Source organism: Chiloscyllium punctatum, chromosome 30 (assembly GCF_047496795.1).
Source record: "Chiloscyllium punctatum isolate Juve2018m chromosome 30, sChiPun1.3, whole genome shotgun sequence".
NCBI lineage: Eukaryota > Metazoa > Chordata > Chondrichthyes > Orectolobiformes > Hemiscylliidae > Chiloscyllium > Chiloscyllium punctatum.
In genome coordinates, this window is record NC_092768.1 from 18,533,153 (window position 1) to 18,595,604 (window position 62,452).

A 62,452-nucleotide genomic window follows, 5' to 3' on the forward strand; every position below is an offset into this window, starting at 1 on the left:
GAATAGGAAGGATTGAGAGATATGGGCCGGGTGCTGGCAAGTAGGACTCGATTAGGATGGAGTATCAGGTTGGCATGGACGAGTTGGACCCAAAGGTCTGTTTCCATGCTGTCCATCTGTATGACTGAATAAGCGTGTGCAGCATGGCCAATTTGGGCCGAACAGGCTGCCACCATACTGTAAAGTTGTATGATTAGATGGCAGCATCCACCGTCTCCTTTTACCTGGAGCAGGTGGTGAAGAATCAGTGGACAGAGCTGAATATAATCTGTTGAATAAATTGTTGAAAGAGGCACTTTGAGCAATACTGGAATAGGCAGTAAATAGAGGGAAATGGAGCAAATGCGGACGCAGATTTGGTTATGTGAAGGGCTTGGTCCTCTTATGAAAAACTTTGAACACAGCGGATAAAATAAGACGTACGGCATTATCTGTCAATTTGGGTGAAACTGAATTGAACATCGGTGCGGGGGACATAGGGAGACGTATGAAGCGCAAGCGAGCCTCATCTACTGATAGATCTGCTTTTTGTTTGTAAATCAGGGGAGAGCGCGAACGCAGTCCCCCACTAACACAAATTTTGCAGTCGAGTATCCCGCATTTGGGGACATCGCAGGCGTCAGCACATCCGAAGTGCAATGGGATAGCCTCGTCCTGGGAGAACCTTTTTTTTATTTCAAAAATATACTTTATTCATAAATGATTTGATGGTCTGTACATTGGATCATGCCATACATATGTCCATATTTACAAACACAGATTCGACTTTATCCTTGTCCTTTACAATCCTGTGCATTTTTTCAATCTTGTATATATACATATATTTGGCTGAGGCATCAGCAGAGCCCAAAAAAACGTCTGTATGGGCCCCCTGTTCTTCTTTAGGCAGGCCGATCTTACACGGTGGTCTTTCCCCACCGCGCCTTGGCGGCAGCTGCCCCAAGCTTCAGCGCGTCCCTCAGCACATAGTCTTGGACCTTGGAATGTGCCAGTCTGCAACACTCGGTCGGGGTCAACTCCTTCAGCTGGAAGATCAACAGGTTTCGGACCGCCCAGAGAGCGTCCTTCACCGAGTTGATGATCCTCCAGGCGCAGTTAATGTTCGTCTCGGTGTGAGTCCCGGGGAACAGGCCGTAGAGCACGGAGTCCCGCGTCACGGCGCTGCTCGGGACGAACCTCGACAAGCACCACTGCATTCCTCTCCAGACTTCCTCTGCATAGGCACATTCCAGAAGGAGGTGTGTGACAGTCTCGTCCCCCCCGCAGCCACTTCGAGGGCAGCGTGCGGTGCGGCAGAGAGTCCGGGCGTGCATAAAGGATCTCACAGGCAGAGCCCTTCTCACCACCAGCCAAGCCACGTCTTGGTGCTTGTTGGAAAGTTCTGGCGATGAGGCATTCTGCCAAATGGCTTTGACAGTCTGCTCAGGGAACCGCTCGACAGGATCCGCCCTCTCCTGTTCCCGAAGGGTCTCAAGGACGCTACGTGCTGACCACTTCCTGATGGACTTGTGGTCAAAGGTGTTTTTCCTCATAAATTTCTCCACGAAGGACAGGTGATACGGAACGGTCCAACTACTCGGAGCGTTCCGCGGCAGCGAGGCCAGGCCCATCCTTCGCAACACCGGGGACAGGTAGAACCTCAGTACGTAGTGACACTTGGTGTTTGCGTACCGGGGATCCACGCACAGCTTGATGCAGCCACACACAAAGGTGGCCATCAGGGTGAGGGTGGCATTGGGCGTGTTTTTTCCCCCATTGCACCGGTCTTTGTACATTGAGTCTCTTCGGACCCGGTCCATCTTTGATCTCCAAATGAATTGGAAGATGGCCCGGGTGACTGCGGCGGCACAGGTCCTGGGGATAGGCCAGACCTGTGCCACATATAGCAATACTGAGAGGACCTCACACCTGATGACCAGGTTTTTTCCCGCGATGGAGAGCGACCGTTGCCCCCATCTGCCGAGTTTCTGTCTCATCTTTCTGATCCGCTCCTCCCAGGTCTTGGCGCACGCCCCAGCCCCCCCGAACCAAATACCCAGCACCTTCAGGTGGTCAGTCCTGACGGTGAAGGGGATAGAGGATTGGTCGGCCCAGTTCCCGAAGAGCATGGCCTCGCTCTTGCCTCGGTTTACCTTGGCCCCCGAGGCCCGTTCGAACTGGTCGCAGATGCACACGAGTCTGTGCACGGACAGCGGATCCGAGCAGAAAACAGCGACGTCATCCATGTACAGGGAGGCCTTAACCTGCAGGCCCCCGCTGCCAGGAATAGTCACCCCTCTCAGGCTCGCATCCTTCCTGATGGATTCGGCAAATGGCTCTATGCAACACACAAACAAGGCGGGTGAGAGGGGGCATCCCTGCCTGACTCCAGATCTTACAGGGAAGCTATCTGATTCCCACCCATTGATTGAGACTGCACTGACAATGTTGGTGTAGAGCAGTCTGATCCAATTTCCGATTCCCTCCCCAAAGCCCATTTTGGAGAGGACATCCCTCATATGTATGCGATATCCTGTCAAAGGCTTTCTCCTGGTCCAGGCTGATGAGGCAGGTGTCCACCCCCCTGTCCTGCACGTAGGCGATCGTATCCCTGAGGAGTGCGAGACTCTCAGAGATCTTCCTGCCCGGTACAGCACAGGTTTGGTCCGGGTGGATCACCGATCCCAGAGCAGACCTGACCCGGTTGGCGATGACCTTTGACAGGATTTTGTAGTCTGCATTTAACAGTGAGATCGGTCTCCAATTTCTAATTTCCTCCCTCTCCCCCTTCCGCTTGTAGACGAGGGTGATGATGCCTTTCCTCATGGATTCACTCATGGTACCTGCCCGGAGCATACTGACATACACCTCCAGCAGGTCCTGGCCGATCAAGTCCCAAAGAGCGGAATAAACCTCGACCGGTAAGCCGTCGCTTCCGGGAGTTTTATTCTTTTCGAAGGACTCGAGGGCCTTGGTCAGTTCATCCAGAGATAGCGGCTGGTCCAGCCTCTCTCGTGTTCCGTCATCTAGGACCTCCGTGATAGAGGACAGGAACGACTGGGAGGCCGCGCTGTCGGTCGGCTTCGAGTCATACAGGCTGGCGTAGAAGGATTTGCTGATCCTCATGACGTCAGCCTGAGATGACGTTACCGAGCCATCTTCTTTCTTCAGGCTGCTGAGCACGGAGCTCTCTTTGTGCACCTTCTGGAAGAAGAAACGTGAGCACGTCTCGTCCTGCTCCACCGAGCGGACCCTGGACCGGAAGATTATCCTGGAGGCCTCCGAGGCAAAGAGCGAGGCTTGCTGGCCCTTCACCTCCTTGAGGTCCTCCGTGACATCCACCCCCATCGTCTGCAGCAGGAGCAGGTTCTGCATACTTTCCTGGAGCTGGGACAGTTTTCCCCGCCTCTCTCTCGCCTCCTGGACACCTTTGAGGATAAAGAACCTCTTGATGTTCCCTTTTACCGTTTCCCACCAGTCCGCTGGAGACTCAAAGAGGGGCTTCACGGTTCTCCAACCTGCGTAATCCCTCTTGAGCTCTTCGATGTTTCCCGGGGTCAACAGCTTAGTGTTCAGTTTCCACGTTCCCTTGCCCGCCCGCTGTTCGTCCTGTAGGTGACAGTCGGCCAGCAGGAGGCAGTGGTCAGAGAAGAACACCGGCTTGACGTCGGTGGATCTGACCGAGAGCGTTCGGGACACAAACAGGTAATCTATCCTTGAGCGGATAGACCCGTCTGCCCGTGACCAGGTGTATCTACGCTGCGCTCCGTCTGCAGGGGCGCTGAAGACGTCGTGTAGCTTGGCGTCTTTGACCGTTTCCATCAGGGCCCTGGACGTAGCGTCCGGTTTACTGTCCCCCCCGCCGGATCGTCCATCTGCATCAATGATGCAGTTGAAGTCTCCGGCCAGAATGACCGGCCTGGACGTAGCCAGCAGCAGTGGAAGCTGTTGCAGGACGGCCAACCGTTCACTCTTACCCACTGGGGCGTACACGTTGATTAGTCTCACGGGAGCGTTTCTGTATTTAACATCCGCGACGAGGAGGCGCCCGCCCACCACCTCCTTAACCTCGGAGATGGTGAAGTTGCCTCCCCGCAACAGGATACCCAGGCCGGAGGCGCGGCTATCGTTGCCCCCCGACCACACTGACGGCCCGTGGGCCCACAAGCTCGACCATCTCCTGTAACTGCTGAGGTGCGGTATCCCACACTCCTGCAGAAACAGGATATCGGCTTTGACGTTGGCCAGGAAGGCCAGCGTTGAAACACATCGCGTAGCCGCTTTAATGCTACGTACATTTACGCTGGCAATTTTAAACCCCATTTTAACAGTTTGCGGGGTTACCAGTGTCCATTTTCTTCTGGTCTTGCTCCAGTGGGGTAGCTGCGTGCATCCCCGTGGTGACAGCAAACTGCTGGACCTTCCCAGGGCTGAGGTAGTTGTCCGGCTCCACGCTGGAGTCATTTCCCCGCTCTGGTGTCATCGTGTCGGACCCAGGGTCCTCATCGCCCCGTTCTCCATCTGACAGCAGGGCTGTCACTGGGACGCTGCTCCCAGTTCCCTGGAGCTGTGGGCCGGTGGGTACCCCTTGGTTCTCACCGGGTAGGGGGAGGCCTTCACCCATCCCCTCAGAGGGATCGTCTTTTCCTTCTTGGGCGGTGTTGCCCTCCTTTCTCCCCACGGCGCTCTGCCTCTTCCTCCGGAGGCGACCCTTCTTGCGCCCGTCCTCACCCTCGGAGGAGCTGCCTGTATCCTCCTCTTGGAGGTGTCTCTTCCCCCTTCGCTTGGTGGCTTTGGGGCCCTCGAGAGGTTTCCTTTTCCTGTTTTTAACGATAATCCACTGCTCTGCCTCCTTTGATCCCTCCTCTTCCATTTCCTCCGTCTGTCTTGCAGGAGCTTGGGTCGGCTGCTGCATCTCCCCGCTGTCTGCTGCCTGCTCCTCTACAACTTTCCCTTCCTTCTGGGTGCCTCCAGGTACCGTTCCTTTGCTGATTCGCGGTACCTCGTTAGACTTTGTTGGTCCGCGGCTCGTGTTGCCACCTCCGGCCATCTGTGCGTAGGTGGCGGCTCCTCGTCTTGGGCAGGCCTTGTACATGTGGCCCGCCTCTCCGCACAGGTTGCAGCTCTTTTCCTCCCGACAGTCCTTTGTCAAGTGACCCTCCTGTTTGCAGTTCCTGCAGATGGTCACTTTGCAATCCACCGCCACGTGTCCCGACTTCCCGCAGGTTCGGCACACTTTGGGCTGCCCTGCATATGTCAGGTAGCCTCTGCTCCCTCCGATTGCGAAGCTCGAGGGTGGGTGGAGGATGTTCCCACTGTCATCGGCCCTCAGAGTTACCCTGACCTGCCGCTTGGCTTCTCCCTCAACTTGGACGTACCTTCCCAGGAAGGTCAGGACATCAGCTGCTGGAACGTAGGGGTTGTACATATGGATTATAACAACCCGATTCCTCTGTGCAGGAAGCACACACAATGGGGTCGCCGACAAGTTGGAAAACAGCGGCTCCCCTTCCTTCTCCTTGAAGACCTTCAGGAGCTGTTCTCACTGCTTCACGCTTCTGAAGGTCACATCGAAGTAGCCTGCCTCAGGGAAATCCTGCAGGCAGTACACGTCCGCTGCTGCAAGGCCGCAACACGCGGGATACAGGGAGCCGTATGAAGCACAAGTGAGCCTCATCTACTGATAGATCTGTTTTTTGTTTGTAAATCAGGGGAGAGCGCGAACGCAGTCCCCCACTACCACAAATTTTGCAGTCGAGTATCCCGCATTTGGGGACATCGCAGGCGTCAGCACACCCGAAGTGCAATGGGATAGCCTCGTCCTGGGAGAACCACTTTTTTTTTTTTTTTTTTTATTTCAAAAATATACTTTATTCATAAATGATTTGATGGTCTGTACATTGGATCATGCCATACATATGTCCATATTTACAAACACAGATTCGACTTTATTCTTGTCCTTTACAATCCTGTGCATTTTTTCAATCTTGTATATATACATATATTTGGCTGAGGCATCAGCAGAGCCCAAAAAAACGTCTGTATGGGCCCCCTGTTATTCTTTCGGCAGGCCGATCTTACACGGTGGTCTTTCCCCACCGCGCCTTGGCGGCAGCTGCCCCAAGCTTCAGCGCGTCCCTCAACACGTAGTCTTGGACCTTGGAATGTGCCAGTCTGCAACACTCGGTCGGGGTCAACTCCTTCAGCTGGAAGATCAACAGGTTTCGGACCGCCCAGAGAGCGTCCTTCACCGAGTTGATGATCCTCCAGGCGCAGTTAATGTTCGTCTCGGTGTGAGTCCCGGGGAACAGGCCGTAGAGCACGGAGTCCCGCGTCACGGCGCTGCTCGGGACGAACCTCGACAAGCACCACTGCATTCCTCTCCAGACTTCCTCTGCATAGGCACATTCCAGAAGGAGGTGTGTGACAGTCTCGTCCCCCCCGCAGCCACTTCGAGGGCAGCGTGCGGTGCGGCAGAGAGTCCGGGCGTGCATAAAGGATCTCACAGGCAGAGCCCTTCTCACCACCAGCCAAGCCACGTCTTGGTGCTTGTTGGAAAGTTCTGGCGATGAGGCATTCTGCCAAATGGCTTTGACAGTCTGCTCAGGGAACCGCTCGACAGGATCCGCCCTCTCCTTTTCCCGAAGGGTCTCAAGGACGCTACGTGCTGACCACTTCCTGATGGACTTGTGGTCAAAGGTGTTTTTCCTCATAAATTTCTCCACGAAGGACAGGTGATACGGAACGGTCCAACTACTCGGAGCGTTCCGCGGCAGCGAGGCCAGGCCCATCCTTCGCAACACCGGGGACAGGTAGAACCTCAGTACGTAGTGACACTTGGTGTTTGCGTACCGGGGATCCACGCACAGCTTGATGCAGCCACACACAAAGGTGGCCATCAGGGTGAGGGTGGCATTGGGCGTGTTTTTTCCCCCATTGCACCGGTCTTTGTACATTGAGTCTCTTCGGACCCGGTCCATCTTTGATCTCCAAATGAATTGGAAGATGGCCCGGGTGACTGCGGCGGCACAGGTCCTGGGGATAGGCCAGACCTGTGCCACATATAGCAATACTGAGAGGACCTCACACCTGATGACCAGGTTTTTTCCCGCGATGGAGAGCGACCGTTGCCCCCATCTGCCTAGTTTCTGTCTCATCTTTCTGATCCGCTCCTCCCAGGTCTTGGCGCACGCCCCAGCCCCCCCGAACCAAATACCCAGCACCTTCAGGTGGTCAGTCCTGACGGTGAAGGGGATAGAGGATTGGTCGGCCCAGTTCCCGAAGAGCATGGCCTCGCTCTTGCCTCGGTTTACCTTGGCCCCCGAGGCCCGTTCGAACTGGTCGCAGATGCACACGAGTCTGTGCACGGACAGCGGATCCGAGCAGAAAACAGCGACGTCATCCATGTACAGGGAGGCCTTAACCTGCAGGCCCCCGCTGCCAGGAATAGTCACCCCTCTCAGGCTCGCATCCTTCCTGATGGATTCGGCAAATGGCTCTATGCAACACACAAACAAGGCGGGTGAGAGGGGGCATCCCTGCCTGACTCCAGATCTTACAGGGAAGCTATCTGATTCCCACCCATTGATTGAGACTGCACTGACAATGTTGGTGTAGAGCAGTCTGATCCAATTTCCGATTCCCTCCCCAAAGCCCATTTTGGAGAGGACATCCCTCATATATGTATGCGATATCCTGTCAAAGGCTTTCTCCTGGTCCAGGCTGATGAGGCAGGTGTCCACCCCCCTGTCCTGCACGTAGGCGATCGTATCCCTGAGGAGTGCGAGACTCTCAGAGATCTTCCTGCCCGGTACAGCACAGGTTTGGTCCGGGTGGATCACCGATCCCAGAGCAGACCTGACCCGGTTGGCGATGACCTTTGACAGGATTTTGTAGTCTGCATTTAACAGTGAGATCGGTCTCCAATTTCTAATTTCCTCCCTCTCCCCCTTCCGCTTGTAGACGAGGGTGATGATGCCTTTCCTCATGGATTCACTCATGGTACCTGCCCGGAGCATACTGACATACACCTCCAGCAGGTCCTGGCCGATCAAGTCCCAAAGAGCGGAATAAACCTCGACCGGTAAGCCGTCGCTTCCGGGAGTTTTATTCTTTTCGAAGGACTCGAGGGCCTTGGTCAGTTCATCCAGAGATAGCGGCTGGTCCAGCCTCTCTCGTGTTCCGTCATCTAGGACCTCCGTGATAGAGGACAGGAACGACTGGGAGGCCGCGCTGTCGGTCGGCTTCGAGTCATACAGGCTGGCGTAGAAGGATTTGCTGATCCTCATGACGTCAGCCTGAGATGACGTTACCGAGCCATCTTCTTTCTTCAGGCTGCTGAGCACGGAGCTCTCTTTGCGCACCTTCTGGAAGAAGAAACGTGAGCACGTCTCGTCCTGCTCCACCGAGCGGACCCTGGACCGGAAGATTATCCTGGAGGCCTCCGAGGCAAAGAGCGAGGCTTGCTGGCCCTTCACCTCCTTGAGGTCCTCCGTGACATCCACCCCCATCGTCTGCAGCAGGAGCAGGTTCTGCATACTTTCCTGGAGCTGGGACAGTTTTCCCCGCCTCTCTCTCGCCTCCTGGACACCTTTGAGGATAAAGAACCTCTTGATGTTCCCTTTTACCGTTTCCCACCAGTCCGCTGGAGACTCAAAGAGGGGCTTCACGGTTCTCCAACCTGCGTAATCCCTCTTGAGCTCTTCGATGTTTCCCGGGGTCAACAGCTTAGTGTTCAGTTTCCACGTTCCCTTGCCCGCCCGCTGTTCGTCCTGTAGGTGACAGTCGGCCAGCAGGAGGCAGTGGTCAGAGAAGAACACCGGCTTGACGTCGGTGGATCTGACCGAGAGCGTTCGGGACACAAACAGGTAATCTATCCTTGAGCGGATAGACCCGTCTGCCCGTGACCAGGTGTATCTACGCTGCGCTCCGTCTGCAGGGGCGCTGAAGACGTCGTGTAGCTTGGCGTCTTTGACCGTTTCCATCAGGGCCCTGGACGTAGCGTCCGGTTTACTGTCCCCCCCGCCGGATCGTCCATCAGCATCAATGATGCAGTTGAAGTCTCCGGCCAGAATGACCGGCCTGGACGTAGCCAGCAGCAGTGGAAGCTGTTGCAGGACGGCCAACCGTTCACTCTTACCCACTGGGGCGTACACGTTGATTAGTCTCACGGGAGCGTTTCTGTATTTAACATCCGCGACGAGGAGGCGCCCGCCCACCACCTCCTTAACCTCGGAGATGGTGAAGTTGCCTCCCCGCAACAGGATACCCAGGCCGGAGGCGCGGCTATCGTTGCCCCCCGACCACACTGACGGCCCGTGGGCCCACAAGCTCGACCATCTCCTGTAACTGCTGAGGTGCGGTATCCCACACTCCTGCAGAAACAGGACATCGGCTTTGACGTTGGCCAGGAAGGCCAGCGTTGAAACACATCGCGTAGCCGCTTTAATGCTACGTACATTTACGCTGGCAATTTTAAACCCCATTTTAACAGTTTGCGGGGTTACCAGTGTCCATTTTCTTCTGGTCTTGCTCCAGTGGGGTAGCTGCGTGCATCCCCGTGGTGACAGCAAACTGCTGGACCTTCCCAGGGCTGAGGTAGTTGTCCGGCTCCACGCTGGAGTCATTTCCCCGCTCTGGTGTCATCGTGTCGGACCCAGGGTCCTCATCGCCCCGTTCTCCATCTGACAGCAGGGCTGTCACTGGGACGCTGCTCCCAGTTCCCTGGAGCTGTGGGCCGGTGGGTACCCCTTGGTTCTCACCGGGTAGGGGGAGGCCTTCACCCATCCCCTCAGAGGGATCGTCTTTTCCTCCTTGGGCGGTGTTGCCCTCCTTTCTCCCCACGGCGCTCTGCCTCTTCCTCCGGAGGCGACCCTTCTTGCGCCCGTCCTCACCCTCGGAGGAGCTGCCTGTATCCTCCTCTTGGAGGTGTCTCTTCCCCCTTCGCTTGGTGGCTTTGGGGCCCTCGAGAGGTTTCCTTTTCCTGTTTTTAACGATAATCCACTGCTCTGCCTCCTTTGATCCCTCCTCTTCCATTTCCTCCGTCTGTCTTGCAGGAGCTTGGGTCGGCTGCTGCATCTCCCCGCCGTCTGCTGCCTGCTCCTCTACAACTTTCCCTTCCTTCTGGGTGCCTCCAGGTACCGTTCCTTTGCTGATTCGCGGTACCTCGTTCGACTTTGTCGGTCCGCGGCTCGTGTTGCCACCTCCGGCCATCTGTGCGTAGGTGGCGGCTCCTCGTCTTGGGCAGGCCTTGTACATGTGGCCCGCCTCCCCGCACAGGTTGCAGCTCTTTTCCTCCCGACAGTCCTTTGTCAAGTGACCCTCCTGTTTGCAGTTCCTGCAGATGGTCACTTTGCAATCCACCGCCACGTGTCCCGACTTCCCGCAGGTTCGGCACACTTTGGGCTGCCCTGCATATGTCAGGTAGCCTCTGCTCCCTCCGATTGCGAAGCTCGAGGGTGGGTGGAGGATGTTCCCACTGTCATCGGCCCTCAGAGTTACCTTGACCTGCCTCTTACTGGTCCAGATCCCAAAGGGGTCGATCACATCGGTGGCTTCTCCCTCGACTTGGACGTACCTTCCCAGGAAGGTCAGGACATCAGCCGCTGGAACGTAGGGGTTGTACATATGGATTGTAACAACCCGGTTCCTCTGTGCAGGAAGCACACACAATGGGGTCGCCGACAAGATGGAGAACAGCGGCTCCCCTTCCTTCTCCTTGAAGCGCTCCTGAAGGTCACATCGAAGTAGCCTGCCCCAGGGAAATCCTGCAGGCAGTACACGTCTGCGGCTGCAAGGCCGCAACACTCCAGCAGAACTTTCTTCACAAACACCGTCCGATCCACCGGTGTGTGCTCCTCCACCTTCTTCACAGTCACCCTGACTGTGTTCCGAATGCCCTGGCCCGGGCGGCGAGTGGCTGCTGAGGCCATAGCTCAGAGGTTGGCTGGTCCCTGAATTGGCGTTAGGCCGAAGCCAGCATGAAGATCCACCAAGAGCAGGTCAGCACAACCAAACGATCCTCCAACGGCCAATCACGATCCAGCGATGGTCTCCAGCAGCTCCGAAGACTCGCAACACGACCCCCGCAGTTTTTTCCCCGCCAGCACGCTTCTGCTGCGTCGAACCTCCAACACTCGAGCAGAATCTCTTCCTCTGGTCCTCAGGAACGCCACATATTCCGAGCCAAAAGGCCGAGAAGAAGCTCGTCCTGGGAGAACCACCTTGGTGATCATGGTATCTCCCCTGCCAGGTAAGTATGCTCAATATTCTCACTCGCTCAAACCCAACAACAGCCCATACCTCTCACACTCATACTAACTGCGTGTTCGAAAATCGGAAATACACCTCTCTAAGGTTCCCTGTCTGTGAAACAGCGCAATTTCTGACCTGGATCACAGAACATCCGGAAAGGCTCATGTTTCACTGAAAAGGACACTCACTGGGCGCCCTGAGAAGCTGCGCTAATTTGCATTTCGTCCTGAAACAAAGACGCTCCGCCCCTTCCCCGCCCACTTCAGACTGACGCCTCTTTCACCAAAACAAATCGCCAGAAATCGCTCATGTACTTGAAGCTCTCTGTTACCAAACACTGTTTACAATGTGAGGTGAACGCGAATAAAAGCAATTTTTAAGCTTTGCTGGTGAAACTTAAAGGATATTTTGAAATCGCTTTTTCCTAATCCCTACAAATTGAACAAATCTTCTTTTGTGAAACTGCAGCTTTGCAATCTTCCCCCCTCTGTGTTCCACCATGCAAATCAATTCCTTCAGGAGACGTCACCGTTAAAATTAAAGGTGACAGGAACAAGTAAATATTTCTCAACGCTCTTTGGATGTGACATTAAACTGAGAGCACCACCTTTTCTGGATGTACATTCCACGTTTTCAACACCCTCTGTTGTTTCGAAAAACAGTCTCCTGTGATTCAAATGTAAATATTATTTTCATATCTGTCTTTGATTTGCTTGCTTACTGATACTAATAATGACACATGGTTATTATGGTTGAAGTACAAGATTAGATTCCCTACAGTGTGGAAACAGGCCCTTCAGCCCAACAAGTCCACACAAACCCTTGGAACAGTAATCAACCCAGAACCATTTCCCCTCTGATGCACCCAACACTTCAGGCGATTTTAGCACGGCTAACTCACTTAACCTGCACACCTTTGGACTGTGGGAGGAAACCCACACAGACATGGGGAGAATGTGCAAACTACGCACAGTCGCCCGAGGCTGGAATCAAACCTGTGGCCCTGGTGCTGTGAGGCAGCGGTGCTAACCACTGAGCCGCCGTGCTACTCCCATGTAGGGCCTCTATAAAACCCACCTGTCCTTCTCATTTCCAGAGCAACTTTACAGTTCTTTAATGCCTGTGCCCTCTGTCTTTGAGAACGCAAGATAATTTTTAATTTTTAAAATTATCCTTTGTTCATTAAAATGTCTTTACATATATATGGTGGCTCAGTGGTTAGCACGGCTGCCTCACAGCACCAGAGACCCTGGTTCAAATCCAGCATCGGACAAGGCATCTCTTATTTGTGAAAGATTGCATTTTCAGAGGGTGATAAAGAGGTTTATACTACCCTGATTATAGTGGGACAAACTGAAGATCAGGCTGTTCTTCCTGCTCCCAAGGTTTCTGATTCTTGGTGCTAATGTTCTCTCTGGAGTGTGTGAGGGAACCCCTCTGATCGGAGTTGTTTTATTTCACAGGAGGCTGGAAGAACACAGCAAGCCACGCAGCATCAGGAGGTGGAGAAGACAATGTTTTGGGTCTAACCCTTCATCAAGACTGGGCTTTGAACTAGTTATCTGTTTGGTGTAAGAATGTAATTAGCATAAATTAGTTACTTGATGTTAATTGACATTCTATCTCGGGAAGACTGTTACAAAAGACAGCATTGGATATTGTAATTTCCCTACTGACTGAGCGGACCCGAGGAGCCGAACTGTCTCAATAGCAGTTCGACTGAAACTCAGATCTACTGTTCCACCCGAAACCTTGCAGCATTGTCCTGTCAACACCGATCCAATCAATCAAGTTGAATGGCCTGTGTATCTGTCTGACTTGATCCAAGTGAATGCTGCAAGCTTCCTGCCTTCATACCACAGTTCCCACTGTCCTATTAAAACCTATTCCATATCATCAATCATGGTAACAGGTGTGCATACCTGTTGGTCTGGCCTGATCCAACCTCAGTTATCCAGTTTTCCCAGCAGGCCATTCAACTGGCCAATGCTGTTTTCAGAATCCCAAAAGAGCTGTATTTTCTTTAAAAAGGGACAAGATAGCAGACGATGACATATCCCTCCCAGATCGCCTCAACACCATCTATGCTCGCTTTGAGCAGAATTTCGGTGGAGAGGTAACACCTATTCCGACCAGTCCTAATGAACCTATCCCAACAGTCACCGCATCAGAGGTCAGATCAGTTTTCCTTCGTGTGAATCCAAAGAGAGCGATGGGACCAGATGGAGTACCAGGCCGACATCTTCCAGCTCTCCCTGCAGCCAGCCACTCTCACTGCCTGCTTCAAGAGGGCCAACATCATCCCTGTGCCTAAGAAGGCTCGTGCAGCATGTCTCAATGACTACTGCCCTGTGGCCCGAACATTGGCGGTCAGGAAATGCTTTGAAAGGCTGGTCATTGCATTAGTCAACACCAGCCTCCCCACTACTCTTTGACCCATTCTGATTTGCCTATTGGACCAACAGATCCACGTCAGGTGCCACATCACTTGCCCTTCACTCCTCCCTAGAACATCTTGACACCAAGAACAGCTATGTAAGAGTCCTGCTCATTGACTACAGTTCAGCCTTCAACAATATTATTCCCTCGAGACTGATTACTAAACTTAGTGATCTCAGACTGAGCCCCACTCTCTGCAACTGGATCCTCAGTTTCCTGATCCACAGGCCACAATCAGTGAAGACTGGGGACAATATTTCATCTTCACCAACATTCAACACTGGATCCCCCCAGGGGTGCGTACTCAGTCCCCTACTGTACTCACTGTATACCCATGGCTGCATCGCCAAATACCAGAGTAATGCCATTTACATATTTGCTGATCACATCACCACAGTCGATTGAATCTCAGTTGGCGACAAAATTGGTCACAGATGGGGAGGTGGAAGACCTTGAAAAATGGTGCCCTGAGAACAACCTAGCTCTCAATGCCGGCAAAACCAAGGAACTCATTATTGACTTTCGGTGGGATGTTACTCATGCCTCCCCCCCCTACACATTATCAGCACAGAGGTGGTACGAGTGGAGAGTGTCAAGCTCCTGGGAGTGGTCATCCACAACAAGTTTTCTTGGACACTTCATATGGATGCACTGGTTACAAAGGCCCAACAATGTCTCTTCTTTCTCAGGCAGCTGAGGGAATTGGGCATGACGGAAAATACTCTTGCCATCTTTTATTGGTGCACCATCGAGAGCATTCTGTCTGAATGTATCACCACCTGGTATGGCATGTACCATTCAAGATCGGAGACAGTTACAGAGTGTGGTGAACTCCGCCGGACAATCACAAAGGCCAACCTCCCATCTGTAGAATCCATCTACCAGACCCGCTGTCAAGGAAAGGCCGCCAGCATTCTCAAAGATCCATCCCACCCTGGCAAGGTTTTGCTCCAACCTCTGACCTGGGTGTGTGGAACACTAATGCTCCTGCTAAGAGCCTGAACATAATCTAGCAGGGCTTTCCAATCCAGCCTTTCTCTGGTCTGACTGGCTGGGACAGGGCTGGCCGCCAGCTTCGAATTGGGCTATATTTAAAATGTCAGGTTCGCTTCCCCTGTTCAGAGACAAAGGAGCTGTCGACTAATATCGACAAACTTTTTTTTAATTTCAAAAATATACTGTATTCATAAAATATTTTGATAATCTGTACAATTAGTCCTGCCATACATCCTTAAATATTCCATTTCTTGGTAGACAGAGACAGAGTAATCATTCATATATACAGCTCTGTGGCATTACATATTTAGCTGAGGCACCAGCAGAGCCCAATGACTGCATGGGCCCCCTGTTCTTCTTTAGGCAGGCAGATGGTACATGGTGGTCTTTCCACACCGCGCCTTGGCTGCACCTGCCCCAAACTTCAGCGTGTCCCTCAACACGTAGTCCTGGACCTTGGAATGTGCCAGTCTGCAACACTCAGTCGGGGTCAACTCCTTCAGCTGGAAGATCAACAGGTTTCAGACCGCCCAGAGAGCGTCCTTCACCAAGTTGATGATCCTCCAGGCACAGTTAATGTTCGTCTCGGTGTGAGTCCCGGGGAACAGGCCGTAGAGCACGGAGTCCCGCGTCACGGCGCTGCTCGGTACGAACCTCGACAAGCACCACTGCATTCCTCTCCAGACTTCCTCTGCATAGGCACATTCCAGAAGGAGGTGTGTGACAGTCTCGTCCCCCCCGCAGCCGCTTCGAGGCCAGCGTGCGGTGCGGCAGAGAGTATGGGCGTGCATAAAGGATCTCACAGGCAGAGCCCTTCTCACCACCAGCCAAGCCACGTCTTGGTGCTTGTTGGAAAGTTCTGGCGATGAGGCATTCTGCCAAATGGCTTTGACAGTCTGCTCAGGGAACCGCTCGACGGGATCCGCCCTCTCCTTTTCCCGAAGGGTCTCAAGGACACTACGTGCTGACCACTTCCTGATGGACTTGTGGTCAAAGGTGTTTTTCTTCATAAATTTCTCCGCGATGGACAGGTGATACGGAACGGTCCAACTACTCGGAGCGTTCCGCGGCAGCGAGGCCAGGCCCATCCTACACAACACCGGGGACAGGTAGAACTTCAGTACATAGTGACACTTGGTGTTTGCGTACCGGGGATCCACGCACAGCTTGATGCAGCCACACACAAAGGTGGTCATCAGGGTCAGGATGGAATTGGGTGTATTTTTTTCCCCGTTGCCCAGATCTTTATACAGCGAGTCCCTTCAGACCCAGTCCATCTTTGATCTCCATATAAACTGGAAGATGGCCCGGGTGACTGCAGTGGCACAGGTTCTGGGAATAGACCAGACCTGTGCCACGTATAACAGCAATGACAGTGCCTCCCACCTGATAACCTGGTTTTGTTCCCGTGATGGAGAGCGATCGTAGCTTCCATCTGCCCAGTTTCTGCCTCACTTTGCAGATACGCTCCTCCCAAGACTTGGCGCACGCCCCAGCCACTCCGAACCAAATACCCAGCACCTTCAGGCGGTCGGCCCTGATGATGAAGGGGATCGAGGATTGGCCGGTCCAGTTCCCAAAGAGCATGGCCTCGCTCTTGCCTCAGTTTACCTTGGCCCCCGAGGCCCGGTCAAACTGGTCGCAGATGCACACGAGTCTGTGCACGGACAGCGGATCCGAGCAGAAAACAGCGACGTCATCCATGTACAGGGAGGCCTTAACCTGCAGGCCCCCGCTGCCAGGAATAGTCACCCCTCTCAGGCTCGCATCCTTCCTGATGGATTCGGCAAATGGCTCTATGCAACACACAAACAAGGCGGGTGAGAGGGGGCATCCCTGCCTGACTCCAGATCTGACTGGGAAGCTATCTGATTCCCACCCATTGATTGATACTGCGCTGACAATGTTGGTGTAGAGCAGTCTGATCCAATTTCCGATTCCCTCCCCAAAGCCCATTTTTGAGAGAACATCTCTCATATACCTGTGTGATATCCTGTAAAAGGCTTTCTCCTGGTCCAGGCTGATGAGGCAGGTGTCCACCCCCCTGTCCTGCACGTAGGCGATCGTATCCCTGAGGAGTGCGAGACTCTCAGAGATCTTCCTACCCAGTACAGCACAGGTTTGGTCCGGGTGGATCACCGACCCTAGGGCAGACCTGACCCGGTTGGCGATGACCTTTGACAGAACTTTGTAACCCACATTCAACAGTGAAATAGGTCTCCAATTTTTGAGTTCCTCCCTCTCTCCCTTCCGCTTGTAGACGAGGGTGATGATGCCTTTCCTCATGGATTCACTCATGGTACCTGCCTGAAGCATACTGACATACACCTCCAGCAGGTCCTGGCCGATCAAGTCTCACAGAGCGGGATAGAGCTCGATCTGTAAGCCGTCAGTTCCGGGAGTTTTAATCTTTTCGAAGGACTCAAGGGCTTTGGTCAGCTCGTCCAGAGATAGTGGCTGGTCCAGCCTGTCCTGTCTTCTGTCGTCTCAGACCTCTGTGATAGAGGGCAGGAACGACTGGGAGGCCGCGCTGTCGGTCGGCTTCGCGTCATACAGACTGGCATAGAAGGATTTACTGATCCTCATGACGTCAGCCTGAGATGACGTTATCGAGCCATCTTCTTCCTTCAGGCTGCTGAGCACTGCAGAGAAATTACCCAATAAAGCAGACAGCACACAACCAGATCGGGTGAAACTGACAAGCTATTTAGTCCAAGTGATTAAGATTAAAGGTGCCAGGTACAAGCAAAGATTTCTCAACATTGTTTGGATGTGAGCTTAAACTGAGAGCACCATCTTCTCTGGCTGAACATTCCACGTTTTCGACACCCTTTGTTGCTTTGAAAAACAGTCGCCTGTGATTCCAATGTAAACATTTCCACATGGCTTTGATTTACGGGACTTGCTTACTTACACTAATAACAGAACGTGTTTTATCAATGAGATGTGCTTATGATCGTTGAAACACAAGATAGATATCTGATTAGATTAGATTCCCTAGAGTGTGGAAACAGGCCTTTCGGCCCCAACATGGCCATACTGACCCTGTGGGAGAAATTAGCCCAATAAGGCAGAGAGCACACAAACCAGATCGGGTGAAACTGACAAGCTGTTTATTACAAGCGATATCGTTGGAAGAGAAACTGACGAGTCTGACACAGAACTGACAGTCTGTACAGGGAGATCAAGGGTTCCCTTTCTCGAGCTGAGGATGAAGCCAGGTTTTATAGGAATCTTGTACAAAAAGATGAATGAAAATGGGGAAAGATACAATGCATCTGGAAATGGAGTAATCTAGTTACAATGATGATAATTGAAAAACAGTTATCGGATGAATGTCCTGAATCTCGATACAATGCAACATCCTGACAGTATCAATGGGATCAGGAGATTCCAGCTCTTTGCAGGTTGGTGAGAATGTCTCTTCTGAAACAGTAAGGGGCTTCCATTGTTCCTGTCCTGGGAGCAATGTCCTTGGTGGTGTCTCTCCATCTGACCTGATCTTTGTGGGGCTTTGGTATTGCTGTGTTATGAGACTGCCCTCGGGGTTGTGGGAGGTTCGCAATCTGCTTTGAGAGCACAAGATTTCTTTTAGTTTTAAAATTTATACTTTATTCATAGAAATGTCTTTCCAGAGATGTGTTTTCTCACAAGTGCAGGGTACAGGAGCAGATCAAAGAAACTATTACATATTGGAGTTTTACTCTAATCAACAAACAAAAGGCATCTCTTAGATTAAATTATTTACAGTATTAACACAGGCCCTTCGGCCCAACAAGTCCACACCGACCCTCTGAAGAGCAACCCACCCAGACCCATTCCCCTACATTTACCCCTTCACCTAACACTGGGGGCAATCTAGCATGGCCAATTCACCTAACCTGCACATCTTTGGACTGTGGGAGGAAACCGGAGCACCCGGAGGAAACCCACGCAGACACGGGGAGAATGTGAAAACTCCACACAGACAGTCACATGAGGCAGGAACTGAACCGGGATCTCTGGCGCTGTGAGGCAGCAGTGCTAACTACTGCACCACCGTGTCACCCACAAGATTGCATTTACAGAATATGATAAAGAGGTCTCTATTACACCGATCATAGCGGGTCAAACTGAAGTTCAGGCTGTTCTTCCTGCTCCCAAAGAAGAGTTGAAGCATAGACTATTTCTAAATGGGGAGAACATTTGAAAACCTGAAGTGCAAAGAGACTTGGGAGTTCTAGTCCAGCATTCTCTCAAGGTCAAACTTGTAGGTTGAGTCAGTAGTTTTGAAGGCAAATGCAATGTCGGCATTTACTTTGAGACAAACAAATAACAAAGAAATTTACACGAACAGGCCCTTCAGCTCTCTAAGCCTCTGTCGATTCAGCTTCTCTGTCTAAACCTGCCACCTATTTTCAAAAGCTCTGTGTTGTTTTGTTCCCTCCCCATACATGTATCGACCTGGATGCATCTTCAATGACGTTGTTTTTCTAGCCCCTACCACCTCCACTAACAATGTGTTCCAGGCACCCACAATCTTCTGCCTGATGAACTTTCCACATATCTCCCCTAAACGTTGCCCCTCTCACTTTGAACATGTGACCCCTAGTGATTGAATCCTCCGCTCTGGGGAAAAGCTTCTTGCTGTCCATCCTGTGTCTACTTCTCATGTTTTTTAGGCCTCAATCAGAGCCCTCCTCAACCTCCATCTTTTCAATGAAAATAATCCTAATCTATTTAAACCTCTCTTCATAGTTAGCCATGGTCCACATTCTTTCGGGAATGTTGGGACCAGAATGTAGAATTCCTCATGTGGCTGAACCAAAGTAGACAGCCACCCCAGAGACAGGACAGTCAAGTGGACAATGGGAACCCCAAGGAGAGCTCCCTCAGCCCCATGCCTGACTCGGAGAAGGGAGCAGACAGAGCTGGCGGCCGCCTGGTCCCTGTGCTCGGCACCGTCTACCTGAGCCTGGGGCTGTCAGTGCCCACCACAGCCCTGCTCATCATCTACATCCGATGTGGAGCCGAGCCAGAGCAGCCCGAGCAGGTGAGAGAGCGGGAAGGGAAGGGAGGGAAACACGTCACCGAGCCTGGCGCTGGTGGAGGCGCTACACAAATGTAGCTCTTCCTTGTTGTTTAGAGGAAGGTCATTTGATGTTTGACATTGCCCCGTTTACACCAGAGCTTTCCTCGTTATAAATTGCTGCCGCTCGGAGTCAGGGCAAAGGAATCTCTCGGGAAATCCCGGGAATGGCACTGAGGCCAATTGGGAAGCTTGGTCCCTGAGTGGTCAGCATGTGGAGCATCCCATTGGCCTCAGTACCCTTGGAGAGGAAGGAGGGGGAGGGGGATGGGGTACCAGGATGGCTGCAAGGACCCCATCACCAGCCGGGGATGACCTTGAGAAGATCCCAGTCACCACTTAAGGGACTTAATGTCCTCCATCGCTCACCTGTGGGAGCTCAGCCTTTGGGGGAGGAGGGGGTGGTAATGTAAAATGGGGAGGATCAGGAGGGGGACCCGGGGGGAGGGAGACCCCGAAGAGGGTGTACTTGAGAACCCGGAGAGCTGATCCTAGCCAGCGATGCCCACATCCCCATGAATGAATGTTTAAGAAGCCCCTCCTTGTGGGCTGCCATTGCAATGCCCCTCTTAAACACTTTCCCTCCCAGAGTTAACCAGGTTCATCAAAGGGACAGACAGAACTAAACACAGTGCTCTCACTGAGAAAGCGGAGTTTGAGCCATTCGCTTGCCTTTATTGGTCAGTGCATTGAGTAAAGGAGTTGGGAGATCACGTTGGGTCTGTACAGTCTGTTCAGCCACGACTGGAATATTGCATTCAATTCTGGTCTCCCTGCTGTAGGAAGGATGATGTGAAACTTTAAAATGTTCAGAAAAGATTTACAAGGATGTTGCTGGGGTTGGAGTGTTTGGCCTACAGGGAGATGCTGAACATGCTAGGGCTGTTTTCCCTGGAGTGTCGAAGCCTGAGGGGGACTTTATAGAGTTTCATAAAATTATGAAGGGCATGGATAGGGTGAATAGTCAAAGTCTTTTCCCTGGGCTGGAGTGTCCAAAACTAGATGGCAGAGATTTAAGGTGAGAGGGGAAAAATTCAAAAGGGATCCATGGGGAATTTTCTTTTTCATGCAGAGGGTGGTGAGTGTATGGACTGAGCTGCCAGAGGAAGTGGATGAGACTTGAACAATTACAACATTTAACAGGCATCTGGGTGGATATGTGAATAGGAAGAATGAATATGGATGTGTGGCAAGTGCTGGCAAGTGGGGCTAGATTAATTTAGGACATCTGCTTGGTGTGGATGAGTTGGACCGAAGGGTCTGTTTCCATGTCGTACGAATAAGACTCTATCTGAAAAGTGCTGGTTCCCTTTTGTTGCTTTTGTTGTTCTCACTGCTGCTTTGTTATTTCACATTAAACAGCGTTGTCTGCTTCGTTTGACCTACAACCCTACTTTTACAGTGGTGTATATAAACTGCAGGGTCTCTCCCTCCCCTCTGTGTTCCTGCAACCTCCCTCAGACTGGGTTGGGATGGGCTGTTCAGGCTGAGTTTCTCAAGCTGCCTGTCACCTCTGTGCAGACCGAGGTGAGGCAGTGATGTCTCAGGGTGAAACTGGGAAACCACAGCCTCCCGTTGTATTGACCGTGGGCCAGCTTGGGAGGCTCAGAGAGAGAGAGAGACTGCAGACAGAAATCAGAGGAAGCTGCTGGCAGGTGATCACAGTCTGAGATTGGGCGAGAGTGAGAACTGCAGATGCTGGAGATCAGAGTCGAGAGTGTAGGCCTGGAAAAGCACAGCTGGTCAGGCAACATCTGAGGAACAGAAGAATTGATGTGCCAGGCAAAAGCCCTTCACCAGAGTCTGAGATTGCTCAGTCCCTCTGCAATCTGAGAGCTCCACATGGGAATACAGACAGGAACACTGTCTCCAACCCTGAGCCCAGCATCTCTCCCGCTGGATCACTCTGTCAGTTCTCTGAATTGTTCATCTGTCGTGGGGGAGGTTCAGATGTTGCTTGATATCACTCTGAGGTGGCGCCACAGTCTGCCCATTCTGCGCACAGCAAGATCCAAATAACAGGAGGGCGGGAGTGAGCTGACCATTTCCTTTCTGAGTTTCTCTTTAGCATCGGGGAAGATATTGATCAGGTTCATTGCACTGAGCTCAGGGGAGCAGCTGAACCCACTCTCGCTTACTGTGAGGACTCAGCTTTTCTCTCCCATGATTCCTGCGTGTTTTCCAGGAACCTGCAGACAGGGAAAGTGAGACTTCCTGGGAATACGCTGTGCTTTCTGTCACCAGCAGAGGTGGATTCAGGTGGCTTTGGGTTTGAGGGAAAGGGTCCCACTGCAACAGCACCTCGGGAATATTCTGTTAATAGCTGGAGAATTCCAAGTGCCCATCCTGAGGTGCAGTGAGAGATGGGGCCTCCATGGGTCGTGCTCTCTCCCCTCGAAGTGGGAAGGTGGTGGGTTCAAGCCCCATTCCGGGGAGGGTGGTCAGTGCCCAGGGTGAGCCGCTTTGAAGTGTCTTCTCTCAGAAGTGGCCTCTCTCAGGTTGTCAATGATCTCCCTTGCTCTTTTTTACTCAGAAAAGTGACAAGGCAGGAATTCAAGGAGATTGCTCCACCTCACAACTGGTTCCATTTTAACACAGGAAGAAATACCAGACAGATTAAACAACAAAGACAGATCTTCCCTTATTACATGATAGATACACACCAACACTTAAAAAACCTCACAGCTTCAATTCGATGTTATTCCCAAAGAACATGACTCCACTTGTGAATCTGCTCCACTCACCTTATCCAGTCCCTTCAGGAACATCTTCAGCCACTTTCCAGCTCTCCTGTCCTTGAGCCCACGACCTTGGTCAGACAACAGACAGGCTCACAACCAGGACATGAGAGAGAATTCATCCCCAAGGATGGAGTTCGAGGCTCAGACCAATGTCCACCCCAGTGACCCCCCGTCACCAGTCTCTGCTCTTTCTCCCTTCATTGTCTGTTCTTTTCACAAATAAATGGATCCCGCTGTGTGAGTCGAGCTGGACAAACCCGGACCTCCCTAAGTCATCCTGGGCCCTGAGTGCCCTGTCCCTGGGCCTTGCTCAGAATGGGACACATGGGCCTGGGGTTTTCAAGCCCAATGCTTTCAGCTGGAGAAGAGGATGAGGCGTGTCCCCTTCCTTCAGGACAGGGGAATCCAGAACCAAGCCGAGCCAGGCCAGGCTCCTGTTCCCCGGATGGCCCTCAGGCTTCACCAGGGGATCCCAGCACCAGGCCCGGATTTGACAGATCTCGGTGGTAAAAGTGCACACGGCTCGAAGGTATTTCTCAGGAACCCAGGCGGTTCATTTCCTTCCTCATCCGGATCCGACACATTAACTCTGATTTCTCTCCACAGATGCTGCCAGACCTACTGAGCTTTTCCAGCAATTTCTGTTTTTGTCTCTGATTTCCAGCATCTGCAGTTCTTTCGGTTTTTAATTCTCAGGTAGACATGGGGTCCAAACCGTCATGGTGCCTGTTCGTACTTAAAATGTGTTATCTCAATCTGGAATGGATTAAAGTGGCCCAATGTTGTAAAGCCCCCTCACTCCCCCATTAGTGTCAGTGCTGCCCTTTAGGGAAAGCAATCTGCCCTCCTCACAGGCAGGGCGGGGCCGAGAGGGGGAGCTCGCGGGCGGTTCGGCTCCAACCGTTTGGGGCGGGCGCAGGCTCTGGCTCGGGCTCTCGCGCAGGCGCGACGGTTAGATTCAAATTTGAATGTGCGCTCGCGGGCGGCGGTGACGGTTGAGATGGCGGGAACGGTTCTGATGACAATAATGGCGGCTCTGGGCGGGCGAAGGTAAAGACTGGGATCTTTTTGCACTCTCCATCTCCTCTTCCCCATTTATTTAAGGGAGGGATGGAGCGGCATCATGATGGAGGGTCGAGTGAGTTTGGGAAGTGGGGCATCTGGAGCCGGAGCTGCCTCTGGGATATTTCTCTCTCACTCACTCTCTCTCACACACACCGGGGAGAAAGGCTGTGAGCTCAGACCAAGCGGGAAACAGGCATCTGCTGGAAACAAGACGTGAGCGATGAGGCTGAAAGGAAGCTGCTGGAGCCCGCGCCCCTGAGTCTGAAATGGAGAGGTCTCTGAGCTTGCCCAAGGTGAAGGGTTACAATCCCAGGATTGAGGGGACACCGTGTCTTCATGGAGGGTCTTGGGAGGAAAATATCACCAGATGACAACGGATTGAAATGTTCTTCATGACTGTTTCAGGAGGTTGTACAGGATATTGGTGAGGACACTTCTGGAGCAATGTGTTCAATTCTCGTCCCCCTGCTGTAGGATGGATATTATTAAACTGGAGAGGGTTCAGAAACAATCTACAAGGATATCACACAGACTGGAGGGTTTGAGTTACACAGAGAGGCTGGACAGGTTTTTCACTGGAGTTTTGGAGGCTGAAGGGTGACCTTTATCGAGGTTTATAGATCATGAGGGACATGGATAGGATGAGCAGCAAAGATTTTTTTTCCCCTTAGGGTGGGGGAGTTCAAAACTAGACAGAGAGGTTTAAGGAGAGAGGGAAAGATTGGAGAGGGACCTGAGGTGAAACATTTTCACACAGAGTGAGGGTCGTGTATGGAACGAGCTGCCAGACAAAATGATACAACGACAACATTTAAAGGGCATTTGACAGGGACATGAATAGGAAACAGTCAGAGGGTTATGGAGTAAATGCAGGCTCCTAGGACTTGTTCAGTTTGGGAAAGATGGCTGGCATGTTCAAGTTGCTGTATGCGTCTATGACAGTGATTAGTGATGTGAAAAAACATGGTGATGGTAAACAGGAATATGAGACAACAATTGTATAAATACAAGTAGAGAATGATGGGGAAACACAGCAGGTCTGGGAGGGTCAGTGCAGAGAGAAACAGAAACTGAATGTTGAGTTCTGAACGAGAGACAGATTGGACTGAAATGTTAATTCTGTTTCTCTGTCCACTGACTCTACTATACTTGCTTTCTCCAGCGCTTTGTTTTGTACTTTAAATCACCACAATCTGCACGATGTTGGTTTAATATTATTATAGTAATGTTAAATGCAATGAAAAGATGCATCAATAAGAGATTCAAATGGAAACTGCAGAAGCATTCAGACACAAAATCGATCTGCATGAAGAATATAGAGGGACGTAGAGTACAATTCGCAATTTCAAAATGGGATCACGTTATTGGGATTGCATTATAGACCCTCTAATAGTTAGGTGGAAATTGAGAAACAAATTTGTCAGGAGATCTCAGTTATCTGTAAGAATAATAGGGTGGTTATGGTAGGGGATTTTAACTTTCCAAACGTAGTCTTGGGCTGCTATAGCGTTAAGGGTTTAGATGGAGAGGAATTTAAGTGTGTACAAGAAAATGTTCTGATTCAGTATATCGATGTACCTACTAGAGAAGGTGTAAAACTTGATCTACTCTTGAGAAATAAGGCAGGGCAGGTGACTGAGGTGTCATTCGGGGAGCACTTTGGGGCCAGTGACCATAATTCTATTAGTTTTAAAATAGTGATAGAAAAGGGTAGACCAGATCTAAAAGTTGAAGTTCTAAATTGGAGGAAGGCCATTTTGATGGTATTGGGCAAGAACATTCAAAAGCTGATTGGGCGCATATGTTTGCAGGCAATGGGATGGTTAGAAAGTGGGAAGTCTTCAGAAATGAGATAATGAGAGTCCAGAGAAAGTATATTCCTGTTAGGGTGAAAGGAAAGGATGTTAGGTATAGGGAATGCTGGATGATTAAAGAAATTGAGGGTTCGGTGCAGAAAAAGAAGGAAGCAAATGTCAGGTATAGACAGGATAATTCGAGTGAATCCTGAGAGGAAAAAAATGCAGTAGGAGTACACTTAAGGGGGAAATCAGGGGGGCAAAAAGGGGACATGAGATAGCTTTGGCAAATAGAGTTGAGGAGAATCCAAAGGGTTTTTACAAATACATGAAGGACAAAAGGGTAACTAGGGAGAGAATAGGACACCTCAAAGATCAGCAAGGCGACTTTTGTGTGGAGCCGCAGGAGATGGGGGAGACACTAAGAATATTTTCCAACTGTATTTACTGTGGAAAAGGACATGGAAGATATAGAATGGAGGGAAAAACTGGCGATATCTTGAAAATCATCCATATTGCAAAGGAAGACATGTTGGATGACATGAAACGCATAAAGGTGGATAAATCCCCAGGACCTGATCAGGTGTACCCTTGAACTCTGTGGGAAGTGAGGGAAGTGATTTGTGTGCCTCTTTGCGAGACATTTGTATCAATTAGTTTAAAATAGTGCCGGAAGTCTGGAGGTTGGCTAATGTGGTGCTACTGTTTAAGAAGGGTGGTAAGGAAAAGCCGGGGAACTGTAGACCAGTGAGCCTGACGTCGGTGGTGGGCACGTTGTTGGAGGAAATACTGAGGGACAGGATGTACATGTATTTGGAAAGGCAAGGACTGAATAGGGATAGTCAACATGGCTTTGTGCATGGGAAATCATGTCTCTCAAACTTGATTGAGTTTTTTGAGAAGTCACAAAGAGGATTGATGAGGGCAGAGCAGTAGATGTGATCTATGTGGACTTCAGTGAGACGTTCGACAAGGTTCCCCATGGGAGACTGTTAGCAAGGTTAGGTCTCTCGGATTACATGGAGAAATGGCCATTTGGTTACAGAACTGACTCAAAGGTAGAAGACAGAGGGTGGTGGTGGAGGGTTATTTTTCAGACTGGAGGCCTGTGACCAGTGGAGTGCCACAAGGATCTGTGCTGGGTCCTCTACTTTTTGTCATTTACATAAATGATTTGAATTCGAGCACAAGAGGAACAGTTAGGAAGTTTGCAGATGACACCAAAATTGGAGGTGTAGTGGACAGTGAAGAGGGTTACCTCCGATTAAAACAGGATCTTGACCAGATGGGCCAATGGGCTCAGAAGTGGCAGATGGTCTTTCATTCAGATAAATGCCAGGTGCTAAAGTTTGGGAAAACAAATCTTAGCAGGACTTATACACTTAATGGTAAAGTTCTGGGGAGTGTTACTGAACAAAGACATCTTGGAGTGCTGGTTCACAGCTCCTTGAAAGTGGAGTCGCACATCGGTAGAATTGTGAAAAAGGCGTTTGGTATGCTTTCCTTTATTGGTCAGAGTATTGAGTACAGGAGTTGGGAGGTCATGTTACAGCTGTACAGGACATTGGTGAGGCCACTGTTGGAATATTGCGTGCAATTCTGGTCTCCTTCCTGTCAGAAACATGTTGTGAAACTTGAAAGGGCTCAGTAAAGATTTACAAAGATGTTGCCAGAGTTGGAGGATTTTAGCTGTAGGGAGTTGTTGGATAGGCTATGGCTGTTTTCCCTGGAACATTGGAGGCTGAGGGGTGACCTTATAGAAGTTTATAAAATCATGAAGGGTTTGGATAGGATAAATAGACAGTCTTTTCCCTGGGGTTGAGGAGTCCAGGAGTCGAGGGTGTCGGTTTAGGGTGAGAGGGGTAAGATATAAAAGAGACCTAAGGCGCAACTTTTTCACACAAAGTGGTATGTGTCTGGAATGAGCTGTCAGAGGAAGTGGTGGAGGCGACTACAATTGCAACATTTAAAGGGCATCTGGATGGGTATATCAATAGGAAGGGTTTGGATCGATACGGACCAGGTGTTGGCAGGTCGGATTAGTTTGGGTTGGGAGATCTGGACAACATGGAAGAGTTGGACCGAAGGGTCTGTTTCCGTGCTGCACAACACTATGACTCTATGTATGAGCATAGCATCTGGCTTTCGAGGAAATACATGAAGCCAAAGGAGATGGAATTATGAAGCTATTAAATCAAACTGAAAAGACATGAAATGGAAAAGAGAGAACTTGGTTGAGAAGTGAAAGGGAGAAAAAAGTGAAATAATCTGAATATCAGTTTAACACAATGCATTTGGAACAAGAGACATCAAGTACTAATGTAGTACTGAGAGTTGTGGAGGTGCCATCACTGAAAGGGTTTAAAGTGGAGGTTGATAGATGTTGTAATATCTGAGAGTTGATGGCTATGATGAGCTGCCATCAAAATGGAGCTGAGCCCTGGGGCAGGTTTCCCATGATCCTGTTGAATGGCAGTGCAGACCTGAGGGGCTGAAAGACCTATTATTTCTCTTATTCCTTATGTTCTTATATTAATATATCAAGTCCTCTCTTTTCAATCCCTCTTCATCCATCGCAACAAATATCTTCATTTCCTACCACAGTTGTGGGTGTGTTCACCGAGCTGGGAAGTTGTTTTGCAGATGTTTCATCTCCTGACTCTGGGACATCCAGCGCTTTGGATCCTCCTGTGAGGTGTCTTCTGGAAATTATTTGGTTCTGTTCCTGCTGCTTCCAGTTGCTGGTTCCGGTTGTTCGTTGTAGTGGCCGGTATATTGGGTCACGGTCTGTGTGTTTGTTAATGAAGTCCGTGGATGAGTGCTTTGCTTCGAGAAATTCTTTGGCTGTACCCCTGTTTAGGTTGTCCCTGTCACCTGTTCATATGGGCACTTGGGACAGTTGGTCATGGCGTTTTGTGGTGAGTTGGTGTTCATGGATGTGGATTGCAATTGTCTGTCTGTTTGTGCTCGACAGTGTTACATACAGTCTTAGCATTTTTACAAGATTTCTTGGAAAGATTGCATGAAACATTGGAGAATTTTTAGCAGCATGGCCCTCATTCATGGACTCCCATCAACAAGCACATCGACCACCAACCAATATACTGGGCACTACAATGAACAACAGGAACCAGCAACAGGAGTCGAACCAAATAAATTCCAGAAAACAGTATAGCAGCACTTCACAGGGGAATCCAAAGCACTGAAGACTTCACCTGGACAGAAGACAAAATGTCTGCAAATCAACTTCCCAGCTTGGTGAACATACCCACAACCATGGAAACTGGCACCCAAGCTACAAATCTTCACACAAACCTTGATCTTCATTTCCTGTTCTGGTTCACACTTCAATTCAAATGTAATGAATGAGATCAAACTGATGGAGCCAAATGATAAGGATTTCTTGAGTGAAAAAAGAGGATCTGTTCGCCGAGCTGGGAATTTGTCTTGCAAATGTTTCGTCCCCTGTCTAGGTGACATACTCAGTGCCTGGGAGCCTCCTGTGAAGCGCTTCTGTGCTGTTTCTTCCAGCATTTATAGTGGCCTGTCTCTGCCGCTTCCGGTTGTCAGTTCGAGCTGTCCGCTGTCGTGGCCGGTATATTGGGTCCAGGTCGTTGTGTTTGTTGATAGAGTCTGTGGAAGAGTGCCATTCTTCCACAAACTCGATCAACAAACACATCGACCTGGACCCAATATACCGGCCACTATAGCGGACAGATCGAACTGACAACCGGAAGCGGCAGAGACAGGCCACTATAAATGCCAGAAGAAACAGCACAAAAGCGCTTCACAGGAGGCTCCCAAGCACTGAGGATGTTACCTAGACAGGGGACGAAACGTTTGCAAGACAAATTCCCAGCTCGGCGAACAGAACCATAACAACGAGCACCCGAGCTACAAATCTTCTCCCACACTTTGAAAAAAGAGGAGTTTTGTTCCCAATAACCCTGAGAAAATAAAAAAAGTACCAACAAGTATAAATACAGACCAGAAGGGACAGGGTGTCTGATCCACAGGGGAAGCTGAAGTTTAAATTCCTTGAGTTGTGAGAATTATCTAAATCCTGTCTGTTTTGCTGTTGTCTTGTTTGTTTAGCAGTAGAGAGGTTTGAAGATATCCCGGAGTTCTTGGTTGTTTTTTTCCAAGGTGCTTTTTCACTGGGCACTGACATTGACTTTGACAGAGAGAATCCTTTAGCTCTTTCACTTCTTGTTGTTTTTCACAGAAAAATGTGTGTAAATCTTTATTTATATTCCACCACCAGGAAGAAAGGAAGCACCTGAGTGGCCAGTGACGAGCGATGCCCTTCCTCAGGGCAATGCTGCGTGATCAAATATGAAGTGAAGGGCAGGGATTAGATCAAAATAGATTTGGAGGGGGAAATAATACACTCCACCGCTCTTTCACTTCACAAGGTAATAGCACATTGTGTTGGTGGGAATTTGAGCTTGGATCGAGGATTGGCTGACAAACAGAAAACCAAGAGTTGGGCAAATTGGGCCATTTTCTGTTTGTCAAAATGTAACTGATAACATGTCACAAACCCCAAATATTTCCAATCGTTATGAATGACTTGGATGGAAGGATAGAAGGAATTATGGACAAATTTACAGATGATGTTAAAAGAGGTGATAAAATATATTGCAATGAATAAATAAGAAATATAAAAATGCATATGGATAGATGAGGTGAATGGGCAGGATTTGATAGATGAAAGGTGAATATGTGTGAGGTTATCCATTTTGCACAGAGGAAAAGAAAAGCAACATTTTATTGAAATGGAGAGAAACATCTGAGTGCTTCAGTGCAGAGGGATCTGGATATCCTTGGGTGTGAATCGCAGAAAAGTCAAATGTAGCTGCAGCAGGTAACCAGGAAAGCAAATGGAATCCTGACATTTATTACTAAACGAATAGGGTATGAAAGGAGGTGAGTGTTGCTACAATTGTACAAGGCATTAATAAGACCACACCCTGAGGATTGTGTACAATTTTAGTTCCCATATCCTTGAGGATGAATACAGTGGCACTGGAGTTAAGTGAGGGGAGATCTCAGTGAGTATATAAGATGATGCAGGGGATTGTGAAATTAAATGTCTAGAGGATACTTCCCGGAATGAGATCATAGTTGTTAGGAAAAGGTATTGTAGTTTTTAAATAGAAAAGAGGAAAGATTATTTCTTTCAAAGGGTCGTGAATATGTGTAATTCACTATCCCAGAGTATAGTGCATGCTGGGACATTGAGTAAACTTAAGGTGGAGATAGGTTTCTAATTGATCGGTGAAAGGGTTAGAAGGAGCAGGCAGGAAGTGCAGTTGAGGCTGAGATCGGACCATAACTGACCTCATCAAATGGTGGAACAGGCTCAAGGGCCTGAATGGCCTATTCCTGTTCCTAGTTCTTATGATCTTTCTGATAATTCCAGCTTCCTTCTCTCTGCTGTACTGCAAAAAAAATCTTTAGCTATAAATTCTGCGATCCTACGCCCCCCCGACCCGCCACCCCGAGCAACCTGACGAAGAAGCAGTGTTCTGAAAGCTTGTACTTCCAAATAAACCTGTTGAACTTCCAAATGAATCTGGTGTTGTGATTTTTTTTTAGCAAAAAACATTGGTGTTGAAATATAGTTCAGCGTGTGTTGCAATGTGAAGATCCATCAAGTGAATGTTATCAAATATCAGACAAGTGTCAATTTTGGGAAGTTCCATGGATGGGATCATTCAGTGAGTTTTCTCACAGTTCTGCATAGCTCACCTCATTGAATATGAACCGTGACTCCAAGATGCCTTACTCTGACTATTGTCACTTCACAGTGCACGTCGTGACATGGCAATGAAAGAAATGCTTCTGGGGGCCCACAGGTGACCCTTCATTGGAAACTCCCATTCATAAGATGAGGTATAACAGCAATACATTTATTTCTGATTGCTTCATGTACCTACACCTGCAATGGCAGTCAATCTACACAGGCTGCATGTTCTGAACACCATACCATCTTTCAGTTTTGTGTAATGGAATGTTAATCTTTCCCTAAAACATATCAAAGCATTACGCTATCTCATAGACATGGAAAATAGGAACTATAGTAGGCCATTTGATCTTTTGAAATTTCTCCACCATTCAACTGAACCATGGTGATCATTCAATGCAGTCCCTTGTTCTCACTTTCTCCCACATCCCCCTTGATCCCTTTAGCCCAAGACCGATGTCTAAAGCCTTCATGAAAACATTTAATACTTTACCCTCAACCACCTTTGATTGGGACATTACAACAATCAGAGGACAAGCTAAACAGAGGACAGCCAGAGAATCTCTAGAAGCATGGCACTCATCCACGGACTCCATTAACAAACACACTGACCCTGACCCAATACACCGGCCACCACAATGAACATCCGGAACCAGCAACTGGAAGCAGCAGGAACGGAACCAAATACATTCCAGAAGAGACAGTACCACAGCGTCTCACTGGAGAATCCCAAACCCTGAAGATGTCCCCTGGACGGGGGAGGTAACGTCTGTAAACCAACTTCCCAGCTCGGTGAACATACCCACAACTACGGGAACTGGCATCCGAGCTACAAATCTTCACACAAACCTAGATCTTCATTTCCTCTTTTGGTTCACACTACACACTTCAATTCAAATGTAATGAATGAGATCAAACTGATGGAGCCAAATGATAAGGTTTCCTTGAGTGAAAAAAAAGAGGAATTTTGTTCCCCAAACCCTGAGAAAATAATAAAAATGTACCATCAAGCATAAACACAGACAAGAAGGGACAGGGTGACCAGACCGGAAGCTGAAGTCTTTGAGTGTGAGAATTACCGAAATTCTGTCTGTTTTGCTGTTGTCTTGTTTGTGATAGTCCAACAGGTTTATTTGGAAGTACAAGCTTTCAGAGCGCTATTCCTTCATCAGGTAGCAGGACTTAACATTTATTATAAACAATCAAAGTGATTTTGCTTCTTGTAAAGGACCCCTCCACTATGGAAAAAAACTCATATTTTCCATTCCATCTGTGCCATTCACGATCTACAATCCTGCACACCAGGCAACATCCTGGTAAACCTTCTCTGTATTCTGACTGTGACTCAGGTGCTGCATTCTTGATCATCATCCTTCCTGTATTTATCCTGTCCAGTCCTGTTAAAATTTTATTAGTTTCACCTCTTTACCTCTGATGCTCCAGGGAAAACAGCCCCAGTCTGTTGAGCCTCTCCCTATAGCTCAAACCCTCCAACCCTGGCAACATCCTTGGAAATCTTTTCTGAACCCTTTCAAGTTTCACAACGTCTTTCCGATAGGAAGGAGATCAGAATTGCATACAATATTCCAACAATGGCCTAACCAATGTCCCGTACAGCCACAACATGACCTCCCAACTCCTGTACTCAATACTCTGACCAATAAAAGAAAGGATACCAAATGCCTTCTTCACTATCCTATCTACCTGTGACTCCTCTTTCAAGGAGCTATGAACCTGCACACCAAGGTCTCTTTGTTCAGCAACACTCCCTAGGACCTTACCATAAAGTGCATAAGTCCTGAGAAGATCTGCTTCCCCAAAGTCCAGCACCTCACATTTATCTGAATTGAACTCCACCTGCCACTCCTCAGTCCATTGTTTGATCTGATCAAGTTCCCGTGGTACTCTGAGGTAACATTCGACACTGTCCACTACACCTTTAATTTTGGTGTCATCTGCAAACTTACCAACTGTATCTCTTGTGCTCACATCCATTTATATAAATGTTGAAAAGTAGTGGACCCAGCACCGATCCTTGTGGCACTCCACTGGCCACAGGCCTCCAGGCTCAAAAACAACCCTCCACCAGCAGCTTGTGTCTTCTGCCTTTGCGCCAGTTCTGTATCCAACTGGCTAGTTCTCCCTGTATTCCGTGAGATCTAACCTTGCTCATCAGTCTCCAATGGGGAACCTTGTCGAATGCCTAACTGAAGTCCATATAGATCACATCTACTGCTCTGCCCTCATCAATCCTCTTTAAAACTGCTTCAAAAAACTCAATCAAGTTTGTGAGACATGATTTCCCATGCACAAAGCTATGTTGACTATCCCTAATCAGTCCTTGCCTTTCCAAATACATGCACACCCTGTCCCTCAGGATTCCCTCCAACAACTTGCCCACCACCGACTTCAGGCTCACTGCTCCATAAGAACCACTCCCGCCACATTCCCATTCCATGATCCAAAACCAATTATACAAATCAAAAACACACACATTTGAGCATCGATCATTAATAAACACCAATGTCTACCTCCCAGCAGTTTGAAAAGTAACCAGTTATCAAAGGGGAAGTTAGTGTTGATGCCACTGAAAGTGTAATCTGTGAGCCCAGGCCAAGGATCAGATTAGATTAGATTAGATTACAGATTCCCAACAGCATGGAAATGGGCCTTTCAGCCCGACAGGTTAACACTGACCCACCCAGACCCATTCCCCTACCCTATGTTTATCCCTGACTCATGCACCTAACACCACAGGCAATTTAGCAAGGCCAGTGCACCTGAGCTGCACATCTTATTCTGGCGAATGTGTCAGACATCCCTCAACCCTCCCACTGCAGAAAAGACCAACAAAGAATTAAATCAGATGGACCACTGGCATTAATCCAGCCTCTGGAAATGACACTGGCACACACAAGCGAAACATTCCTTACTAATGACTCGGGGCTTGTGCCAGAATTGGGAGAGCTATTCCATGGAGTCATCAACCAACAGCCTGTTAATCCTCTGTCCAAGACAGCAACCTCCTCATTCAACAGGACACATCACCAGAGGTTACAGTGCAGTGGTATAGAGGCAGGAATGAGTTACCCATGTCTCATAGGTACAGGTTCAATCTGGCCAAAGAGTTAACTGGAACAATCACTGAGGGTAGAAAATGTACAGAAGGTATTCTAAATCTGGACTTCAATGTCCATCACCAAGAGCTGGCTGGGAGCACCATTATCCATTGAACTGGCTCAGTCCTAAAGGATCAAACAGTTTGACTTGGTCAGTGACAGATGGTGAAGGAACCAGCAAGAGCAAAACAGATAGTGAACCTCATCGCCACTGACCCAGCCGTCAGAAATACATCTGACCATGGTAGTATCAGAAGAAGGAACCAGAACACAGCTCTTTTGGAGAGAAAAGCCAGTCATCACATTGACAATCCCCCCTGTTGTTTTGCGCAGCACTATCACCGTGCTGAATGGGATCGCTTTCCAAAAGATCAAAGAACTCAGAACAGGGAATCCCTGAGGTGCTGTGGGCCATCAGCAGCAGCAGAATTATATCCAGCTCCAATCTGTGACCTCATGGCCAAACACAATCCCCTCATATTTCCCGAATTTTCTGGTTTTATTTCTTGAATGACTGTGAGTGATGAAATCACCTGGATTTGTTCTGAAGATGTGAATGTATTTGTTAACAACATGTTCATTGCAGCTTAAGAGGAGGCAGGAGATTCAATTGAAATGTCTGTACTCTGAAAAAGTTTGACTTTATACATGTTGAGTTAGATGTTTTTGTTTATTGAAGTTTTGTAGTATTTTAATGTTCAAATGCACATTTTACCCCAAGCTGAACCTACAAAGTATCTAAGTATAACAATAAAATTGAATTTTCTTGCAAAGATTTGTTGATTTAAAAACAGATGTAAAACAGCGAATGTACAGGAGGACCACTCCCCCGCCCTGAGAGTTTTCCACAAGTAACTTGCTCCTTGCTGAATGTATTTGTTAACAGCATGTTCATTGCAGCTTTAGAGGAGGCAGGAGATTCAAGTCAAATGTCTGTGCTCTGCAAAAGTTTGAGTTTATACATTTTGAGTTAGATATTTTTGTTTATTGGGATTTTGTAGTATTTTAATGTTAAAATGCTCATTTTTCCCCCAAAATGAGCCTACAAAGTATTGAATTATAATTATAACCTTGGATTTTCTTTTAACAATTTCTTTGTAGGTTTAAATACAGATGTAAAACTGTGATTGTGCAGGAGGACCACTCCCCCACCCTGAGAGTTTTCCCACAAGTAACTTGCTCCTTCTGCTTCCTGCATCCTTCAATGTAAAGACATGGCAGACTGGTTTTGTTTGAAAGTATCAGCTCTAAGTAATGTCAGTCATGCTCAGTCCTGTGACTGTTCTTGTGGAGCACGTTTTTACAAGTTGGGGAATTCGAGATGACAGATAATGATAGTTTGTGGGTGAGGTGATGAACAAAATGTGAACAGGTTCAGCAATGGAACAGAAAGTCCACTTCTCAAAGTGATCAGGCTCAGTGGAAAAAGGCAAACTGAACAATTCAAGTATGTTAGAGACCATAGGAATGTAAGATAGGAGCAGAATTAGGCCACTCAGCCCATCGAGTTTGCTCCATCACTCAATCATGACTGTTATGTCGATCAGCCCCGTGCGACTGCCTTCACCCACTAACCTTTGACTAATTATGAACCTACCTATCTCTAAAACACACTCAATGACTTGGCCTCCACTGCTGTGGACCCTGCTGTGCAAGGTGTTCCACAGATTAACCACACTCTATCTGAAGAAATTCCTCGTCATATCAGTTCGAAAGGGTGATCTCTTTCCCTCTGAGGTTATGCTTTTGGGGCCTAGTCTCTCTGACTGGTGGAAGCATCTTCTCCATGTCCAATCTGTCCAGGACTCTCAGTATTCTGAGATCCCCCTTTTTTCTTTTTGATTTGATTTATTATTATCACGTGTCCTGAGATAAAGTGAAAAGTGTTGTTTTCTTTGCGAGTCAGGCCAACCATACTGTACAATATTACAGGTGGCACGGTGGCTCAGGGGTTAGCACTACTGCCTCACAGTGCCAGGGACCCACGTTTGATTCTAGCCTCGGGCATCTGTCTGTGTGGAGTGTGTACATTTTCCCGTGTCTTTGTGGTTTCCTCCCACAGTCCACAGATGTACACGCCTGGTGAACTGGTCTTGCTAAATGGCCCATAGCGTTCAGGGATGTGTTGACCATGTGCATTAGTCAGGAGTAAATGTCGAGTAACAGGGTAGGGAATTGGGTCTGGGTGGGTTACTCTTCAGAAGCTTGGTGTGGACTTGTCGGGCCAAACAGTCTGTCTCCACACTGTAGGGAATTCTATGATCAGGGGAATTGAACAGTTTTGGAGGTGCAGAGAGAGATAAACTGAAACACTTGAGATGTCCATCCGGAAGTATGATAACATCAGTGAAGAAGCTGTTCTTGAATCTGTTGGTCTGTGTTTACAAGGTTTTATATCTTCTGCCTGATGGAAGAGGCTGGAAGAGAGTACATTCGGGTTGGGAAGAGTCTTTGATTATATTGGCTGCTTTCTCAAGACAGCGGGAAGTGTAGATGGAGTCAATGAATGGAACTGTGTGATGGACTGGGCTGTGTCCATGATTCTCTGTAGTTTCTTGTGGTCTTGGACAGAGCAGTTACTATGCCGTACTGTGATACATCCAGCTAGTATGCTGTCTATGGTACATCTGTAAAATTGGTAAGAGTCATTTGGACATGCTGATTTTCCTCAGTCTTCTAAGGGAATAGTAACATTGTGGTGATTTCCTGACTGTCGCATCAACATGGATGGATCAGGACAGATTGGTGGTGATTGTTACTCTGAGGAACTGGATGCTCTCCACCATCCCCACCTCAGCATCATTGATCCAGACAGGGGCGTGTCCTCCACTCCACTTCCTGAAGTCTATCACCAACTCCTTCGTTTTGTGGACATTGATAGAGAGATTGTTGTCTCGAGACCATCCCACTAAGCACTCCATCTCTTTCCAACACTCTATATTTTCGTTGTTTGAGATCTCACCCGCTATAATGGTGTCATCAGCAAGTTTGTAAATGGAGGTGGAGTGGAATTTGGGCACAGAGCCGTGAGTGTATAAGGCGTACAGCAAGGGCTGAGTGAGCAGCCTAGCAGGGCCCCAGTGTTGAGGATTATAGTGGAGGAGGTGTTATAGCCTATCACTACTGCAGTCTGTGGGTCAGGAAGTTGAGGATCCAGTCACAGAGTGGATCCAGAGGGGGAAGCAGAGTGCTAGGCCTCAGACTTTGGTGATGAGTTTGGTTGGAATTACGGTGTCGAAGGCAGAGCTGTGACCAATAAGTAGGAGTCTGACATTGACATCTTTGTTCCCCAGGTGTTCCAGGGAATGAGAGTAGGCCAGTGAGAAGGTGTCTGTTGTGGACCTGTTGTAAGGGTAGATGAACTATCGTCGATCTAACCTGGGAGGCTGGTGTTAGTGTGTGCTATGACTAACCTCTTGAAGCACTTCATAGTTCTTCTGTTATATTTCATCAAGGACAGACCCAGAGACACAAACTATTCCTCAAATGGTGAGTTCTTCATTCCCAAGACCATTCTTGTTAACCTCCTGTGTAACCTCCCCAAAGCCAGTACATGTTTCTTCAGAATTGGGGCACAAAACTGCTCACCATTCAAAAAGACAGAACATCAGAGATGGCAGTGCAGTGGTATGCAGTCAGGAATGAGTTGCCCTGGAGATCTTACCATTGCATTGGGATCCCATGATGTTTCACATGAAATGGTTCAATATGGGCAAAGAAACAACTGAGGGTGGAAAAGCCAGTGCAGGTATTCTGGGTTTGGGACTTCATGGCCCATCACCAAGAGCTGGCTGGTAGCACCATTACCAACTGAATCTCCAAATCCTGACTGGGTCTGTCACAGTTGGTGAAGGAACCAACAAGAGCAAAATCATTGTTAACCTCACCGCCACTGATCTACCTGTTAGAAATACACCTGACCACGGTAGTTTCTGAAGAAGGGACCAGAACACAGCTCTTTTGGAGAGAAAATCTTGTCTTCAAGACAATACCCAGTTTTGTGTTGGATAGCACATACACCATGCTGCATGGGATAGATGTCCAAAAGATCAAACAACTCAGAGCTTTGAACAACATGTTCATTGCAGCTTAAGCGGAGGCAGGAGATTCAATTAAAATGTCTATGCTTTACACAAGTTTAACTTTAAACAATTTGAATTAGATATTTGTTGCAGCTTTTTTGTGTATCCATTCATCAGACAGGTGCATCGTTGGCTGAGCCAGTATTTATTGCCCGTCCCTAGGTGCCCCTCCAGAAGGTGGTACTGAGCTGCTTTCTTGAACCACTGCAGTCCATCAGAGAGGGATTTCCCAGGATTTTGATCCAGCAACAGTGAAGGAACAGTGATATATTTCCAAGTCAGGATGGTGAGTCACTTGAAGGGAAACAAGGCTGGTGGACCCCCGTATCTACTGACAATGACAATTTTATTTTTAAATTCAAACTTATCAAGTTGCCACCTGAATTCAGGAAGTTTGTGTTAACTGACATCCATAGAGTCTGAGAGATGTACAGAAAGGAAACAGACCTATGTCCCTCGAGTTCTGGACTCCCTGACCCCAGGGAAAAGACCTTGCCTATTTACCCTATCCATGCCCCTCATGATTTTATAAACCCCTACAAGGTCTCCTTTTTATATATGAGTTTGCTTGCACTCATATTTCATCTCCTCACCCTTTATTTCGTTTGAATTATCCTCGATTGATTATTAAAGTGTTCCCAAATCTCTGGCGTCCCACACACCCTCATCACATTGTCTGATTTTACTTTTGCTTTTATGCTGTTCCTGACTCCCCTTGTCAGCCACGGTTGGCTTGTGCTCTCCTTAGAATGTTTGTTCTTCTTGGGGATGAAAATAGTGAAAATACCTTCAGCTGCCTGGGCCCAATTCCCGGCCGGCACATTTCATCATCTCATCCAGCTTTCCTCCTTTAAGACAATCCTGTCTCTTTGACCAAATGTTTGGCTCATCTGTCCAAACACCTCTATCTGTCACTGATAGCCTCATAATCCAGAGGGACAGGCTAATGATCTGGGAACATGAGAACATGAGAACGAGGAGCAGGAGTAGGCCATCCGGCCCTTCGAGCCTGCTCCACCATTCAATAAGATCATGGCTCATCTTTTCATGGACTCATTGGTGTATAAGTCAGTGCGCCAAACTATCACTGTACCCTCCTTGTCGGCTGGTTTGATGGTGAGGTTAGGGTCGGAGCAGAGGGAGTGGAGGGCTGCGTGTTGTGAGGATGAGAGGTTGAAGTGGGTCTCCTCTAAATTGGGGAGACGAGATGCCCACTTGCTGAGTGCTTCAGGGAACTTCTCCGGGACACCCCCACTAACCAACCCCATCAGACTATGGCCAAACACTTCAACTCCCACTCCGCCGAGGACATGCAGGGCCTCCTCCATTGCCATTCCTTTACCACCCAGTGTCTGGAGGAAGAACACCTCATCTTCTGCCTCGAGACACTCCAATGTGGATTTCACCAGTTTCCTCATGTCCCCCCCATTCCCCAACCTTATCCCAGTTCCAACTTTCCAGCTCAGCACTGCCCTCATGACCTGTCCTACCTGTCCATCTTCCTTCCCACCTGTTACCTTTACCCCCCATCTCCACCTACGTATTGTATTCTGAGCTACCTTTGCCCCAGCCCCACGTCCCTCCCATTTATCTCTCCACCCCGTAGGCTCCCAGCCTCATTCCTGATGAAGGGCTTTTGTCCGAAACATTGATTTTCCTGCTCCTTGGATGCTGCCTGGCCTGCACAACATTCTCAACTGATAAAGGTCAGTGTCCTGTATGCTTTCCTAACTACCTATTAACCTGTTTAACCACCTTCTGGAATCTGTAGGCAAGCACCCACTATCCCTCTGTTCTTCTGAGCTTCTTAATGTCCTGCCATTCATTGAGTCCTTCCTTGTCTCCTTACTTCTTCCAAAGTGTATTACCTCACACTTATCAGGGTCAAATTCCATCGGTCACAGATCTGCCTGGAAGTATATATCAACAATATCCTCTTCACCATGAACCACCTAGCCAATCTACGTGTCATCCAAAACCTTACTTATCATCCCCCCACCTTCTTATTTATGTTATTTATAAATAAACACAAACAATAAGAGACCCATAGTGATCCCTGTCGTATGCCACTGAACAGTCACACAAATAGCCTTCCACAACCACCCTCTACCACCTGCCATTAAGCCAATTTTGGATCCAGCTTGTCAAGTAATTCTGGATCCTATGAGCTTTCACCAACTTTATCAGTTTCCAACAGGGGACCGTGTCAAAGGCCTTGCTGAAATGTATACAAACGACATTAACTGCAAAACCATCTTTCCGAGTAACCTGGCTTGATAAAACATCTTTTGTCTTATTTTGGTTTTAATGAGGTGGTCTGTAACTCAGACAGAAGCATAGAATGATGTCGGTTTTAACCAGAAGAAATGAAGGTTTTGTATAATAAACCAAACTGTATTTTTTCCTTCTCATTGGAGGACATTGAAATCGGCTTGAGCAGCTCGAGAGGGGAGTGGGTCTGTTGGGGATCACAAGTGGAGGTGATGGTGGGGTTGAGTAAATCAGTCACTGCAGAAATGTTGTGGTGAATGGAGGGTCAAAGGCCTGGATAACGTTTTTTGTTTTGAGTGTGTGGTTATCAGTGAATTGGGGAATAGTTCTTTTTCCCCATGGAGGAATACAGAAGGCCGCAGACCTGGAATGTGAATGTGGGATGTAGATTAGGGTTAGTGATCAGAGCTGGCCTTCTTTGTGATGGAAGGATGAGGATGAGAGGACTAAGGTCGGGTGAGACAGCAAGACCAAGGTGGTGGCCAGGAATCATGGTTGGAGAAATGACTGAAACTGACTGTCAGGACAACCAAGGAAACTTCTAGAAAGATGATTATTCCTCACATATAATCAATACTTTGCAATATTAATTACTGATACACAAAAAAGCAAACTTCAATCTGTCTTTTCATTCCTCAAATTGATATAATTAGGAGATCACAGCAGGTCAGGCAGTATCTATGGAGAGACAGCGAGCAAATGTTTCAAGTCTAGATGACTCTTCATCAGATTGTATTTGAAAAGAAAGGCCCGTCCCACAAAATAGCATCAAATTTGGCAGTAATTACCTCGAGGTAAAAGGTCAAGTTACAATCACCACACACCCCCAAATTTTGGACAGCCCCAGTGTCCCAATGGATAAGTCATTGGCCTCCCAAAACCAGGATTGTGGGTTCAAGTCCCAGCTGGGGTGGAGTAAAGTTTGGTCAAGATACAAACCTCAAAGCCCTTTCTCTCAACATTGTTTGATCTGAATGTGGCAATCTGGGCGCTTCTCACTCTGTCACTTACTTTCCAGTGACACAAACCAATGTAATACTTCTCTCAAGCTGAACACCATCGCCATCTCACCCCAGTTCCCAGACAAACCCTGTCCCTTCAGATGCTGTCTTCAGTTTAGCCAACACCCCACAATCACTACTTTGAAATGCCAATTGATCAAGTGTAAAATTCTATTGAGACATTTATGTCAGAAAGGATTTTTTTAATTTCAAAAATATAATTTATTCATAAAATAATTAGATGGTTTGTACAGTTGGTCATGCCATACATACGTAAAGATTTACATACAGAAATCAGAATTTTAAAAGACCCAGTACATCCCATGGACAAAACCAACGTCATCTACAAAATTCCATGCAAGGACTGCCACAAACACTACGTAGGACAAACAGGAAGAAAGTTCGCCACCAGGATACACGAACACCAGCTAGCCACAAAAAGACACGACCCTCTCTCCCTCGTAGCTCTACACACGGATGAAAAAAAACACCATTTTGACTGGGACAACACATCTATCCTGGGATAGACTAAGCAAAGACATGCCAGAGAATTCCTAGAGGCCTGGCATTCCAACCACAACGCCATAAACAAGCACACAGATCTAGATACCATCTATCAACCCCTCAGAAAACGAACAGGAAATGACATCACCACAAACCCCAGGAACCACCATCCAGGAGAAAGATATATATAGAAAGCAGGAGACAACAGCTTCGCTTCACTTGGAGGTCGCCACTGATGATGTTACCTAGCCAGGTAATGAAACGTCTGGATATCAACACTACAGCTCAGTGAGCAAAGCTACACCCTAAACCTCAACCTGAGCTACAAACCTTCACAAACTTTGCAAACACCTGTTAGACTCTAACCTGGTGTTGTGTGGTTTTTAACTTTGCACACCCCAGTCCAACACTGGCATCTCCCAATCCAGCCTTTCTCTGGTCTGACTGGCTGGGGCAGGGCTGGCCACCAGGTTCGAATTGGGTTATATTTAAAATGTCAGGTTTGATTACCCTATTCAGAGAAAAAGCAGCCGTCGACTAATATCGAGAAACTGTCAGAGAAATTACCCAATACCCAATTCAGCTTCTCTGTCTAAACCTGCCACCTATTTTCAAAAGCACTGTATCGTTTTGTTCCCTTCCCATTCATGTATCTACCTGGATACATCTTCAACCAAGGGTGTACCCTAGAACTCTGCAGGAAGCTAGGGAAGTGATTGCTGGGCCTCTTACTGAGATATTTGTATCATTGATAGGCACAGGTGAGATGCTGGAAGACTGGAGGTTGGCTAACGTAGTGTCACTCTTTAAGAAGGGTAGTAAGGACAAGCCAGGGAACGATAGACCAGTGAGCCTGACATCGTTGGTGGGCATGTTGTTGGAGGGAATTCTGAGGGACAGGATGTACATATATTTGGAAAGGCAAGGACTGATTAGGGATGAGGGCATAGTGGTAGATGTGATCTATATGGACTTCAGTGAGGCGTTTGACAAGGTTCCCCAAGGGAGACTGATTAGCAAGGTCAAGGGTCACAGAATAAAGGGAGAACTAGGAATTTGGGACAGAACTGGTTCTAAAGTAGAAGATAGAGGGTGGTGGTGGGAAGTTGTTTTTCAGACTGGAGGCCTGTGACCAGTGGACTGCTACAAGGATCAGTGCTAGGTCCTCTACTTTTTTTCATTTACATAAATGATTTGAATGTGAGCATGAGAGATATAGTTAGTAAGTTTGCTTATGACACCAAAATTGGAGATGTAGTGGACAGCAAAGAAGGTTACCTCAGATTACAACAGGATCTTGATCAGATGGGTCAATGGGCTGAAGTGGCAGATGGAGTTTAACTCAGATAAATGCGAGGTGCTGCATTTTGAAAGCAAATCTTAGCAGGACTTATACACTTAATGGTAAGGTCCTAGGGAGTGTTGCTGAACAAAGAGACCTTGGGGTGCAGGTTCATAGCTCCTTGAAAGAGGAGTCGCAGGCAGATAGGATAGTGAAGAAGGCATTTGGTATGCTTTCTTTTATTGGTCAGAGTATTGAATACAGGAGTTGGGAGGTCATGCTGCGGCTGTACAGGACATTGGTTAGGTCACTGTTGGAATATTGCGTGCAATTCTGGTCTCCTTCCTATCGGAAAGATGTTGTGAAACCTGAAAGGGTTCAGAAAAGATTTACAAGGTTTCAGAAAAGATTTACAAGGATGTTGCCAGTGTTGGAGGATTTGAGCTATAGGGAGAGACTGAACAGGTTGGGGCTGTTTTCCCTGAAGCGTCGGAGGCTGAGGGGTGACTTTAAAGAGGTTTATAAAATCATGAGGGGAGTGGATAGGATAAATAGACCTGGGGACATAGTTTAGGGTGAGAGGGTCAAAAATATAAAAGCGACCTAAGGGGTAAAGTTTTGACTTAGAGGATGGTACGTGCATGGAATGAGCTGCCAGGGGAAGTGGTGGAGGCTGGTACAATTGCAACACTTAAAAGGCATTTGGATGTGTATTTGAATAGGAAGGATTGAGAGATATGGGCCGGGTGCTGGCAAATAGGACGAGATTAGGATGGAGTATCAGGTTGGCATGGACGAGTTGGACCCAAAGGTCTGTTTCCATGCTGTACATCTGTATGACTGAATAAGCGTGTGCAGCATGGCCAATTTGGGCCGAACAGGCTGCCACCATACTGTAAAGTTGTATGATTAGATGACAGCATCCACCGTCTCCTTTTACCTGGACCAGGTGGTGAAGAATCAGTGGACAGAGCTGAATATAATCTGTCGAATAAATTGTTGAAAGAGGCATTTTGAGCAATACTGGAATAGGCAGTAAATAGAGGGAAATGGAGCAAATGCGGACGCAGATTTGGTTACGTGAAGGGCTTGGTCCTCTTATGAAAAACTTTGAACACAGCGGATAAAATAAGATGTACGGCATTATCTGTCAATTTGGGTGAAACTGAATTGAACATAGGTGCGGGGGACATAGGGAGCTGTATGAAGCACAAGTGAGCCTCATCTACTGATAGATCTGTTTTTTGTTTGTAAATCAGGGGAGAGTGCGAACACAGTCCCCCACTACCACAAATTTTGCAGTCGAGTATCCCGCATTTGGGGACATCGCAGGCGTCAGCACATCCGAAGTGCAATGGGATAGCCTCGTCCTGGGAGAACTTTTTTTTAATTTCAAAAATATACTTTATTCAGAAAATGATTTGATGGTCTGTACATTTGATCATGCCATACATATGTCCACATTTACAAACACAGATTCGACTTTATCCTTGTCCTTTACACTCCTGTGCATTTTTCAATCTTGTACATATACATATATTTGGCTGAGGCATCAGCAGAGCCCAAAAAAACGTCCGCATGGGCCCCCTGTTCTTCTTTAGGCAGGCCGATCTTACACGGTGGTCTTTCCCCATCGCGCCTTGGCGGCAGCTGCCCCAAGCTTCAGCGCGTCCCTCAACACGTAGTCTTGGACCTTGGAATGTGCCAGTCTGCAACACTCGGTCGGGGTCAACTCCTTCAGTTGGAAGATCAACAGGTTTCGGACCGCCCAGAGAGCGTCCTTCACCGAGTTGATGATCCTCCAGGCGCAGTTAATGTTCGTCTCGGTGTGAGTCCCGGGGAACAGGCAGTAGAGCACGGAGTCCCGCGTCACGGCACTGCTCGGGACGAACCTCGACAAGCACCACTGCATTCCTCTCCAGACTTCCTCTGCAAAGGCACATTCCAGAAGGAGGTGTGTGACAGTCTCGTCCCCCCCGCAGCCACTTCGAGGGCAGCGTGCGGTGCGGCTGAGAGTCCGGGCATGCATAAAGGATCTCACAGGCAGAGCCCTTCTCACCACCAGCCAAGCCACGTCTTGGTGCTTGTTGGAAAGTTCTGGCGATGAGGCATTCTGCCAAATGGCTTTGACAGTCTGCTCAGGGAACCACTCGACAGGATCCGCCCTCTCCTTTTCCCGAAGGGTCTCAAGGACGCTACGTGCTGACCACTTCCTGATGGACTTGTGGTCAAAGGTGTTTTTCCTCATAAATTTCTCCACGAAGGACAGGTGATACGGAACGGTCCAACTACTCGGAGCATTCCGCGGCAGCGAGGCCAGGCCCATCCTTCGCAACACCGGGGACAGGTAGAACCTCAGTACGTAGTGACACTTGGTGTTTGCGTACCGGGGATCCACGCACAGCTTGATGCAGCCACACACAAAGGTGGCCATCAGGGTGAGGGTGGCATTGGGCGTGTTTTTTCCCCCACTGCACCGGTCTTTGTACATAGAGTCTCTTCGGACCCGGTCCATCTTTGATCTCCGAATGAATTGGAAGATGGCCCGGGTGACTGCGGCGGCACAGGTCCTGGGGATAGGCCAGACCTGTGCCACATATAGCAATACTGAGAGTACCTCACACCTGATGACCAGGTTTTTTCCCGCGATGGAGAGCGACCGTTGCCCCCATCTGCCTAGTTTCTGTCTCATCTTCCTGATCCGCTCCTCCCAGGTCTTGACGCACGCCCCAGCCCCCCCGAACCAAATACCCAGCACCTTCAGGTGGTCAGTCCTGACGGTGAAGGGGATAGAGGATTGGTCGGCCCAGTTCCCGAAAAGCATGGCCTCGCTCTTGCCTCGGTTTACCTTGGCCCCCGAGGCCCGTTCGAACTGGTCACAGATGCACACGAGTCTATGCACGGACAGCGGATCCGAGCAGAAAACAGCGACGTCATCCATGGACAGGGAGGCCTTAATCTGCAGGCCCCCGCTGCCAGGAATAGTCACCCCTCTCAGGCTCGCATCCTTCCTGATGGATTCGGCAAATGGCTCTATGCAACACACAGACAAGGCGGGTGAGAGGGGGCAACCCTGCCTGACTCCAGATCTTACAGGGAAGCTATCTGATTCCCACCCATTGATTGAGACTGCACTGACAATGTTGGTGTAGAGCAGTCTGATCCAATTTCCGATTCCCTCCCCAAAGCCCATTTTGGAGAGGACATCCCTCATATATGTATGCGATATCCTGTCAAAGGCTTTCTCCTGGTCCAGGCTGATGAGGCAGGTGTCCACCCCCCTGTCCTGCACGTAGGCGATCGTATCCCTGAGGAGTGCGAGACTCTCAGAGATCTTCCTGCCCGGTACAGCACAGGTTTGGTCAGTGTGAATCACCGATCCCAGAGCAGACCTGACCCGGTTGGCGATGACCTTTGACAAGATTTTGTAGTCTGCATTTAACAGTGAGATCGGTCTCCAATTTCTAATTTCCTCCCTCTCCCCCTTCCGCTTGTAGACGAGGGTGATGATGCCTTTCCTCATGGATTCACTCATGGTACCTGCCCGAAGCATACTGACATACACCTCCAGCAGGTCCTGGCCGATCAAGTCCCAAAGAGAGGAATAAACCTCGACCGGTAAGCCGTCGCTTCCGGGAGTTTTATTCTTTTCGAAGGACTCAAGGGCCTTGGTCAGTTCATCCAGAGATAGCGGCTGGTCCAGCCTCTCTCGTGTTCCATAATCTAGGACCTCCGTGATAGAGGACAGGAACGACTGGGAGGCCGCGCTGTCGGTTGGCTTCGAGTCATACAGGCTGGCGTAGAAGGATTTGCTGATCCTCATGACGTCAGCCTGAGATGACGTTACCGAGCCATCTTCTTTCTTCAGGCTGCTGAGCACGGAGCTCTCTTTGTGCACCTTCTGGAAGAAGAAACGTGAGCACGTCTCGTCCTGCTCCACCGAGCGGACCCTGGACCGGAAGATTATCCTGGAGGCCTCCGAGGCAAAGAGCGAGGCTTGCTGGCCCTTCACCTCCTTGAGGTCCTCCGTGACATCGACCCCCATCGTCTGCAGAAGGAGCAGGTTCTGCATACTTTCCTGGAGCTGGGACAGTTTTCCCCGCCTCTGTCTCGCCTCCTGGACACCTTTGAGGATAAAGAACCTCTTGATGTTCCCTTTTACCGTTTCCCACCAGTCCGCTGGAGACTCAAAGAGGGGCTTCACGGTTCTCCAACCTGCGTAATCCCTCTTGAGCTCTTCGATGTTTCCCGGGGTCAACAGCTTAGTGTTCAGTTTCCACTTTCCGTTGCCCGCCCGCTGTTCGTCCTGTAGGTGACAGTCGGCCAGCAGGAGGCAGTGGTCAGAGAAGAACACCGGCTTGACGTCGGTGGATCTGACCGAGAGTGTTCGGGACACAAACAGGTAATCTATCCTTGAGCGGATAGACCCGTCTGCCCGTGACCAGGTGTATCTACGCTGCGCTCCATCTGCAGGGGCGCTGAAGACGTCGTGCAGCTTGGCGTCTTTGACCGTTTCCATCAGGGCCCTGGACGTAGCGTCCGGTTTACTGTCCCCCCCGCCGGATCGTCCATCTGCATCAATGATGCAGTTGAAGTCTCCGGCCAGAATGACCGGCCTGGACGTAGCCAGCAGCAGTGGAAGCTGTTGCAGGACGGCCAACCGTTCACTCTTACCCACTGGGGCGTACACGTTGATTAGTCTCACGGGAGCGTTTCTGTATTTAACGTCCACGACGAGGAGGCGCCCGCCCACCACCTCCTTAACCTCGGAAATGGTGAAGTTGCCTCCCCGCAACAGGATACCCAGGCCGGAGGCGCGGCTATCGTTGCCCCCCGACCACACTGACGGCCCGTGGGCCCACAAGCTCGACCATCTCCTGTAACTGCTGAGGTGCGGTATCCCACACTCCTGCAGAAACAGGACATCGGCTTTGACGTTGGCCAGGAAGGCCAGCATTGAGACACATCGCGTAGCCGATTTAATGCTACGCACATTTATGCTGGCAATTTTAAACCCCATTTTACCAGTTTACGGGGTTACCAAAGTCCATTTTCTTCTAGTCTTGCTCCAGTGGGGTAGCGGCGTGCATCCCCGTGGTGACGGCAAACTGCTGGACCTTCCCAGGGCTGAGGTAGTTGTCCAGCTCCACGCTGGAGTCATTTCCCCGCTCTGGTGTCATCGTGTCGGACCCAGGGTCCTCATCGCCCCGTTCTCTATCTGACAGCAGGGCTGTCACTGAGACGCTGCTCCCAGTTCCCTGGAGCTGTGGGCCGGTGGGTACCCCTTGGTTCTCACTGGGTAGGGGGAGGCCTTCACCCACCCCCTCAGAGGGATCGTCTTTTCCTTCTTGGGCGGTGCTGCCCTCCTTTCTCCCCACGGCGCTCTGCCTCTTCCTCCGGAGGCGACCCTTCTTGCGCCTGTCCTCACCCTCGGAGGAGCTGCCTGTATCCTCCTCTTGGAGGTGTCTCTTCCCCCTTCGCTTGGTGGCTTTGGGGCCCTCGAGAGGTTTCCTTTTCCTGTTTTTAACGATAATCCACTGCTCTGCCTCCTTTGATCCCTCCTCTTCCATTTCCTCCGTCTGTCTTGCAGGAGCTTGGGTCGGCTGCTGCATCTCCCCGCTGTCTGCCGCCTGCTCCTCTACGACCTTCCCTTCCTTCTGGGTGCCTCCAGACACCGTTCCTTTGCTGATTCGCGGTACCTCGTTGGACTTTGTCGGTCCGCGGCTCGTGTTGCCACCTCCGGCCATCTGTGCGTAGGTGGCGGCTCCTCGTCTTGGGCAGGCCTTGTACATGTGGCCCGCCTCCCCGCACAGGTTGCAGCTCTTTTCCTCCCGACAGTCCTTAGTCAAGTGACCCTCCTGTTTGCAGTTCCTGCAGATGGTCACTTTGCAATCCACCGCCACGTGTCCCGACTTCCCGCAGGTTCGGCACACTTTGGGTTGCCCTGCATATGTCAGGTAGCCTCTGCTCCCTCCGATTGCGAAGCTCGAGGGTGGGTGGAGGATGTTCCCACTGTCATCGGCCCTCAGAGTTACCCTGACCTGCCGCTTACTGGTCCAGATCCCAAAGAGGTCGATCACATCAGTGGCTTCTCCCTCAACTTGGACGTACCTTCCCAGGAAGGTCAGGACATCAGCCGCTGGAACGTAGGGGTTGTACATATGGATTGTAACAACCCGGTTCCTCTGTGCAGGAAGCACACACAATGGGGTCACCAAGATGGAAAACAGCGGCTCCCGTTCCTTCTCCTTGAAGACCTTCAGGAGCTGTTCGCACTGCTTCACGCTTCTGAAGGTCACATCGAAGTATCCTGCCCCAGGGAAATCCTGCAGGCAGTACACATCCGCTGCAAGGCCGCAACCCGCGGGATATAGGGAGCCGTATGAAGCACAAGTGAGCCTCATCTACTGATAGATCTGCTTTTTGTTTGTAAATCAGGGGAGAGCGCGAACGCAGTCCCCCACTACCACAAATTTTGCAGTCGAGTATCCCGCATTTGGGGACATCGCAGGCGTCAGCACACCCGAAGTGCAATGGGATAGCCTCGTCCTGGGAGAACCTTTTTTTTTTTATTTCAAAAATATACTTTATTCATAAATGATTTGATGGTCTGTACATTGGATCATGCCATACATATGTCCATATTTACAAACACAGATTCGACTTTATTCTTGTCCTTTACAATCCTGTGCATTTTTTCAATCTTGTATATATACATATATTTGGCTGAGGCATCAGCAGAGCCCAAAAAAACGTCTGTATGGGCCCCCTGTTATTCTTTCGGCAGGCCGATCTTACACGGTGGTCTTTCCCCACCGCGCCTTGGCGGCAGCTGCCCCAAGCTTCAGCGCGTCCCTCAACACGTAGTCTTGGACCTTGGAATGTGCCAGTCTGCAACACTCGGTCGGGGTCAACTCCTTCAGCTGGAAGATCAACAGGTTTCGGACCGCCCAGAGAGCGTCCTTCACCGAGTTGATGATCCTCCAGGCGCAGTTAATGTTCGTCTCGGTGTGAGTCCCGGGGAACAGGCCGTAGAGCACGGAGTCCCGCGTCACGGCGCTGCTCGGGACGAACCTCGACAAGCACCACTGCATTCCTCTCCAGACTTCCTCTGCATAGGCACATTCCAGAAGGAGGTGTGTGACAGTCTCGTCCCCCCCGCAGCCACTTCGAGGGCAGCGTGCGGTGCGGCAGAGAGTCCGGGCGTGCATAAAGGATCTCACAGGCAGAGCCCTTCTCACCACCAGCCAAGCCACGTCTTGGTGCTTGTTGGAAAGTTCTGGCGATGAGGCATTCTGCCAAATGGCTTTGACAGTCTGCTCAGGGAACCGCTCGACAGGATCCGCCCTCTCCTTTTCCCGAAGGGTCTCAAGGACGCTACGTGCTGACCACTTCCTGATGGACTTGTGGTCAAAGGTGTTTTTCCTCATAAATTTCTCCACGAAGGACAGGTGATACGGAACGGTCCAACTACTCGGAGCGTTCCGCGGCAGCGAGGCCAGGCCCATCCTTCGCAACACCGGGGACAGGTAGAACCTCAGTACGTAGTGACACTTGGTGTTTGCGTACCGGGGATCCACGCACAGCTTGATGCAGCCACACACAAAGGTGGCCATCAGGGTGAGGGTGGCATTGGGCGTGTTTTTTCCCCCATTGCACCGGTCTTTGTACATTGAGTCTCTTCGGACCCGGTCCATCTTTGATCTCCAAATGAATTGGAAGATGGCCCGGGTGACTGCGGCGGCACAGGTCCTGGGGATAGGCCAGACCTGTGCCACATATAGCAATACTGAGAGGACCTCACACCTGATGACCAGGTTTTTTCCCGCGATGGAGAGCGACCGTTGCCCCCATCTGCCTAGTTTCTGTCTCATCTTTCTGATCCGCTCCTCCCAGGTCTTGGCGCACGCCCCAGCCCCCCCGAACCAAATACCCAGCACCTTCAGGTGGTCAGTCCTGACGGTGAAGGGGATAGAGGATTGGTCGGCCCAGTTCCCGAAGAGCATGGCCTCGCTCTTGCCTCGGTTTACCTTGGCCCCCGAGGCCCGTTCGAACTGGTCGCAGATGCACACGAGTCTGTGCACGGACAGCGGATCCGAGCAGAAAACAGCGACGTCATCCATGTACAGGGAGGCCTTAACCTGCAGGCCCCCGCTGCCAGGAATAGTCACCCCTCTCAGGCTCGCATCCTTCCTGATGGATTCGGCAAATGGCTCTATGCAACACACAAACAAGGCGGGTGAGAGGGGGCATCCCTGCCTGACTCCAGATCTTACAGGGAAGCTATCTGATTCCCACCCATTGATTGAGACTGCACTGACAATGTTGGTGTAGAGCAGTCTGATCCAATTTCCGATTCCCTCCCCAAAGCCCATTTTGGAGAGGACATCCCTCATATATGTATGCGATATCCTGTCAAAGGCTTTCTCCTGGTCCAGGCTGATGAGGCAGGTGTCCACCCCCCTGTCCTGCACGTAGGCGATCGTATCCCTGAGGAGTGCGAGACTCTCAGAGATCTTCCTGCCCGGTACAGCACAGGTTTGGTCCGGGTGGATCACCGATCCCAGAGCAGACCTGACCCGGTTGGCGATGACCTTTGACAGGATTTTGTAGTCTGCATTTAACAGTGAGATCGGTCTCCAATTTCTAATTTCCTCCCTCTCCCCCTTCCGCTTGTAGACGAGGGTGATGATGCCTTTCCTCATGGATTCACTCATGGTACCTGCCCGGAGCATACTGACATACACCTCCAGCAGGTCCTGGCCGATCAAGTCCCAAAGAGCGGAATAAACCTCGACCGGTAAGCCGTCGCTTCCGGGAGTTTTATTCTTTTCGAAGGACTCGAGGGCCTTGGTCAGTTCATCCAGAGATAGCGGCTGGTCCAGCCTCTCTCGTGTTCCGTCATCTAGGACCTCCGTGATAGAGGACAGGAACGACTGGGAGGCCGCGCTGTCGGTCGGCTTCGAGTCATACAGGCTGGCGTAGAAGGATTTGCTGATCCTCATGACGTCAGCCTGAGATGACGTTACCGAGCCATCTTCTTTCTTCAGGCTGCTGAGCACGGAGCTCTCTTTGTGCACCTTCTGGAAGAAGAAACGTGAGCACGTCTCGTCCTGCTCCACCGAGCGGACCCTGGACCGGAAGATTATCCTGGAGGCCTCCGAGGCAAAGAGCGAGGCTTGCTGGCCCTTCACCTCCTTGAGGTCCTCCGTGACATCGACCCCCATCGTCTGCAGAAGGAGCAGGTTCTGCATACTTTCCTGGAGCTGGGACAGTTTTCCCCGCCTCTGTCTCGCCTCCTGGACACCTTTGAGGATAAAGAACCTCTTGATGTTCCCTTTTACCGTTTCCCACCAGTCCGCTGGAGACTCAAAGAGGGGCTTCACGGTTCTCCAACCTGCGTAATCCCTCTTGAGCTCTTCGATGTTTCCCGGGGTCAACAGCTTAGTGTTCAGTTTCCACTTTCCGTTGCCCGCCCGCTGTTCGTCCTGTAGGTGACAGTCGGCCAGCAGGAGGCAGTGGTCAGAGAAGAACACCGGCTTGACGTCGGTGGATCTGACCGAGAGTGTTCGGGACACAAACAGGTAATCTATCCTTGAGCGGATAGACCCGTCTGCCCGTGACCAGGTGTATCTACGCTGCGCTCCATCTGCAGGGGCGCTGAAGACGTCGTGCAGCTTGGCGTCTTTGACCGTTTCCATCAGGGCCCTGGACGTAGCGTCCGGTTTACTGTCCCCCCCGCCGGATCGTCCATCTGCATCAATGATGCAGTTGAAGTCTCCGGCCAGAATGACCGGCCTGGACGTAGCCAGCAGCAGTGGAAGCTGTTGCAGGACGGCCAACCGTTCACTCTTACCCACTGGGGCGTACACGTTGATTAGTCTCACGGGAGCGTTTCTGTATTTAACGTCCACGACGAGGAGGCGCCCGCCCACCACCTCCTTAACCTCGGAAATGGTGAAGTTGCCTCCCCGCAACAGGATACCCAGGCCGGAGGCGCGGCTATCGTTGCCCCCCGACCACACTGACGGCCCGTGGGCCCACAAGCTCGACCATCTCCTGTAACTGCTGAGGTGCGGTATCCCACACTCCTGCAGAAACAGGACATCGGCTTTGACGTTGGCCAGGAAGGCCAGCATTGAGACACATCGCGTAGCCGATTTAATGCTATGCACATTTATGCTGGCAATTTTAAACCCCATTTTACCAGTTTACGGGGTTACCAAAGTCCATTTTCTTCTAGTCTTGCTCCAGTGGGGTAGCGGCGTGCATCCCCGTGGTGACGGCAAACTGCTGGACCTTCCCAGGGCTGAGGTAGTTGTCCAGCTCCACGCTGGAGTCATTTCCCCGCTCTGGTGTCATCGTGTCGGACCCAGGGTCCTCATCGCCCCGTTCTCTATCTGACAGCAGGGCTGTCACTGAGACGCTGCTCCCAGTTCCCTGGAGCTGTGGGCCGGTGGGTACCCCTTGGTTCTCACTGGGTAGGGGGAGGCCTTCACCCACCCCCTCAGAGGGATCGTCTTTTCCTTCTTGGGCGGTGCTGCCCTCCTTTCTCCCCACGGCGCTCTGCCTCTTCCTCCGGAGGCGACCCTTCTTGCGCCTGTCCTCACCCTCGGAGGAGCTGCCTGTATCCTCCTCTTGGAGGTGTCTCTTCCCCCTTCGCTTGGTGGCTTTGGGGCCCTCGAGAGGTTTCCTTTTCCTGTTTTTAACGATAATCCACTGCTCTGCCTCCTTTGATCCCTCCTCTTCCATTTCCTCCGTCTGTCTTGCAGGAGCTTGGGTCGGCTGCTGCATCTCCCCGCTGTCTGCCGCCTGCTCCTCTACGACCTTCCCTTCCTTCTGGGTGCCTCCAGACACCGTTCCTTTGCTGATTCGCGGTACCTCGTTGGACTTTGTCGGTCCGCGGCTCGTGTTGCCACCTCCGGCCATCTGTGCGTAGGTGGCGGCTCCTCGTCTTGGGCAGGCCTTGTACATGTGGCCCGCCTCCCCGCACAGGTTGCAGCTCTTTTCCTCCCGACAGTCCTTAGTCAAGTGACCCTCCTGTTTGCAGTTCCTGCAGATGGTCACTTTGCAATCCACCGCCACGTGTCCCGACTTCCCGCAGGTTCGGCACACTTTGGGTTGCCCTGCATATGTCAGGTAGCCTCTGCTCCCTCCGATTGCGAAGCTCGAGGGTGGGTGGAGGATGTTCCCACTGTCATCGGCCCTCAGAGTTACCCTGACCTGCCGCTTACTGGTCCAGATCCCAAAGAGGTCGATCACATCAGTGGCTTCTCCCTCAACTTGGACGTACCTTCCCAGGAAGGTCAGGACATCAGCCGCTGGAACGTAGGGGTTGTACATATGGATTGTAACAACCCGGTTCCTCTGTGCAGGAAGCACACACAATGGGGTCACCAAGATGGAAAACAGCGGCTCCCGTTCCTTCTCCTTGAAGACCTTCAGGAGCTGTTCGCACTGCTTCACGCTTCTGAAGGTCACATCGAAGTATCCTGCCCCAGGGAAATCCTGCAGGCAGTACACATCCGCTGCAAGGCCGCAACCCGCGGGATATAGGGAGCCGTATGAAGCACAAGTGAGCCTCATCTACTGATAGATCTGCTTTTTGTTTGTAAATCAGGGGAGAGCGCGAACGCAGTCCCCCACTACCACAAATTTTGCAGTCGAGTATCCCGCATTTGGGGACATCGCAGGCGTCAGCACACCCGAAGTGCAATGGGATAGCCTCGTCCTGGGAGAACCTTTTTTTTTTTATTTCAAAAATATACTTTATTCATAAATGATTTGATGGTCTGTACATTGGATCATGCCATACATATGTCCATATTTACAAACACAGATTCGACTTTATTCTTGTCCTTTACAATCCTGTGCATTTTTTCAATCTTGTATATATACATATATTTGGCTGAGGCATCAGCAGAGCCCAAAAAAACGTCTGTATGGGCCCCCTGTTATTCTTTCGGCAGGCCGATCTTACACGGTGGTCTTTCCCCACCGCGCCTTGGCGGCAGCTGCCCCAAGCTTCAGCGCGTCCCTCAACACGTAGTCTTGGACCTTGGAATGTGCCAGTCTGCAACACTCGGTCGGGGTCAACTCCTTCAGCTGGAAGATCAACAGGTTTCGGACCGCCCAGAGAGCGTCCTTCACCGAGTTGATGATCCTCCAGGCGCAGTTAATGTTCGTCTCGGTGTGAGTCCCGGGGAACAGGCCGTAGAGCACGGAGTCCCGCGTCACGGCGCTGCTCGGGACGAACCTCGACAAGCACCACTGCATTCCTCTCCAGACTTCCTCTGCATAGGCACATTCCAGAAGGAGGTGTGTGACAGTCTCGTCCCCCCCGCAGCCACTTCGAGGGCAGCGTGCGGTGCGGCAGAGAGTCCGGGCGTGCATAAAGGATCTCACAGGCAGAGCCCTTCTCACCACCAGCCAAGCCACGTCTTGGTGCTTGTTGGAAAGTTCTGGCGATGAGGCATTCTGCCAAATGGCTTTGACAGTCTGCTCAGGGAACCGCTCGACAGGATCCGCCCTCTCCTTTTCCCGAAGGGTCTCAAGGACGCTACGTGCTGACCACTTCCTGATGGACTTGTGGTCAAAGGTGTTTTTCCTCATAAATTTCTCCACGAAGGACAGGTGATACGGAACGGTCCAACTACTCGGAGCGTTCCGCGGCAGCGAGGCCAGGCCCATCCTTCGCAACACCGGGGACAGGTAGAACCTCAGTACGTAGTGACACTTGGTGTTTGCGTACCGGGGATCCACGCACAGCTTGATGCAGCCACACACAAAGGTGGCCATCAGGGTGAGGGTGGCATTGGGCGTGTTTTTTCCCCCATTGCACCGGTCTTTGTACATTGAGTCTCTTCGGACCCGGTCCATCTTTGATCTCCAAATGAATTGGAAGATGGCCCGGGTGACTGCGGCGGCACAGGTCCTGGGGATAGGCCAGACCTGTGCCACATATAGCAATACTGAGAGGACCTCACACCTGATGACCAGGTTTTTTCCCGCGATGGAGAGCGACCGTTGCCCCCATCTGCCTAGTTTCTGTCTCATCTTTCTGATCCGCTCCTCCCAGGTCTTGGCGCACGCCCCAGCCCCCCCGAACCAAATACCCAGCACCTTCAGGTGGTCAGTCCTGACGGTGAAGGGGATAGAGGATTGGTCGGCCCAGTTCCCGAAGAGCATGGCCTCGCTCTTGCCTCGGTTTACCTTGGCCCCCGAGGCCCGTTCGAACTGGTCGCAGATGCACACGAGTCTGTGCACGGACAGCGGATCCGAGCAGAAAACAGCGACGTCATCCATGTACAGGGAGGCCTTAACCTGCAGGCCCCCGCTGCCAGGAATAGTCACCCCTCTCAGGCTCGCATCCTTCCTGATGGATTCGGCAAATGGCTCTATGCAACACACAAACAAGGCGGGTGAGAGGGGGCATCCCTGCCTGACTCCAGATCTTACAGGGAAGCTATCTGATTCCCACCCATTGATTGAGACTGCACTGACAATGTTGGTGTAGAGCAGTCTGATCCAATTTCCGATTCCCTCCCCAAAGCCCATTTTGGAGAGGACATCCCTCATATATGTATGCGATATCCTGTCAAAGGCTTTCTCCTGGTCCAGGCTGATGAGGCAGGTGTCCACCCCCCTGTCCTGCACGTAGGCGATCGTATCCCTGAGGAGTGCGAGACTCTCAGAGATCTTCCTGCCCGGTACAGCACAGGTTTGGTCCGGGTGGATCACCGATCCCAGAGCAGACCTGACCCGGTTGGCGATGACCTTTGACAGGATTTTGTAGTCTGCATTTAACAGTGAGATCGGTCTCCAATTTCTAATTTCCTCCCTCTCCCCCTTCCGCTTGTAGACGAGGGTGATGATGCCTTTCCTCATGGATTCACTCATGGTACCTGCCCGGAGCATACTGACATACACCTCCAGCAGGTCCTGGCCGATCAAGTCCCAAAGAGCGGAATAAACCTCGACCGGTAAGCCGTCGCTTCCGGGAGTTTTATTCTTTTCGAAGGACTCGAGGGCCTTGGTCAGTTCATCCAGAGATAGCGGCTGGTCCAGCCTCTCTCGTGTTCCGTCATCTAGGACCTCCGTGATAGAGGACAGGAACGACTGGGAGGCCGCGCTGTCGGTCGGCTTCGAGTCATACAGGCTGGCGTAGAAGGATTTGCTGATCCTCATGACGTCAGCCTGAGATGACGTTACCGAGCCATCTTCTTTCTTCAGGCTGCTGAGCACGGAGCTCTCTTTGTGCACCTTCTGGAAGAAGAAACGTGAGCACGTCTCGTCCTGCTCCACCGAGCGGACCCTGGACCGGAAGATTATCCTGGAGGCCTCCGAGGCAAAGAGCGAGGCTTGCTGGCCCTTCACCTCCTTGAGGTCCTCCGTGACATCCACCCCCATCGTCTGCAGCAGGAGCAGGTTCTGCATACTTTCCTGGAGCTGGGACAGTTTTCCCCGCCTCTCTCTCGCCTCCTGGACACCTTTGAGGATAAAGAACCTCTTGATGTTCCCTTTTACCGTTTCCCACCAGTCCGCTGGAGACTCAAAGAGGGGCTTCACGGTTCTCCAACCTGCGTAATCCCTCTTGAGCTCTTCGATGTTTCCCGGGGTCAACAGCTTAGTGTTCAGTTTCCACGTTCCCTTGCCCGCCCGCTGTTCGTCCTGTAGGTGACAGTCGGCCAGCAGGAGGCAGTGGTCAGAGAAGAACACCGGCTTGACGTCGGTGGATCTGACCGAGAGCGTTCGGGACACAAACAGGTAATCTATCCTTGAGCGGATAGACCCGTCTGCCCGTGACCAGGTGTATCTACGCTGCGCTCCGTCTGCAGGGGCGCTGAAGACGTCGTGTAGCTTGGCGTCTTTGACCGTTTCCATCAGGGCCCTGGACGTAGCGTCCGGTTTACTGTCCCCCCCGCCGGATCGTCCATCTGCATCAATGATGCAGTTGAAGTCTCCGGCCAGAATGACCGGCCTGGACGTAGCCAGCAGCAGTGGAAGCTGTTGCAGGACGGCCAACCGTTCACTCTTACCCACTGGGGCGTACACGTTGATTAGTCTCACGGGAGCGTTTCTGTATTTAACATCCGCGACGAGGAGGCGCCCGCCCACCACCTCCTTAACCTCGGAGATGGTGAAGTTGCCTCCCCGCAACAGGATACCCAGGCCGGAGGCGCGGCTATCGTTGCCCCCCGACCACACTGACGGCCCGTGGGCCCACAAGCTCGACCATCTCCTGTAACTGCTGAGGTGCGGTATCCCACACTCCTGCAGAAACAGGATATCGGCTTTGACGTTGGCCAGGAAGGCCAGCGTTGAAACACATCGCGTAGCCGCTTTAATGCTACGTACATTTACGCTGGCAATTTTAAACCCCATTTTAACAGTTTGCGGGGTTACCAGTGTCCATTTTCTTCTGGTCTTGCTCCAGTGGGGTAGCTGCGTGCATCCCCGTGGTGACAGCAAACTGCTGGACCTTCCCAGGGCTGAGGTAGTTGTCCGGCTCCACGCTGGAGTCATTTCCCCGCTCTGGTGTCATCGTGTCGGACCCAGGGTCCTCATCGCCCCGTTCTCCATCTGACAGCAGGGCTGTCACTGGGACGCTGCTCCCAGTTCCCTGGAGCTGTGGGCCGGTGGGTACCCCTTGGTTCTCACCGGGTAGGGGGAGGCCTTCACCCATCCCCTCAGAGGGATCGTCTTTTCCTTCTTGGGCGGTGTTGCCCTCCTTTCTCCCCACGGCGCTCTGCCTCTTCCTCCGGAGGCGACCCTTCTTGCGCCCGTCCTCACCCTCGGAGGAGCTGCCTGTATCCTCCTCTTGGAGGTGTCTCTTCCCCCTTCGCTTGGTGGCTTTGGGGCCCTCGAGAGGTTTCCTTTTCCTGTTTTTAACGATAATCCACTGCTCTGCCTCCTTTGATCCCTCCTCTTCCATTTCCTCCGTCTGTCTTGCAGGAGCTTGGGTCGGCTGCTGCATCTCCCCGCTGTCTGCTGCCTGCTCCTCTACAACTTTCCCTTCCTTCTGGGTGCCTCCAGGTACCGTTCCTTTGCTGATTCGCGGTACCTCGTTAGACTTTGTTGGTCCGCGGCTCGTGTTGCCACCTCCGGCCATCTGTGCGTAGGTGGCGGCTCCTCGTCTTGGGCAGGCCTTGTACATGTGGCCCGCCTCTCCGCACAGGTTGCAGCTCTTTTCCTCCCGACAGTCCTTTGTCAAGTGACCCTCCTGTTTGCAGTTCCTGCAGATGGTCACTTTGCAATCCACCGCCACGTGTCCCGACTTCCCGCAGGTTCGGCACACTTTGGGCTGCCCTGCATATGTCAGGTAGCCTCTGCTCCCTCCGATTGCGAAGCTCGAGGGTGGGTGGAGGATGTTCCCACTGTCATCGGCCCTCAGAGTTACCCTGACCTGCCGCTTGGCTTCTCCCTCAACTTGGACGTACCTTCCCAGGAAGGTCAGGACATCAGCTGCTGGAACGTAGGGGTTGTACATATGGATTATAACAACCCGATTCCTCTGTGCAGGAAGCACACACAATGGGGTCGCCGACAAGTTGGAAAACAGCGGCTCCCCTTCCTTCTCCTTGAAGACCTTCAGGAGCTGTTCTCACTGCTTCACGCTTCTGAAGGTCACATCGAAGTAGCCTGCCTCAGGGAAATCCTGCAGGCAGTACACGTCCGCTGCTGCAAGGCCGCAACACGCGGGATACAGGGAGCCGTATGAAGCACAAGTGAGCCTCATCTACTGATAGATCTGTTTTTTGTTTGTAAATCAGGGGAGAGCGCGAACGCAGTCCCCCACTACCACAAATTTTGCAGTCGAGTATCCCGCATTTGGGGACATCGCAGGCGTCAGCACACCCGAAGTGCAATGGGATAGCCTCGTCCTGGGAAAACCACCTTGGTGATCATGGTATCTCCCCTGCCAGGTAAGTATGCTCAATATTCTCACTCGCTCAAACCCAACAACAGCCCATACCTCTCACACTCATACTAACTGCGTGTTCGAAAATCGGAAATACACCTCTCTAAGGTTCCCTGTCTGTGAAACAGCGCAATTTCTGACCTGGATCACGGAACATCCGGAAAGGCTCATGTTTCACTGAATATGACACTCACGGGGCGCCCTGAGAAGCTGCGCTAATTTGCATTTCGTCCTGAAACAAAGACGCTCCGCCCCTTCCCCGCCCACTTCAGACTGACTCCTCTTTCACCAAAACAAATCGCCAGAAATCGCTCATGTTCTTGAAGCTCTCTGTTACCAAACACTGTTTACAATGTGAGGTGAACGCGACTAAAAGCAATTTTTAAGCTTTACTGGTGAAACTTAAAGGATATTTTGAAATCGCTTTTTCCTAATCCCTACAAATTGAACAAATCTTTTGTGAAACTGCAGCTTTGCAATCTTCCCCCCTCTGTGTTCCACCATGCAAATCAATTCCTTCAGGAGACGTCACCGTTAAAATTAAAGGTGACAGGAACAAGTAAATATTTCTCAACGCTCTTTGGATGTGACATTAAACTGAGAGCACCACCTTTTCTGGATGTACATTCCACGTTTTCAACACCCTCTGTTGTTTCGAAAAACAGTCTCCTGTGATTCAAATGTAAATATTATTTTCATATGTGTCTTTGATTTGCTTGCTTACTGATACTAATAATGACACGTGGTTATTATGGTTGAAGTACAAGATTAGATTCCCGACAGTGTGGAAACAGGCCCTTCAGCCCAACAAGTCCACACAAACCCTTGGAACAGTAATCAACCCAGAACCATTTCCCCTCTGATGCACCCAACACTTCAGGCGATTTTAGCACGGCTAACTCACTTAACCTGCACACCTTTGGACTGTGGGAGGAAACCCACACAGACATGGGGAGAATGTGCAAACTACGCACAGTCGCCCGAGGCTGGAATCAAACCTGTGGCCCTGGTGCTGTGAGGCAGCGGTGCTAACCACTGAGCCGCCGTGCTACTCCCATGTAGGGCCTCTATAAAACCCACCTGTCCTTCTCATTTCCAGAGCAACTTTACAGTTCTTTAATGCCTGTGCCCTCTGTCTTTGAGAACGCAAGATAATTTTTAATTTTTAAAATTATCCTTTGTTCATTAAAATGTCTTTACATATATATGGTGGCTCAGTGGTTAGCACGGCTGCCTCACAGCACCAGAGACCCTGGTTCAAATCCAGCCTCGGACAAGGCATCTCTTATTTGTGAAAGATTGCATTTTCAGAGGGTGATAAAGAGGTTTATACTACCCTGATTATAGTGGGACAAACTGAAGATCAGGCTGTTCTTCCTGCTCCCAAGGTTTCTGATTCTTGGTGCTAATGTTCTCTCTGGAGTGTGTGAGGGAACCCGTCTGATCGGAGTTGTTTTATTTCACAGGAGGCTGGAAGAACACAGCAAGCCACGCAGCATCAGGAGGTGGAGAAGACAATGTTTTGGGTCTAACCCTTCATCAAGACTGGGCTTTGAACTAGTTATCTGGGTCACCTCCGAGTGCTGTTTGGTGTAAGAATGTAATTAGCATAAATTAGTTGCTTGATGTTAATTGACATTCTATCTCGGGAAGACTGTTACAAAAGACAGCATTGGATATTGTAATTTCCCTACTGACTGAGCGGACCCGAGGAGCCGAACTGTCCCAATAGCAGTTCGACTGAAACTCAGATCTACTGTTCCACCCGAAACCTTGCAGCATTGTCCTGTCAACACCGATACAATCAATCAAGTTGAATGGCCTGTATATCTGTCTGACTTGATCCAAGTGAATGCTGCAAGCTTCCTGCTTTCATACCACAGTTCCCACTGTCCTATTAAAACCTATTCCATATCATCAATCAGGGTAACAGGTGTGCATACCTGTTGGTCTGGCCTGATCCAACCTCAGTTATCCAGTTTTCCCAGCAGGCCATTCAACTGGCCAATGCTGTTTTCAGAATCCCAAAAGAGCTGTATTTTCTTTAAAAAGGGACAAGATAGCAGACGATGACATATCCCTCCCAGATCGTCTCAACACCATCTATGCTCGCTTTGAGCAGAATTTCGGTGGAGAGGTAACACCTATTCCGACCAGTCCTAATGAACCTATCCCAACAGTCACCG

The 62,452-nt window shown here is 50.3% G+C and overlaps 1 long non-coding RNA gene, 5 other non-coding genes and 1 pseudogene across 6 annotated transcripts; all 7 read right to left on the minus strand.

The window, feature by feature from the left end:
* Nucleotides 1-540: 540 nt before the first annotated feature.
* Nucleotides 541-703, minus strand: LOC140455811 (U1 spliceosomal RNA). Its single transcript, XR_011953057.1, has one exon. It is a non-coding gene; the product is annotated as a U1 spliceosomal RNA (small nuclear RNA).
* A 4,984-nt stretch (nt 704-5,687) lies between these two features.
* On the minus strand, nt 5,688-5,825 carry LOC140455806 (U1 spliceosomal RNA; annotated as a pseudogene).
* Nucleotides 5,826-17,763: 11,938 nt separating this feature from the next.
* LOC140455224 (uncharacterized) lies at nt 17,764-23,328 on the minus strand. The gene is made up of 2 exons (XR_011952796.1): nt 22,480-23,328; nt 17,764-18,233 (listed from the first exon to the last, which is right to left on the minus strand). It is a non-coding gene; the product is annotated as an uncharacterized lncRNA (long non-coding RNA).
* A 21,273-nt stretch (nt 23,329-44,601) lies between these two features.
* LOC140455777 (U1 spliceosomal RNA) lies at nt 44,602-44,766 on the minus strand. The gene has a single exon (XR_011953031.1). It is a non-coding gene; the product is annotated as a U1 spliceosomal RNA (small nuclear RNA).
* A 5,014-nt stretch (nt 44,767-49,780) lies between these two features.
* LOC140455802 (U1 spliceosomal RNA) lies at nt 49,781-49,946 on the minus strand. Its single transcript, XR_011953051.1, has one exon. It is a non-coding gene; the product is annotated as a U1 spliceosomal RNA (small nuclear RNA).
* A 5,016-nt stretch (nt 49,947-54,962) lies between these two features.
* LOC140455804 (U1 spliceosomal RNA) lies at nt 54,963-55,128 on the minus strand. Its single transcript, XR_011953053.1, has one exon. It is a non-coding gene; the product is annotated as a U1 spliceosomal RNA (small nuclear RNA).
* Nucleotides 55,129-60,114: 4,986 nt separating this feature from the next.
* On the minus strand, nt 60,115-60,278 carry LOC140455848 (U1 spliceosomal RNA). The gene has a single exon (XR_011953078.1). It is a non-coding gene; the product is annotated as a U1 spliceosomal RNA (small nuclear RNA).
* Between the last annotated feature and the right edge of the window lie 2,174 nt (nt 60,279-62,452).